The 72,089-nt window shown below is 34.5% G+C and overlaps 4 protein-coding genes across 4 annotated transcripts in view; 2 read left to right on the forward strand and 2 right to left on the reverse strand.

Annotated features, from left to right (window-relative positions):
- The first annotated feature begins 4,121 nt into the window (after window positions 1-4,121).
- On the forward strand, window positions 4,122-18,120 carry LOC117314536 (forkhead box protein L2-like). The gene is made up of 2 exons (XM_033868602.1): window positions 4,122-5,395; window positions 17,020-18,120. The coding sequence occupies exons 1-2, from the start codon at window positions 4,293-4,295 to the stop codon at window positions 17,021-17,023; spliced, it is 1,107 nt and encodes a 368-aa protein (XP_033724493.1). The 5' UTR covers window positions 4,122-4,292; the 3' UTR covers window positions 17,024-18,120.
- A 1,184-nt stretch (window positions 18,121-19,304) lies between these two features.
- Window positions 19,305-22,578, reverse strand: LOC117344439 (mas-related G-protein coupled receptor member X2-like). The gene is made up of 2 exons (XM_033907165.1): window positions 19,733-22,578; window positions 19,305-19,673 (listed from the first exon to the last, which is right to left on the reverse strand). Exon 1 carries the CDS (start codon window positions 20,796-20,798, stop codon window positions 19,740-19,742), a length of 1,059 nt encoding a protein of 352 aa, XP_033763056.1. The 5' UTR covers window positions 20,799-22,578; the 3' UTR covers window positions 19,305-19,673; window positions 19,733-19,739.
- A 37,698-nt stretch (window positions 22,579-60,276) lies between these two features.
- Window positions 60,277-62,979, reverse strand: LOC117344722 (proline-rich receptor-like protein kinase PERK12). Its single transcript, XM_033907552.1, has 2 exons — window positions 62,931-62,979; window positions 60,277-60,749 (listed from the first exon to the last, which is right to left on the reverse strand). Exons 1-2 carry the CDS (start codon window positions 62,977-62,979, stop codon window positions 60,277-60,279), a joined length of 522 nt encoding a protein of 173 aa, XP_033763443.1.
- Window positions 62,980-70,173: 7,194 nt separating this feature from the next.
- Window positions 70,174-72,089, forward strand: part of LOC117344723 — a 6,234-nt gene continuing 4,318 nt past the window's right edge. The window contains exon 1 of the mRNA XM_033907553.1: window positions 70,174-70,328. Coding sequence (XP_033763444.1) covers window positions 70,299-70,328 — 30 coding nt within the window. The 5' untranslated portion in view covers window positions 70,174-70,298. The remainder of the gene's footprint in view (window positions 70,329-72,089) is intronic.

Genomic DNA, 72,089 nt, shown 5'->3' on the forward strand with positions numbered 1-72,089 from the left:
GATAGAGGTCAAATCAAGACTCATCACACAGGGTCCTGGAGCACATAATAAATGATCAATATTACTATTTTACATCACAAAACCTAGATTGACATCTCTACTATAAATCCACATTAAATTCATCAACAAAAATCAAGTTCAAAGAGGCATTTGATTTGTTTTCCTGAAATACATACATTTTTGAGGGGACTTCATTCGTGGGGCCTGAACCCGGAAGTACTTAATTGTGGTCTCAGTCCAGATAACAGCAATTTTTAAAAAGGGAGATAAATGCGAACAAGGGAACAGACCGGTTAGTTTGACATCAATTGTATGTAAAATACTAGAAACATTGCTAAGAGGTCACATCACAGAATATATGAAACAAAACGCGTTCTTTTCAAATAAGCAATACGGATTTATGGCTGGAAGGTCCACGTCATTACAATTTCTGAAAGTTTTAGATGAATGGACTGAACAATTAGATAACAGACATTCAATCGATTGTGTATATATGGATTTCTAGAAGGCGTTCGATACTGTTCCGCACAAAAGACTTTTAAGTAAAATGTCATCTTATGGAATCAGTGAAACATTTATCAAATGGACCGCCAGCTTCATCGTCAACAGGAAACAGAGAGTTACTTTTAAAAGGGCAAGCATTCCAACTGGAGCGATGTATACTCCGGAGTTCCCTAGGGATCGGTACTCGGGCCAACACTGTTTGTCATCTACATAAATGATCTACCAGATACTATTCAGTGATGATCAGATGTCTATCTCTTCGCGGACGACACCAAGTTATTCAGATACATACAGGGAAATGCTGATGTAAGTAAAATTCAGGATGACCTGGATCACCTGTCAGGTTGGAGTGATAAATGGTCGCTTCAATTTCACCCCCAAAAATGCAAATCGATGCGCATACGCAGGCATAAGGATGAACGAAAATATTATCTAAAAGATGACGAAGTACAGGAAGTGGACAAGGAAAAGGATTTGGGAGTAATTATAGATCAATCTCTATCTTTCGATGAACATATAAGTACCCAAGTTAAGAAAGCAAATTCTATGTTTGGATTAATAAGACGGTCTTTTAATTTCTTAAATGAATCCAACTTCCCTCCATCTCGAATACGGAAATGCTGTATGGCACCCATGTAAAGTTAAGCATGGCTGGAGCTGTACAACGTAGGGCAACCAATCAGTTACCTGGATTTAGGGACATGTCCTATTCCGATAGACTGAAAAGGCTCCAATTACCTACACTCGCTTTCAGACGGATGAGGGGCGATATGATAAAAGTCTACAAATTAACTAGCAATATCAGCGATATCAAAGCTGCGGAGATTCTCAAGCTCTGTAGCGACGAGGTTCAAAAGACACGGAACAAGAGGACATGATAAAAAGTTATATCCGCAGCATTCTCGGCTAGATATAAGGAAACACTTTTTTGGTCTGCGTATTGTTAGAATATGGAACAATCTCCCAGAACATGTTGTCCTAGCATCAACAGTAAATTCTTTCAAAAACAGACTAGATAATCATTGGGAAAAGCAGGAACTTTTATATAAACTATAAGTGTGAAATTATATAGGAATTGTAACTGTTGTCATAATTTATTGATTTATTTTTACTGTAATAATCACATTTCGGAGTCCGGTATAGAGGATCAAAAGGTCCTGCACTGGTAATAAGATTTATCTAATGTTATCTTTATCTTATCTTATGAATTGCATATTGTATATTGTATTTCTGTTGTAACTGATTTAAATGGAGTATAGATATCGTATTTCTGTTGTCACTGATTTGAATAGAGTATAAATATTGTATTTCTGTTGTCACTGATTTGAATAGAGTATAAAATTAATTAGTAAAATATGGCGAAGTTAGATAGCACACATGTGTGGCTAAATAAAATACAGTATACATGTTTATGAAGGATATTTAATATCTTATTTTTGTTATACACTAATTATAGTAATATTTTGGCTATGAATAAAACACGGTAAACATTGGTTTTTACCCCACGTGATTTTGTCGATTTATTTTAAGTTGAGATATTAATACAAATGAAATACAAGGTTATCTTAGTTTTGATGCTTCCAGAATACTTTCGCCCGAAAATGAATGTTCTGAATGAAAAAAAGATGTGTATTAGTCGAAGAATACACTATACGTCATATGGGATAAACTATTCCAAATGTGGTTACCCCTTCTAAAACTGTTTTTTATTACATTTTTACCAGTGAAATATCAAAAATTATTCATTCTATAAAAGTGATATTTTTCACATCATATTTTTCACTAGTGAAAAGTATCACTTTTGCTGATTTGACCAATCAAATAAATGATTAGAAAATACCAAAATAATTGACCAATCAGAAAGCCCGACATATATGTCAGCACCTGGACAGGGGGAACTACTTTTTTTAGGGAACTGTAGGTCTAGTTAGCATACGGGGTAGGTTTTTCGTTGATAAAAAATGTAATAAACAGAATATCTAACAGTGTCTTCAGTAATACCAAATATATTTCACTCGTGAGGCTAATATTTTGATATTTTTCACTCGTGCTGCGAACTCGTGAAAAATATCAAATTATTAGCCCCACTCGTGAAATATATTTGGTATTACTGAAGACACTGTTAGATAACCACTATTTATTGCACAGGTTTTTTCTTCATATAGTACAGCGAATATGTAGTTTATATTACAGTTCAAATAATATTCAGAATACTTAACTATTGTGACGATTTTTAAAGTACAGCTATACATGTATAGTTAAGAATATAGTACACATTGTATTTAGAATACTTAACTATTGTACAGTTTTTTATATAATACATCAATTATATTGCTTATATTATAGTACACATATACTATTCATAATACTTAACTGTTTTACAGTTTTCTTTATAGTAATCAATTATATAGTTTATATTATAGTACACATACTATTTAGAATACTTAAACATTTTACAGTTTTCTTTATAGCAAATCAATTATATAGTTTATATTATAGTATACATACTATTCATAATACATAACTATTGTAGCGGTTTTTTATAGTACAATTATATACTATAGTTTATATTATACATGTACATAGCACAAATCACATTTTGAATACAAAACTATTTTACAGGTTTTTTTTTATATATTACATCAATTATATAGTTTATATCATATTACTATTTCTATTTTACAGGTTATTTATATAGTATATAAATCATATAGTTTATATCAATTATATAGTTTATATAATAGTACACATACTATTTAGACTGCTTAACTATTGTACAGTGATTAGCTAGGTATGATGACATGTTATTAACACTCATAGTGTAATTACTTAGTTAACGGTAACTAACTAAGGTAATTAACCTATTCATATATCATTATATCGTAATTGATGTTATCTAAATACAGTAATTAATGATTTTATAAACAATATTACAAATATTTATAGTTGATAAGATATTTACAAGAGACGTAATGATTTATGCTTTAATCAACAGAATAAAAACGCAATATTTTCATTTCATCTTAATCATTCCACTGATATTTATATTGTATTTTAATCAGTGGCAATAATTATACGGTATATATACTCTATCTGAAAAGATGACAACACATATGCAGGTTTTATGAAATGACAATATATACACTTTACTATGTTTTTAGTAAAAGCATGTATACTATATATGTTCCTTTTAATTGGCCGTTGAGATTTGTGGTCAGAGTTCTGAAAAGGAGCTCCATCTTACATATGTTCTCTGTTTTGAAAACTTACGTCCACTACGATAAAGTAAGAAAAGCGACATCATCGTTAGTGTAATGTGCTTATAGTTACTGACTAGCAGTAATGCATGTCTACATAAACAGTAGGATTTGTTTCCGTTGCTCTGCTCTGCAGGAGGAGGCCAAGACCTCAAGGGACCCTCATTGGCCGGCCGAAAATGTCAGCTCGTGACGGCCGACATCTGATGCCGCGAACATCATATGGGATGTACATTTCTGTCGTATTAAGTGGAAATTGACAGGCTAGTACCCCCTACACTCATCACGTGACCGTTGAGGTGGAGTAAGCGGTATATATACAAACATTATGATTAGTTTTCAATAACTTGTTAGTGTTGATGCAGTTGACGGCGGATGCCGGTCTATTGGAGTACAAACTGTTTTATTTGTTTTTGTCGAAAGTTATTTATTTGTCTATCCAATAACAATAAGTGTTTAGGTATATCGGTTACCAGAGTCGATAGCATTTTTGAATATCAAGCCACACTTCCTTAGAAGCCTGCTACGGTAATGGCATTGTCATTTTACGACTCCAAGATGGAAGAAAATGCGGATTTCATGGACATTAAGTTTCGATTGTTCCGTGGAGGGAAAAGGCCGGAGGGGTTTAGTGATAATATCGACAATTCAAGTGAAACTCAAAAAACTTGGAAACAACATGTTGGAAGTGGTTTGTCATCGTCGCACTACAAGTATTCCTCTAAAGTATCATACGGAGTGGCAGCTCGGCTCCAGGGAAATCAACAGTGCGAGGACAAACCCTCTGAGGCAGAAGACCTAAAACCAGTTAAGACCGACACTAAAATTAAAGAAGAAACACCGATTATGACCATTCCTAGAGATTCCAAATGCCGGAAGTTCGAGGAGGATAGTAATAAGTATTCCGATCCGGACCAAAAGCCGCCATTTTCTTACGTTGCCTTGATTGCCATGGCAATCAAAGAGTCAGGTGACAAGCGTCTGACACTGAGCGGAATTTACCAGTATATCATTAGTAAGTTTCCTTACTATGAACGGAATAAGAAAGGATGGCAAAACAGTATAAGACATAACCTTAGCCTTAATGAGTGTTTTGTCAAAGTTCCGAGAGAAGGCGGTGGAGAGCGAAAGGGTAACTTTTGGACTTTGGACCCAGCTTTCAACGATATGTTCGAAAAGGGAAATTATCGGCGACGTCGAAGGATGCGGCGGCCCTATAGAGCCGCCATATCGCTCCCTAAACCCCTTTTTGCCGATAACCACTGTGGGCCGTATAACCAGTTTGCTCAGCTGACAAAACCCTATTTCTCTCCACCTCCATACTCTCAGTACTCGCAATACTCACCTTGGGCCCTTACCCACAATGCCTCAGCACATCAGGGTATGGGAATGTCCCAGATCAGTAACTTTAACTCGTGTACGCAGGCGCGGGTACCCCCTCCTGGCTCGACCCTCAGTTCCTGTGGGTACAACCCCCTACCCTCGGGCGTACAGCTGTCTCCCAGTGCGGGCACCACCTACTCACAACTTAACGACTACAACTCCGTGAGTCCCTCGGGACCCTTTCCATTCAGCCCCTATCGACAGCAGGGAGAATCCATCAATGCAGTGCATTATACTTACTGGGGAGAAAGGTAAGATTATAAAATTATAATAGTAATAAAAAGTCCCTACTCATAATATTTGTTCTAAAAAACGCTTGAAATCCTGGCGTAATTGAGTTTAATGTTTATGGCAGTACAATTATCAGATCATATACAGTACCGATGCACGTTTATCACACCGGTATTTAATTATATATTGTTAGCTACAATGACGACGGAAGACTTGGGATAATTGACTTTCTTTCAGGATAAATTCGTAAACGAACTGAGAGCATGGTAATACTGACAGACAGAATCATATATTATGTGGGCTGGGAAAGCAATTCAGCTTTCAATTTTCATTTTTTTTTTTTTTTGTGAAATTATACTGTAATTATTCTGCAATAATCATTATGTATCCGTAGCAAATATTACGCATATTTCCTTTGAATAAATCTTCAGTTCCCTATCGTTAACAGTCCTCAACTGACGTAAAAACTATTATTATTTGTCAATTAGAGTTGTCAATATTTTTATTAAACCCATGAGATCTATAGGATCCCACAAGGCTCTTGCCTGCTTTAATTGATAAAGCTATATGTATAATGAAAAAACACACAAAACAAAACAGAAATGAAAGTCTTTACGTGGAATATTACGCGAGAAATGAGTCTTTTAGGTGTGTTGAAAAATGGAAGCTAATCATCATCGGTATAATACTATTGAATCGGCGAAAAAGAATTAATATTTCTTTAATAACGATTATGAGAGTGAAAACAAAACAATGTAAGGTAATTCAATTCGTTTATTCAACTTGATACCCTTTTCCATATAAGCTGGATATATATTTTTCCAATTAATATCGCGGACCCTATAACTGAATTTTGGAGCTTCAGTTGTGAAAAAAGACATCTGAAAGAAATCAACATATAAAAATAAAATGTGAACGTTTGTCTAAAAACGTAAATTCTACTGTTATCTGGTTAGTCTCGTGTACTACTCATGTTGGCGATAATTTATTATAAGCTTGGTTTGTCGCAGATATTTAATTTAAAGATATTTTTTTTCATTTAATGCGTAAGTTATACTATAAAAGTATAAAATCTAACTCAATCTCGCTAGATTTTTAGACAATCCGGATAGATTGTTTGCTAGATGCAATAATTTACAGCAGAATTTATATTCCCTCTATATATGCTATTTAACTTGTAAATATCTTCTGTCATTTATGATCTTGGTGAAACTTATACGAACTATCGATATAAATCCTTGATCATGAGCTTTCCATAACTTGCTTACAAAAAAAGTGTCGGATTTACAACTTCTCCGGAAATAAAAAGGTTCACAATACGATATCAACATGAAAAAAAACGTGTTTTAATATTCTTCGTTATCTAAATCGTTTATGCGACGAAACATGGAACACTTTGACAGCTGTGTTTAAAACATAAAACAACATAAACCTGTATAATAACACTCTCTTATAATGAACGACAATTCCCCATGAATGAGAAACAGTAGCTAAACTTTCATCAAAATACTATGAATAATGGTTAATCTTGGTACCAGATAATGTCCTAAACACCATTCCCTGCGTGGTTTCAATATATTCAATATATGTTCACTTGCATTTTATTTCTAAAAGATGTTTAAATATACATTTGTATAAGATTTTAGATATACATATGTACAGAGAAGAAACTTATTTCAGTCTAACGGAAGCTCTCCTAGACATAGCCCATTTGACAGAAAGTACATTTGTACTTACATGATGTGAAGGATATCGTTTTTATCTGAAAAAGTGAGAGAAATGACTAAGGAATCGATGAGAAAATATGTATCAACTAGCAAAATAACATCTAAACTTGATTCAGATAAAATAAAAATATCAGAAATCTTTCGAAATGCAATAAAAAAAAAAGCTGACTTTTATGTCTATTGAATTTATGTTTTGTGTCATCCGCCGAATACATTTTATCAACGGAGACAAACATTTGCAACTCTTTTGTATATTTTCTATGTTATTTTTGTCTTCATTTTGAATCTTCGCTGTAAATAACTTTTTCGAAAACCTCATGTTTAAGCCCATTCTAAAGTTAAAATCTGTAATCTTAAAATTCTTACGACTACCCTCCTCCTCCATCATGATGTTGCTTCATCTTTAAGCGATTAAACCCGTGAAAATAAACATTAAGAAGGCAGGTAAATGCAGCTGGTGTTTGTTAATTAATTAGTTAATTAGTAATTAGTTGTTAATACATTTAATGCAATTGATGAACTTTTTAAAGTTACCTTATCAGAACTATTCAGGGATTTTCATATTGCACAATGTGTTTAAATAAAAAGGGTAAAACATGGAATTTTTCAATGATTTGTATGTATATCTGATAAAAATTCAACTCAAAATGTAGAAACGGAAAATCATTATAATTTGTCGTATTAAATGTACCAAAATTTTACATACTTTTCGCTATTACAATCTATCAAACTCTCTCTTTTTTGTGTATGTTAGTGCGGTATGCCATAATTTGGCAAAAATGGAAGAATGGAAGATAATTGTTTTCTTTGTTTCCATACTTTAAAATTTTGAATTAAATACGCAGTGCAAAAATATGAAAATCCCTGACTAATTCTGATTAGGTTGTCATACAGTAGGACGCTAAGTCTGTCCCCTGTGAGTAGGGCTAAGGAAACCTGCCGGATAGCAGGCGATAGCTACTCGTGAGTAGTTACATAATAGTTGAGTGAACTTGTTTAAAAATGTTTATAATTGTTTTCTTATCTATTTAACAGATCTAAGATAATATGAATCGTACCATGTGGACAATTAAGAATACAAATAAACTTTTAATCAAATGTTCTATATGATACAAAATTTGTCTTGTTGGAATAATAAAAGGAAATATAAATATGTGTATAACCTCTGTATTAAACTCAGCTTTCTAAAATTTAGCTATTTGCCATAAACATATTTATCGATGATAAACTCATTCAGGAATTTATAATATTACATTGATTCATAGACCGGGTTAGGATAAAGCTCTAAGGAGTCATTTAATCCCACAAAACCATGAAGTGCTAGCGCTTCAATAAATCCGTTGTTTATATTTATGTATTCAATTGTTCAAAGATACTAACACCCATTTCTATTAACTGCAAGCTAGAGCTAAAATTGCAAACGCCAGGACCAAGAAATATTACAGTTCAACATTGGGATCTGCTCCTAATACCTCGTGTCTCTGATGACAGACGATGCTCTACCCCTGGTGAAAGATAAACCGTCACACGTGTAAATTCGTAACTTCTCTGCTTGTTGTTGATTCCATTCAATCTACACAATTATACAATTTTTCGCCATTTTAAAGTCCAACACAGCGGCACATTTTGCGGTTCACTGACAATGTAAATTACGAGCTGCGAAAACTTGCGGAACGACTTTTACAGATTTTCAAATGCCTCGCTTCTCTCTTCAGAAGAGAAATGAGCTATTGCGTTCCCGATCGTGAGTACGCTGTCATCCATTCACTCGTGCACCATATACATAGATATATGGCCGTGTTTGTAATTAAATCAAGTAACATCCCAATCGTTATATAGAATTGTAATTAATAGTTTTGTGTAATAGACACAAATGTAAAAAGTACAGTACATTGTATATCAATATATGTATTAAGTAACAGATAGATGCCGAATGATAACTTCACCCTGCATTAAAACAAATATGTTTTGTCCTTCGAGATATTTTACGTGATATTAAGGTAAAGAATTACGAAGCGAAGAAGAAATTTATTTTAACATATTTACTGCCTTTTTGTAAAAAGGAAATTAACCAGAGGTGATAAAACGTATTACAAGCCCTTTCCCTACAATATAACATTTGTATATACAGTTGTATATAAAAAAAGACCTTCATATTCGCAATCTCACATTCTCATACAACCACACTTCAAATCTGAGAGAGAGAGTGTGTGGTAAGAATCATTAGAATGTAGAATCTGCTTAAACAAATGTTAATATGCAAAAACAAATTTGCACTTACAGCATTATATAAACAATGATACATTATGATGATTACACGATAATTTTGAAAGAACAAAGAATACGCTTAAACTTTGACCGATAACCATAATAATTTAGGTGGTAAGCAAACCTCGTGGACTAGGAATCCACAAGTTGATTTAAATCGCTATTTCAAATAGCAACCTTTGAGAAAATCATAATATCGTAAGATACGAATGGCTTGCATCATCTATTATAATGTTATTTTAATGGATGGCATGACAGGCAACGTGAATTACACCTTTAGATATGGATAACGTCATAGACATGATTTATGTAAAATAATAAACTTCACCATACACAACTGACGACACCATATCATGGTTATATGTTTTTTTTGTTATCATATCTCTACATGGGCTGTAAGAAGCGAAATGGTAACTTATTTACATTGCTAAATCTAGGATGAAAATGTGTAGAGAAACAACAGATTAAGGTAAATATCAAGTTACTTAACACCCTTAAATATTCCATAAATTGTAATCTTACGGCACTTCGACGTCAAGTATTATGTCATTTCACAGAGGGCTATAAATAATCTTAATCTGATATATTAACACCTTAGTCGAAAACTACTAATAAATTAATCTACATTTTAAAAAGTCAAGCTCATCGCGTATTTAATTTTCTGGTGAACGGACAAATAAAACGTATACAATAAAAATCTATCTTATCATCATAACACATTTCGTTTGATGCTTTAAGAATATACATATAGTACATATCCGGTAGAAATTGTCTTTATCATATTCCGAATAGAAAAAATAATTTTAAAATGGGTGGGGGATTTAGAATGCTTCAAGAATATACTAATAGTATATATCGGACAGAAATTGTCCTTATCGTATTCCGAATACAAAACGTAGAAAAGACCATTTTGTGACCCATCTCAGTTTCAGAATATTTTGTCGTAGCTCTTCCGACGCATAACCGTACCATATTATGAATATTATTTAGATAGTGTTATTTTCGACAGCAATTCAAACATCTTAACAACATTTCTTAAATTGCATTTATAACATCGCTCTATGTTATATACAAAAATATATTGTATAACCTGTTTAAAAAGTGGGGTTTATGAATTTCAGTCAAAGGGTATTTTATACAATCACATTGTATATAAAATCCCATTCTCGTAAACATTTTTCTTTACGACAATATCATTTTAATCAAAAATATAAGTACACTATTCATTTTATAATTTTAAACGTCATTATTCTAAACATTATAAGTTTTATCATTTGAAAGAGTGTAAAGTTTTTCAATACTATCTAAATAGTAAATTGAAGAATAGTAATACAGTTACATTAAGATTATACTATTTCAAACAGTATTCTTAAAGGAGTATTATTTTAAGGAAACATAGTGCAGACCTACTGCATTTTACGACATAAAACCAAAGCACTAACATTATAACGTATTTGAACATGATAGTCTTAAAAGATGATCAGCTGTCCGAAGGATTAGGTGTAAGATGGAATTTGTCGTTAGTATAAACCTATCGCATGTGTACAGCCTGGCCGATGTAGAGATAGAGGACGCCTGTAGTGCTCTTTATGTAAGTTTACATATTAGTCCCTGATTAGCGGTTGATTAGCAGTATATTTTGACTTTCGAACAAGGATCTTTTCCCACCTGGGAATACACGGTGTCCCGCATCCCATTGCTCTCGTGTAATGCACGCGCATTTTCCTTATCTAATTGTTTATTTTCTGTATGTTTAGGACTACGCTCCCTTGAGAGAACATGGATGTTTAAAGTCTATGTAAATATTTGCTGTTATCTTGGTAAATATTATTTCGAGTATAGTAACGGTACAAAAGAAATACTGACTCCCATGGGAACAGAAAGTGGGTGCTATGCCGTGAGGTATTCGTTACAGCCCTACCATGTAGTCGGCACCACTAACTAGGACGAACAAACAAATACCGGGGGACTTTTCAATAGCTAATTATTTCCAAGTGGGAAATAGTATACGTAAGCCTGATGTAGTATACCTACTCAGTGCTTAGCAGGACTCATTATATAGTGTATTTTGCCAAGCTAAATAAAATAATCTCAGTGATATATTGTCTTCATAACAGTCATCTTCGGCGGTAACAGGCTGATACATTATCGTCGGTAGGATATTCTTGGGTAAGGGGTTCTTTAAAAGACGCACTACACATTCATGATAGTAAGTTATGCAATGTTATCAGTCACATGTAGGATCCGCGAACAGTGACTATTATCCGCATTAAAGCTGTTCGACCACAGTGATATATCTAAATGAGACCCGCTATTGTTGGTTTATTTAATAATATCACGTTACTCATCAACAATTTCTAAGAATATCGGTTTAACATAAACAACGATCTATTTAATTACGTCAATATCAATCACTGTTAAAACCTATCAAATAAATTTTGTTATGGGCACACTTACATTAAAACCTATTGGAGCTGTTTACAGTTGTATGTTCATATTGATTCTTTTCTCCCGTCATAACCTCTTGGCGGAAAATGCATTATGACATCTCCAAATGCATTAAGACGTCTCTAAATGCATTATGACGTCTCCAAATGCATTGTGACGTCTCCAAATGCATCGTGACGTCTCCACGTGCATTATGACGTCTCCAAATGCATTGTGACATCTCCAAATCCATTAGACGTCTCTAAATGCAGAAAGCAAATCAAATTAAAGTTACAGGATCCACGACATTCATGTGAAAAATATATTCAGTTTTTGTCTCAGTCTCAGTGTGAATAAATGAATTTTGAAAATGCCTTACATTATTTTGTTTTAATCGTAATTAAAAAGAAATTGACGATTGTGTTCCACAAACTCATTATTTTTGTACTGATATTAATTTGCTATCGATTCTTATCATTTTCCTACGAAACAGTCTAGGTAAAAGAAACTTTCATACGTATTTTATTACATATTTGATAGTTATATGGAATAAATTTAAAGTTGTTTTTAAGTTAACATATGTCGCAGATCTTATGCCTTTAATGCCATTTTGATGAAATAATGCTTTCATGAATATTTACAAAACATATGGTAATATGTGATAAACGAGATATTACATTATTAGTAAGTTAATATGAAAGTTACAAAACCCGTCACAAATATACTTAATATATTTTAGCTATGAAAAGGAAGCTTTCCCAATATCTCCTATGCGTAGAGGAACACGTAATATCATATAGACGTCCTTAGAGCCACTGGCAAACATGTCATTCACATGATTCTTAATCAGTCCCTTAAACACAGTGTAATAATATAGATAGTTCTCTATCATTGCATACTAGAACTTGTTAACCCTATGAGTAATGTAACACCAATCGCTTACCTCGATATTTACTTACAAAGTCAGCAAGGACAATGTACAACTAAGCCATATGATAAGCGTGATGGGTACTTGTTGATATGCCTAGGGGTTCCCTTGTCATCTTACTACTTTACCTCTCAAGAAAGTAAGTTAACCCGTATTTGACCTAGATTCGAAGGCGGTGTAGTCGCTTACCCTCAAGGCTATCTGGTTTTATCCTCCCTTTAAGAGAAAAGGCATTTTAGGGGAACATAGCGAGATTAACGATTTTGAATGATAGTTATGGTTTTATTATTATGTCAGTATTTGCTCGCCTCTTCAATGACTGATATGGCAATTCCAACTGATGTACTAAAATTATGTTTCTGAAAATGTTTCACAGTAAGTATATCATTAATTATTGACAGTTAACAATATAATACTGGACCGTGTCCTGTAATTAAATATGATGTAGAAGTGTTTTATATTATGGACTCTACACGTAAATATGTGGCACACCACTTTCCCAATATAATACTGGACCATATGTTGTACATGTAATTCAATATAATGTGAAGTATTTTTTTATAATATGGACTTTGCACACCTTTTTCGCTTCGTCAGTTTTGTAGGTTTTCGGAGATTAAAAATCTATAAAATTTGATAAAAATATAAAACTTCCATATAATTAAACAGTAGCAAGCGATCAGGTATTTTTTATATCATGATAAACTATTGATATACATAGTGCAAAATAAATTGAATATCGCCAAAACACTTATAATCCAAATCTACCCAGATATGACCTTTTTACACTCATCCCAAGATGCGAGAAGAAATATGACTGTTTTATTATAATGTAAAACAATGTTTGAAGATTTACATCATCTATATATGGAGATGTCCATTGTGTAAATGCAATTTTCCAGTATTGGTTGTAATAACGCTGGTATGTGAGGTGAAACAGATATAAACAAAAAAGTCCAGTTTCCCATCATCCGTGAAATACCTGGACGATTTTGAAATGATTGTGGTATTTGGAATTGGGGATACGATGACAACTAAGCGATCTATGTTTATGTCAAGTTTAGTCGAATTTGGACTTTAACGTTTTTAAACAACGGATATTAATGCAAATTTTGATGTTAAATGTCACCACCGCTGGAAAAGTAGTATCATTAGCCTCAGTTTTTTTTACCTTCGTCACAGGCGAAAAACAATATCAGTATTTGAAATGAATATAAAATAAAAAATACTTTAGTATTGTATATTTTTTATTTGTGTACTTTCTATAAATAAATTACATTTGTCATCACCGGTTCCTGTTTATATAGCATATATAATATATTATATATTGCTGACCTAGTGCGTGGTTTATCCTCACATAGAATGTCGTGACACTGTGGCGTTTATACTCTGCTTCGCTTACGTCAATTAACAACCTTTGGCCTCTAAGAATAAGCTGAAACCCAATATTTTTACAGTAATACTTTACCGTTTTGTACTGCCGACACAGACGATGTTAGTATTCTGTGTTCTGCTTATAACAGATAATTCATTATGTAACATTTTATTTTATGTACATCTGAAATTTGACAGGTAATTCCTTTAGTGAACATCTGACAACAGACACTTCAGTTTGGTTTTGTGAACATCTGACAACAGACACCTAACTGTGTTTTTGTGAACAACTGATATTAGACACTTCTGTATGCTATATGTACAGCTGACAACACAGGACAAACCGAGAACAAAGAATATATGGAGTAATATTCACCTCTCTTTATAGCTAACCTTAAAAAATTATAGCTTAACCGCGATATCAAAAGCTAACCCTCAATAGTTATAGCTAAACCACGATAGTTAGAGCTAAACCACGATAGTTATAACTAAACTGCGATAGTTATAGCTAATCATCGATAGTTATAGCTAAACCGCGATATATATTGATAAACCTCGATAGTTATAGCTACTTAGTAAACCGCGATATCTTTAGCTAAACTGCGATATTTGTATCTAAATCTCGATATGTATAGCGAATCTTACGTCTGGCTCCATCAAGTATTAAACCATATTTGATGTATAGTTAAAAATACTGGAATGTTTATTTAATATTTTAATAACAATAAACATAACAGCGAGCAAGTATCACGCAACTGAAATACGAGGTTTGATTAATATGTTGTGAGCCTCGTATTGAAGGAGGTACTCAATGATGTTCTTTTTAAGTCCTACTATTCTCTGACGTCCTATTATTCTCTGACTATATAGGGCCATGTACCCAATAACTGATCTCATTTGGTAAGTTTATATCGACGAGGTAGCACTCAAGTAAACAAGACAAGCGGCTTTTGCAAAATGGACAAAACTGGTTAGGGTTAGAAAGAGTCTGTCATTGCCATGGCTGTCATTCCTAATTGTGGCTTTAAACTGATTGAACATCCGCCTTATTAACCTGATCTCGCTCCATGATACTTTATTTCCAAAACTGAAAACCGCTATTTCAGGCCCCCGAACCCTAGCCCTAACTCTAACATGCAGTAGATGACTATCTGAACAACAAAGAAAAGGAGTTATGTCAAAGTGGCATTGAGGCCCTTAAAAACCACTGGCAAAAGTGTATAGATACTGAAGGGTATTGTGTTGAAAATAATACAACATGTCCGGCAAAATTCAAATCCTTCAATACGAGGCTCAGAACTTATCAATCAGCCCTCGTAATTTTAACCTCATTTGCCTTATTTAGTAATCCTTATATTTTCATTTGTATGGCCGTTTATTGGTTAAATCGTAATGATAAATATTCAGATTTCTAATAGGGAAATATTCTAAGCAATAATTGATTCTGTCGAAAACGATTATAAAACACAATTTGGTTTGTTTAATTATCCAACGGACAAATACAGTAAATATTGTATACAATTTTATAGTATCATTGAGCAATAACCTATATATTGAATATTATGAGAAGGTTTTCTAAAGATGCTGAAAGTGCTACATTAATCAGTGCATAAAATAATAATAATGACATAATTCGTGTTCTTATTGCTTTCATAAAACCAGAAAAGTTCGGTGCTTCAGAATCAAACTCCTCGTCATGTTAACGAAAGCGATTAAGAGTTATAATTGTTTTTGGTATAATTAAATTTGTTTTAATCAACTTAAATGTCGAGGGTTGTACATTAACTGTCTGTGTATTGTGTGAAGAGTTTTAGAAGTGATGGCTTAAGTGAATGATTATGACTTGATTTCATCATTGCATTGATATAAAATGTATGTTTATGTAATGAAAAAAAGTGTTTAGAACACTCGTGATTGTTAGTTGAAATTGAAAACAAAATCAAATTATAGGTGAACTTGATGCGCCCACACTACGTAGATGACACATAGAACTCGTGCCGTAAAACAATATTTTCTAGGTTTAAAAGTGCTTACGTATCAATATAGTGTTTTGAATTGTTTTAGATATTTTTCAGCACGTGTGGTCTGTAATCATCTGATTGTAACAACATCACGAGTTAATATTTAGCTAAATCACATGATAAACACAAAGAACCTGTGTCAGATAGATAAAAATGACGTGTATATTCTGATACCAGCATTCCGATAAATAATAATCAACAGGGTCTGTCGTGAAATGATTATCTTGATTAAATTGCTTTTTTCAAAACAACCTGAAACTTTCAATGAAATTTATGTTTTCAGACAAAATGGCGGAATCAAGACATTGTAAATTGTAAATTAGTTCAGATAAGTTGAAAGAAAACCAGCTTACATATGTTCAGATTGGTACAAACATAATATACAATATATAGATTATTTTTTGAGAGTTTATATCCAAAACTGTTCTGGACTTGTGTTTTAGATTTCTGTTCAATAAAAAGTAACATTACCAAGTGGTTTTATAACAATTTGCTTCATCTCCGACACACAATAATCATGATCGATTGAAAACAATTTTAGGCTCTTGTAATAAAATATTTTTCTAAATGCATATTTTATGCTATTACCATCCTGTAAAAGTTTGGATTTTTTATCTATAAAATTTAAAGTGAATGAATAATTCAAATAATTCATTGCATTCGAAGACAATTTAAACCCTCATCCTCATTACCCGGTACGTAATATTCGGTCGATCTTTTTTTTTTTTTTTTTTTCTTATATATTTTTATTATTTTACTTATTTAGTATTTTCATTATTTTATGCCATCGATGTAAATGTGTGCATTTTTTGTTGGTTGTATAGCATCTTTAATTTTCAATTGATTTAACGAATTGGTGATGCCTAGCTTTAAAAAAAATCTTATTGTATGGTTTCCAGATGATCTCAGCGAAAGACACATGGAACAGGAACTTAAATTCTGGAATCAGTGAGCACGTGATGTATAAACAGGGAATAAGTGTTCAGGATTTGCCAGGAAAAACAAGACGTAATGCCTTAAAAATGATGAAGACTCCTTGAATATGCTGCGTGTTCATGGAAAAGTAATATTTTACGCCTAAAGAAGAATGCTGAAGATTCCAGGAAAAGTTCCAGCTGATGCCTAAAGAATGCTGAAGATGCCAGGAAAAGTAATACTTCAAGCATAGGAAATGCTTAAGATTTCTGGGGAAAAATAAATATACTTAATGCATAAAGAATGCTCATGGAAAATACACATGTAATACCTTATGCCATGAGTATGCAGAAAGTTCCAGAAAAGTAATACATTGTGGCTTGATGTGATGAAGGTTCCTGGGAAATTAATATGCAACGAATCTATGTAAAGAAAACTTATTCCTACTCTAACTGGTTTACCCAGGAACGTAGAAAACTTTGACCAGATAATTGACACCAAAATTATATCTGAATCGAATTATGATAATTTTTTCTACATAATTGTTTACATTTGTTTACATTGTTTGTTTTTGATGATACCCTCTCTTTGTTGTGCTATCCTTTAACTGTGCTACTTAATATTCTTCATATAAATATTAAACAAACCTTGTTTTTGCATCAGACGTTTCCTTGTGATACACGAGTAACACAATATTTTTAGGAAGACTGCAAGTTTATATAATTATGCTAGGGAAAATATCATATAAGCAGCGCAAATGCAGGTGTGTGACGTCACTGCCGATACTATGATATGTTAGGCCACTATAGGAAAATAACATAGTAATATATACAGATCATTGTTATAGTTGATAGCATGTGACATCACTGTAAAGAATAGAACGCTGTTGAAAAGAACAGGAAATATATTAGATCTATTATTTTGTCATTAAATTAATTGATTATATTTCAACATAAGATGTTTTCAGATGAAATACATGAGAAAGGACTTACAGTTTTTCTACATTTTATTTGTTGTGTCAGTTGATACATCTTTTTATTTCTATTGTTCAACATATTGAATAAAATGAGATTTTAGTAAGACAACCAAGGAAAGTTTATTTTATTTTAATAGAGTAATGTGAAACTGAAGACGTAATTATTTGTGTATTTTAAAATGCCACCGACCATGTATACACTGCTTTTTACAACAATGGATGAATAGATAACAATGTCATAGGGCTATACCTTATAAACAACAACAAATGATAAATAGTATCGTCCTAAAACTGATCGCGTATAAAACTAAAAGTAACTCATCAAAAATGCATAAGAAGTGTGATCGTTTGTTCACCTTGAGATTTACATAATCATGTGGAACATTTGGAACATTTAAATCCAAAACGTTTTTGATATGCTCCTGACCAAAACGGTCGTGGTGATTTTATGTCATGCAATTCCTTACAAAGTCGTACATACAAACCGATGTAACAACTCTCTTGTTCACCAATGCCGTTTAGAACAATGTTTCATCATTGGACCAGTCACTCAAGACTGAAGACCATCCTTTAGAAATGCCCGACACATATTCCAATTGTACACTTACAATTACTAGCAAACAACAACAACAACAAAAACAAACTAAACACTTACGTAACATCAGAGGAAAAAACACTCATTTTTTTAAATCCGGCGTTTTATTTAAGCAAATTTTGTTTGCAAACTTCTGTAAGAATCCGCTACTACGCGGATTCTTACAGAAGTTTGCAAAGAAAATTTGTTTCATACCCCGATGAAACTAAAAAAAAATGACATCAACGCTTATAATTAATTTTTGAAAATGATTTTTTAATTTAAAACATGTTTTATGTACAATTTTACTGGTTTTAAATGGGATTCTTTTTTTCAAATCAATACGCAACGTCAATTGCCGTATTGTGACGTCACGTTTTTCGCGCCATTATTTATTTTTCTTTCATAGAATGAAAAGAATTTTTCGACCAATCACATTTGAGTATTTACCATGAAAACAAAGAAAAATTAATTATAGACTGTTTGACTAAACATACAAACTATTGTATTGAACTGTATAACAACTGTACTGCTACTCACCTGAAGCTTTCGCACTAACGAATGTTTATCATAAACACAACTTAAAGTCTGTAACGTAATAATATGTTTTTGATAATTATTTAACACAACTGCTTCGTACAGAAATGAGTAGAATAAGAACAATAAAACCGATGCTGTCACCATATAATTAACAGAACGAAAGTGTTTTAAAAACAAAATTAATTTCAATAAAACTTTCTTCACAAAATATCACAATAAATATATCTTTTAAATCACATTTATTAGATAAGTTTGAATATAGAAATAAACCACATATATCACACCGGATATTAGATACTATTATACCTGATGTTTATAACAGTGCCTGTGACGAGCCGAAACGTATCACGTGGCCGGAACTGAAAAATATTATATTCCCCAGAACCGCGTTAGCCAGGAAATAAAACATATCTCCCTGGAGCGCGTGCCCCCCATGACGACCCTCTCTCTGGATCTCGAAAGAGTTGTCGTTCTTGACAGTTTCGTCTTGTAAAAAATGGTCCCATGGTTGTCTACCCTCAGCAGTATGACTACTTCAGGTAGACACCCTTCCAAGAGGGCAATAAATGTATATTGTTACTAGCACTTTGGAAACTCAAGGAAAAGCTTTCTTTTTATATTGACAGGCGTGTATTCATAAAGTCGTATGGTGGAATTCCGTTAGTGTTAAGATATGCAGGGGTTGACAGGGATATTGTAGATATCTGGGGTTTAGGGGCAGAATCGGCTTTTGTTAAATCGTCCGAAATTTTGTCTGGTTTTATACTCTTGCGTAAGGGGAGTGGGATACCTGCATATTCAAGACGAAGGGTGGTTTCCATCCGTTCAGCATCCTTCATATGAACACACAAAAGTTTCCTGACTTGAAATCGGCTTTCACGAAATCTACTGATATAGAAAATTGGATTTATCGAAATAATTGCAACCGAAAAGAAGGCACATACCATGTATACATGGTAAATATCTTTATTGTTTCTTTCATGCCAAAGTGCTACGCTTGCAGCACAAGAAGTTATACTGGCAAGGTAGAGAGCAAAGGTAACGCCACAGATCAGAAATGACATTCGGAACGAATTGTAGAGACTAAAGGAGGTGAGGTTTGTGGCTGACATATAACGATCTGATTGGTAGAAAATAACCGCATACGAGACAGTGGTCACTACCATTGATGAAGCGAAAAGGACGATCATGGAGTGTATTCCGAAATGATTCATGTGCAGGTAAGTACTGCAGGCGCCATTGTCCTCTGTAACGTCCTTACTAAACGACAATCCAAAAATTACGTATAGAGCTAGTGTCAAGGCTAGGCACATTATTAAGATCGATCGTTTCGTAACTTTTCTTTGGTACCAAAATGGCCAGACGACTGATATTGATCGATCCACCGCAAAGACAGTTGTCATAACAACAGGGACTATACGATATCCTGCCCATAAGACACACTTCAAAGCACATAATAAGTCATGACTCTGATCATATTCTAAATGTATGATAACTGTGAAAATACAGCTTATCAAAAAAGAATGGCTTGTTATGAAAAGTAGAAGCAGCCTAATTTGGAAAACAAGAAGCCGACATCTAAAGAACACAACGATAGCTATTCCATTACATAGAATACTCAAGAATATCGCAACGGCCGAAGGTAATATCACAATCATCTCGGCATTACCCATAATTCATCAGATTTCAATTGCCTTATAAAATACCTGTACTCCGATCGAAAATGACGTCCGTAAGTTTTGTTCTCATAAAACAATAGACATTTAAATATCAAACGATTACACTAAAATGAATACGAAAAAAATTAGCATAACAATCATGATGATACATTATGTAAAACGACAGCTAATGATTTTCGAGATACTAAACGCCAAAAATTAACATTGATAAACGCTTGCCAGAAACGAAGATATCGATGATACACGTTAAAGGGCACCAATCGAATATTAAAGACAATTTGCAAAACAAATGTCGATATGCGAGGCACAACGACGCCGACTGAATATCAAAGACGCTTAATGAAGAAAATTGTCGATGAGAGCCGCTTTACGGCACCTACTGAGTAATAGCGACACTTTACAAAACAAATGTCGAAAATAGACGCTAAACGGCCCAAACTGAATATTAGAGACACTTTACAAAACAAATGTCGATGAAAGACGCTTAACGGCACCTACTTAATATTAGAGATACTTAACAGCTCGAGTCAGGACACACGAAGATTACCCCGATAAAATACAATGGTCACTCAAAAGATATGGCTGAATATTTCGTCCAATCAAAAAGGTATACGTATGAATATCATTAGTGTATCAGAAGGATTTGAACTCGCATGTAGATATATCTGAGTATCATTATCAACAAACACTTAAACGTTGTTCATTTAACAGCCTTCAAATCAACCCTTATAAAATTGTCTTTTGGTTTTTGTCTCAGGAATGTCAATCTGTCCTCTATAGTGGTCATTTAGTTATGACTCCTGCCCTGAGCATTTGTCATATCACTTTTGTCACTAATCCTGGGCACTTTTCAGTTACTGAAATTTACATTGACATACACGACGCCAACTCAAGCTGAAAACTTATCCTCTTCTGACGTTTGTTATCAGCATACAACACACCTACTCGAGTTGAAAACTATTACACTTCTGAGGTTTATAATCAACATATGACACACCAACTCAAGTCCGAACCTGTTACTCTTCTGAAGTTTGTTATCGGCATACGAAACACCAACTTGAGTCCGAAACTGTTGCTTTTCTGAAGTTTGTTTTTACCAGACGACACACCAACTTGAGTCCGAAACTGTTGCTTTTCTGAAGTTTGTTTTTAGCATACACCACACCAACTCGAGTCCTAAATTGTTACTCTTCTGAAGTTTGTTATCGGCATACGAAACACCAACTTGAGTCCGAAACTGTTGCTTTTCTGAAGTTTGTTTTTAGCATACACCACACCAACTCGAGTCCTAAATTGTTACTCTTCTGAAGTTTGTTATCGGCATACGAAACACCAACTTGAGTCCGAAACTGTTGCTTTTCTGAAGTTTGTTTTTAGCATACGCCACACCAACTCGAGTCCTAAATTGTTACTCTTCTGAAGTTTGTTATCGGCATACGAAACACCAACTTGAGTCCGAAACTGTTGCTTTTCTGAAGTTTGTTTTTAGCATACGACACACCAACTCGAGTCCTAAATTGTTACTCTTCTGAAGTTTGTTATCAGCATGCAAACCACCAACTCGAGCAAGAAACTATTCGCCCACTGAGGTTTGTTACATAGATGTGTTAGCAAGTACATATGACCTTAACTTGAAATGAGTTTTTCACGCAGTTGGTATCATCCAATGAGAGGTTCTGTTTGCCTGATACCTGGTCATTCTTCACAATGCTTAAGATAGAAATTGATGTTACGACCTTCTATTGCATCAATATATCTAGTCTGTTGTTCACGATTGGAGTCACCAATTCAGTCCATTCTATATAAATGCTCGACAGCCAATATATAAATACTAGTCATTAGTGGTTTTTATGCTAATCACCTGCAGCAATTCAGATATACGCAAATGGTGTCTGTGGTTGCCATGGCAAACTGGAAATAAGTGCTGATGTTTTGATTTAAACATAAAGTGAGAATTGATACTTCATTAAATCGCAGTTTTTCGAGTCCCGAATTCGATAAACATATAAAAAGAACTGCAATATAAAAGCAGACAATAATTGTTCAGCGGACAAAGTCTTTTCTGTACATCAAAACTATGCTAGGTTGTGATGTGCTTTGCTTTGTTATGCTATGCTATGCTATGCTATGCTATGCTATGCCAGTATGGTGTTGTGTAGTGTGCTGTGGTATGGCATAGTATGAAATGATAAAACAAACACTGTTCCATTAATAAACATATACTGGTTTTCCGTAGTCTATTCAGACCTACCCCGCGGCTAAAATTGTAACATGAAAAAATAAAAATAAAAACAATTCGGTTAAACTATTCAGGAATGTCTTTTAAGATGTTTATTGTCTGACATAGCCTAGGTTGCTTTAGTGTCAAGAGGACGCAAGTAGCAGGGGGGGAAGCAGAAGGAGATAATACACAGAAAACAAAGGAAAAGACAGTGCAGAAAGAATAGGAAGAAGATTCGAAATGATTGGCATGTGGTTAGCAAAACAATTTTTGTTTCGACGATGACACCTTAGTGGATCTGCGGACGACCCATTCTTACTCGCCTTTCTGTGATCAACATGCGGTACGATACAGCAGGCAACCCTTTCTCTCACTCCTCTCGGTTTATGACTCTATGGCAACATGACACTTATCACTATTTTTAAGGTTGAAAATAAACCTTGATCTCATGAAATTCCTCTGACTCAGATCTTTTGATATTGATTGAGAACAATAGCGTAACTATGACGCCGTTTTCACGCTATGTTGATCGTGGTCACGGCAAGGCTTTGTTCTGTGCGTGAGAGTACCTGCGAATCAATCACAGAAAAGAATTTGATTTAAAGGTTTTATTCTTTGAAATGAACATACAGGGAAATTGTGAAAATAAAGGACATATTTATTAAAGAAAGGCATAGTTTAGTATATGTTAAGTGTATATAACAATAAAGCGCTTGTTAGATTGCAATATTGTCAACGGAAATACAATTTTGGTGACTGATAAATAGAATAGTGCCCGTTGTTATAAAATATTGATATCAGCAAACAGAGAATGCCACCACATGATACAAATAATCTGACTCAAGGAATCGAGGAAATAGGGGGAAACATCTGAACAAAATACAAATCAAGACTATTACCACCATCCATAAGTTTGAGTTTCTCATTTTCATCTTTTAAACACAAAGTGAATTAATAATTAATCACATCCGAATTTAATCGTGCATCTGTCTCTATATCGTTTCTGACTATTTTAAAGCATAATCATCTTTCGTACGCTAGTATCGTTTTATTTTACAATTTTGTACGCTGTTATTGTTTTATTTATTTTTTGTACTCCAGCTCTGTTTTATTTTACATTTTCTCACCCTGGTATTATTTTAAATTTCAATTTTTTTTGTACGCTGATATTGTTTTATTTTATATTTTTGTACTCCAGCATTGTTTTATTTTACATTTTCCCACCCTGGTATTATTTTACTTTACATTTTTTTGTACGCTGGTATTGTTTTATTTTACATTTGTTAGTGTCAAGTAAACCCTTAAATGGTCTATGGTTGTACTCTAGCTACGGCATCTAATAACCTGATCATCGTCTGTAAATAAACGTACATTCCCTGCTTACATACAGATGTGGGCTTTCGTGACAATCAGGATAAATCTACCTCCATATTAACCGAGTGTTCTAAGGATGAAATATTGTCCAATCATTCTACAGGATTCCCTTGGTAGTGTAATGTATAGACTCTTCGTCGCTTATAGTGGATTCATAAACTTTGTTGTATTGCTTGCTCAAGTAGTTGTTCAACTAAACATATATCTAAATCTCTTACTACCATTCTTAGATTAATTAAGTCGGAGATGCAGACACTGTTTGTTCTAGAAATAAAAGTAAGGAGATTTGATTTCGGAAAACTCAAAAAATAAATAAATAAATAAATAAGTAAATGATTTGTTCATGAATTTTGGACATCCGCTTCTAAAGAACATTCCATTTCCACTCTTTTTGCTACCGTAACCCATTCCGAATTTAGGAACGTCTTTGTAATATTGTAATGAGAGATTTCTTTTACAAAAAAAACGAACGGCATTATAAGAACATAGTTTTGAACTACATGATTATGTGTCATAGAAAATACATCAATTGACAAATCGTGAGAATTATTGAATTACTGACTGACAACATCTTTATGGGGTTAAATTATATTCAAACATACCATGTATACCCTAGTGAATATCCTGCACTCCCATGATGACTGGCGTGTTCTTGTTTTCATGCGAAGCCGATTACATTTTGCATATCACAGAGCTTATCAGGGCATTAGAATTGTACCTGCTGCCCCCATTGCATGATCGTAAAAGGCGACAAAATTTGAGATCTTATTTTTTCTATTCTTTCTGAACAACTTTCTTCTTCCTAATGTCTCCCTTGACAATGCCTCACTTTTGACCCTGAGTTGAGCGCTCGCCCCTGTGGGGAAGGCTTTGGGTTCTGTTCCCTGGCCGAGACATACCAGAGTCTTTAAAAATGGTAGTTGATATCCTGCTAAGCGCTCAGCATACAAGGAGTGGGACGACTGGTTCGCCCGTTGTTAATATATTGTGACCGGGTGGAGTGTGCTGCTGGGTGTTTTCGGCAGTATGCCTCAGTGAGGTAGCACTATAAATCGGCAAAAGTTCCGGCCTATCACAAGGAGACTTCACACAAACATACCGCAGTCTCCCAAAATACACATACGCACTCACCACACGCATGCATATTTCACGCACGGGAGGCCGTCCTTGAATGACCTTAGCTGTTGAATGGACGTAACGTAACCAACAGGGACAGCTTACAACTTAACAGTAAGTTAATTTTCCATTTCTAGATAGCATCATCCCGGTATACCCTACCTACAGTCAAGGGATTGTTCCCATTATCACGATTCCGAGACAGCTATCGACTACTGCTGATGAATTCGGGTTGATAAAGATCACGGGAAAGTTCTTTAGACGATAACATGATTTTATATGGAAATATTATATTTATGCGACCTGAATTCAAATGTATTTGATGCTTGTTGACAGGCCATGTGGTTCCGTTGTCATCAGCCTAGCCCTCATTTAAGATTGTGACTAAACCAAGATTTGACCTAGATTTACATGTCGGATGACGCCACTGAAGCAGAAGACGCTTTCTCTACCGGAATACCTGGTCTTGTTCTCGTTGTATATTTTCATGAGTCTCAACAAAATGTTTTTGTTTATCTTTTGCCCTTGTTTTATCTGTTTTGAGTATGAATTATGGTCTGGTTATTATGTCAGTATTCTATTGTTTTAAATCAAATATTTATTGTTTACATATATTGCTATCTAAACCGTATGTGGCCTTTTAGTTATGTTTATAAGAAACAGTATATTCGCTGTTAGGAGTGCAGCATCTTTAAAAAAAATCCTTAACATATCTGTTTTCATTGAAAAAACATTATTAGAAAAAAAATTACTTCAATTGAATATTGAAAAAATGTTCTACGGGGAAAAAAATGAGAAAAAGAATTTTCGTAATTTATGATTTATTGATGAATTTGGAGTTATTTATAATCAATATATTTAAATATTAGAAGTAGCTGGAATGAGTTTCCAACGGAATATTTACAAATAATTTTGTTTATTCATAAAGGGCCATAAATAATGTAATTTATGACCCCGACTTCTGTTAATCTTCAACCATAACTTCAATGACAGTGTTCATGTGTACAGTGTGCGTCTCCTGTTTTGACAGTATATGGGGTATAGTCCCCGCGGCTTGCCGTAACCTATGTGCCACGAGTTGTCTAGTTTGGCCCTCAGCATCACTGATAAGTCCTAAAAGGAAAGAACAGCTGTATGATACAGTTAAATTCGTTTTGACTTTACTGTATTGAACTTGTTATTAGGGGCTAATACCATGTCCGTCTTGTGTACAATCCTCTGGTTGATTAATTAGTATAATATTTAAACATTTCATCATATGTTTGGCATGAATAGTAAAACAAAAATTTATCATTTCAATTTGTACCACTTGTATATATGTACATCATGTATCTAAGGATATTAAATCATTAAGATTTTGAAAATTATATACAACGGAAACGCGGATAAGAATTAGTCCCCAAAACTTCAGTGAGTATTTCAAAAAGTGTCAGTAAAAATATTTATTCATCTACCAGCTTAAAGGTGGATAATAGATTACCTCTTACATAGTTACAACATAACTACAAATAAGTCCTGTAATACCAGCTTCTTTTTCAGCGTGTCAGAATCTGAAGCTGAAACGTCCGGTTTTTTAATGGGAGCTAATTCAACACAGTAGCGTTTGGGTTTCATTTGCATTCCATTTATCAGATACAAATTTGAAATAAACCTTAGTGATGAGCGTCAACATTCCATGGAACGTAGAATATGATTCCCATAGAAAATATACAATCCTATAGGGGGAACCTGCTCACGGAACGTTTTGACATGGCTTCCCGTAGAAAGTAATAATATTTTGACACGTCTGTGAATGAAACATACATGCATACATTTTAGGGCTGTCTATGTCAAAATGCCAAACGAATTGGGAAATAGAAATATTTACTAAATACATCAACAATTTCGGGAAACATCAAATTGAGGCTGTAAGCGTAAATGTATTGAACCATTGTACTATGAACTCTATTAACAACGGCGAAAACAATGGGGGAAACAATTGGGGGAAACAATAATGGGTAAGACTTGAAACAAATACGCTTATTTATATATTATATTCCAAGTTCTCCCTTTTTTCTTGTCGATTCTGTTTACTGATTCAGAAACCCTTAACGTCGCAGACAACCTCTCAGCGCATGGAATTGGATTTCTTCGATGAACAGAATACGTTTACCTAGCTTAAACATTTGGTCCTATTTATAATTGTAAGGTTTATGATATATCCATGTAAATTTATAAATTCTCGCACTTTATTCTCGTTTTGTTGATTCGTTTTAATTTTGATATTCCTGTTGTTTTAGTATCGACTTTGTATATATCGTGATAAGGAAAGACAGTAACACCATCGATTATTTACATATTAACGGTTAAACAGACGATGAATGTTTTTTGGATACGGTATTCATTTCACTCCAGTCACATATAGTTGTTTGTTTTTTTGTTGTTTTTTTTAATAACAACATACACATGCTGACATTTTTTAGTCTAAACTATGTTTTATTTGTCAATTTTCAGTTAACAATATATATACATCATATCAATTATACAAAAAGGAATCAGAAACAAGTGTCAAGACTCTTATATAAATCTGACACCTATATATATATAGATTGACGTCACATAACAACATAGACATGATAAAACACAACATCGTATCATAATGACAATAGAGTCTAATGTGAAAACATCAGTTGAATTTGATCAAATAATTAAATGTATTGTAGTTAAAAAAGGGAGAAATATATGATTTTTTTATTCCACATATATATTCATATGTTATATTTTATTATCATATAGATTTATAACCCTTGCATAATGCTACACACTCCTACATATATACACAAATATTGGTATTGCGTTGGCTGTATACCAGCCCACGCATCCTATGCATAATCATATTAATGAACTGATAATTATGGAGCTAAAGTAGAGGACTAATTGATTCCGTATACATTTGATATTTTGTCCGACAATGAGCATATTTACTACCTCCTCAGCAAATTATCACTTCATATCAATATTCAAGAATACACAATGACCGATATATTACTCAACAAGGTTCATAAACATGTCATCTCACTCGATTTATCTAAGATACGAGATCATCATGTCCTACCCTAATAATACAACATTGATGCACATTTTCCCTTGTTTTATCATTTATTTAGGCACATGCTTTTCTTGACTTCAAGGATGTCCACCTGCATTAGCTGACGAGTCCTTAATGGACGAAACAGCTGTATGGTGTCGTTAGCATCACTGACGAGTCCTAGAAGGATGAAACAGCTGTATGATGTCCCTAACATCACTGACGAGTCCTGCAAGGACAAAACAGCTGTACAAACAGCTGTATGATGTCCCTAACATCACAGAAAAGCCCGACAAGGACAGAACAGATATATATGGATATCCCCAGCATTGCTAACAAGTCCTAGAAGAACCGAACATCTGTATGTGATGTCCGTAGCATCACTGAAAAGTCCTAGAAGGACCGAATCATAAAATTAACTGAAATCCTAAATCAAACAAAGTTCACTGAATCTTGTAAACTTGATATTCCTAGTGGTTCTGATTTTACTATCCTAGTCCCTTATCTTACCACCTCTGTATTACCATCTTGAACTATTGAGAGGTATTTTGGTTTAAAAAAATGTATACTTTATTCAAATTACAACAATTACGAAACAAGTTATGACAACTTATTTAAATCACGCTAGTTGCGTGCGAGGAGTCTTACTGTTGGGGGAAACCTGTACATATTTTTTTTTTTTTTTTTGTATTTATTTTATTTTTCAAGTTTTTTTTCAGCATAGTAAAATACAAAAATATAGCACATACACTTACACTCTCACATAAGATCATAATCACATCACATATATGATATAATCATTATCATCGATATCCTCATCATAATTCATTATATCATCCTTTTCATGCTACACCTTCAATTCCCTTACACACATTAATTCATAAATATTTAGCATACAGTGTATTGACCACACCTATATCTATATCATCATGATCATCACCATAATCATCAGGATCATGACCATCATCATCATCATCATCATCATCATCCACTCAATATATCACAATCAACAAATATATACTATGCAATAAGTTACATGCAATAATTATCTCACATAGTGATCATCATCATCATCATCATCATCATCATCATCATCACTCGATGTATCCCCATTTTCATTTCATGCTATACAATATTCAGTTACATACACTAACTATCTCAGAAGTAGTGACCAAAAACACTATCATCATCACACATACATCATCATCATCATCATCATCATCGTCGTCATCATCATCATCATCGTCATCATCATGCAACATAATCATATTTGTTATGATATCATCAACATCATCAACATCATCCTCTATCCTTATCATCATTACCCTCATATATATTCATTATGATATCATCATTATATATATATATAATTAGTAAAATAAGAAAATCATCATCATCCACACGTTTACATTATGACAGTATATCATCAACATACACACATTCTCCATACCCTCACACAAATCATCACATCCATTCCACAACAACAACAAAACAACAGAAGACATGAGAGAGAGAGAGAGAGAGAGAGAGAGAGAGAGAGAGAGAGAGAGAGAGAGAGAGAGAGAGAGAGAGAGAGAGAGAGAGAGCAAGCGAGCAAGAGAGAGCGAGCAAGAGAGAGAGAGAGAGGGGGGGGTGGAGATTCGAATGAAGCTAGAGGATAGAGAAAGTAAAAGAGATAGACCGGGCTAGAAATGAGACTTACCAAACAAATATGTCAAATAAAACTGTAAAAAATAATTGTCATAGATATTTATCTTACATAGCTATATCTATTGAATCTAGGGTCTCCAGGGAAAGTAAGTAGAGAAACATAAGAAGAAGAAGAATAGGATAATACACTGGACATCATATATCAATTCAGAAAAAACTGTCCGCCAATTCTAATAATTTTCCCCACTTTCTCCATTCTTTGTCAAAGTTTTGCTGTACCTGGTCACCTTGGCTATTAGCAATATATTTTTGAATGATATAGAAATCTTTAATAGAATTAATCAGAGCATGTGGACTTAATGTTTTATGTAGACACCTTGTCTTGTATATATAAAACTTAATCATAATCAAAATTTCATTATCCAGTCTATTTGTTGTAATATTCCTATTTTTTACAAAAATACCAAAAAGGAAACTTTTTTTTGTTAAATTGGAAAGGAATAAAGAGAGCATCAAGTAGTGTTTCTACACTTTGCAAAAAACTTTTTGTTTCTCGACATTCCCATAAAATATGAATAATTGTTTCTCGTTCTAAATTACATAGAGTACATATTGGACTATTCACCAGGCCTATTTTAAACATGAGAGCATTTGTTGTTAGTATATGTTGAACTATTCTGTATTGAAACCATTGTAGTTTTGTGTTTTTTGTAACCCTAAAAGGAGTTCCATAAATGTCTGACCAATTCAATTCACCATCTTCAAAAACTTCCTCCCATTTTCTCGTACCTCTAGAAATAATACTAATTTTAACCATCAGATTATATAAATCCTTAGTCCCTTTCACACTTTTCAGGAGTAGTAATATATTATTAGGAATGATTGGGTAGACTATTAACTGTTTTTCAAAGTTCATCTTTGCTAAGTATGTTCTGACAGCAGCAATCACACCCTGATATTGGAGAAAGTTAGTGTTTATTTGGTAGATCTCAGTAAATTCTTGGAATGAATAGAAAGTGCTCGTACTGTGATTTTTTACCAGATCATTAACTATTGTTACTCCTCTATTGTACCGAACTTTGTAAAAAATCGTTTTTTTCCCAATAACTAAATTTCTATTATACCATAATGGCATGGTCAGTATGAGGCTTTCCTGTTTTTCCCTTACTGTGTCTGAATTATTGAACCGTATCCATGCTTTAAACACATCCTTCCAAAATTTATTTTTACATTTATTCTGACATTCCTGAATATAACCACTGCCACAATTAGATAGCTTATGTAAGTCTGAGTGTGTCTTAAAAATAGCTTGCCACTTGCATGTTTTCTTATATAACCTCTGTACATATTTATTAGTAGACTGGCCATCAGACCCTAAGTTTTTTGTTTTTTTTTTTGTTTTTTTTTTTATAAGCATTGCCAAGCTAAATTCTAATACTAGATTATTCAAATACTGATGAAAGTAAGGAATTGTGCCAATACTACCAGGAAAGCTTGGGTCGACGAATGGTTTATTTGTGTTGTGTAATAGTAAGTGTAAGATATATCAGATTCTATGTCCCGTACGTTTAAGCCGTCTTCCTTCACCACATCATAATTATATAATGTATATGTGTACAAAGGCAAAATGTCATAATGTCAATTTTAGATCAATAAAATGTATATTCAGGTCAAATTGACCTGAAAAGAGCAGAATAGTTAATTCATGTCAAGAAATTGACCTGAAATGAACCTGAAATCGACTCGATATTGACCTTGAAATTTCTCCATGTGAAATTGACTTGAAAATGTCTTCATGTGAAACTGACCTGAACATTTCTTCATGTGAAAATGACCTCATTTTCAGGTCATTTTCAGGTTTGATTTTAGGTCAATTTCAGTTAAATATTTTTTCAGGTCAAATTTACCCCAAGACATTTTGCCTGTATATATTCCCCATTCTATCCGAAATCCAGTACCTTTTCTTGTTTGTTTGTTTGTTTGTTTGTTGTTCAGTGATTGTAATGTAGCGGGACGTGTAATATGGAGGTAGGTAAATAATGCATTACTAAAATTCAATAATTTTCCCCAAAAACGTTGATTTACTTAATGTTCCATTTCCGGATACTGTCGTTGAGTCTAAAGTTCTGTTTAAAATATTTATATTGAGCACAGTGACCTGTCAAAAATTACCTAACCGTAGTCCATATACCCAAACCTTAATATTATAACACACATCCCTGGTGTTGGGAATTTTTTTCGGGTCCCTGTATGCTTTTGTGTTATTTACTAGCAAGCGAATCTCTATCTGATAAAATAGTATGGCATCGTTTTCTGTTTCCTTGTCGGTACAAGTACGGTTCGTCGGTACCATATAAACATCTTGAGGTAGCCTCAGTATTATACGGTAATACAAATACTTGTCATAACTTGCCCGTACCGTGACGCGGTGTAATAACACACACTAACTAGCTTTTCTTATAATTGAATATACATTATTATTTTCATTAATATATAGATGAAAAGTCAGATAGGAAGGAAATGTTAAGACACAGCTTTTTTTTTTTCTTTAGAATTCATTTATCAGGATCATGGAAACATTTTAAGTATTTATTTCTTTGGCATTTCTTTATTTTCTTTACGCTACGTTGTGTTTTCTGTTTGTACAAAACACATCAACACCCCGTCAACCCCTGGCGAGAGTTAAAACAATCATGGGAGACCAGTTTCGTTCCGTTTGTTTTTAATTTCATGCTAATTTCTAGTCGACACGTCCCACGGCAACGTAAACCTGTATTAATGTATCTTACATGCCTCGTGCCGAGCTCGTGCGTGAGAGGGCCATGCACTTCAATCAATGACTTCTACAGTTAAGTAAAGTACAGTGAGGATGTCTACGGATAGTCGAAACTAGTTACACAGCAGAGGCCTTTGTGAGGCTTGGTAATAGCATTATAATCGGCAGGGCTTTGTAGTATATAAAATCGTATTTCTAAAAGGTATCCGGATTTGTTGTTACGTAATTAGAGTAGAGTTAATGAATGGTAAAGATGTGTCTGATGTTTACATGGTACGGTTATACCAACGCAGGATTTTTAAGTAATGTTGAGAAAAAAAAATTATTTCGGTGATTTTTTGTATCTGATATTTTTTTCCAGATTACTTAAATGAAAAACAACAAAGAACAAACACTTCTCAACCAAAATATTGCTACTTTATATTGTTCAAAGTGGTTTGATAGTGTTGAAGCGTTAACGAAGAATGTTATCGTACCTAATCAAAGCACGCTTTACATACCTTATAAGGTAAATCTTCTTTACTTCTGTTGTATTTTAACTACGAGGGTTGATTGATAAGTTGTGAACCCTGTATTGAAGGAGATACTCAAGGGTCCTACTATGCTCTGACGATATAGGGCCGTGTACCCAAGGACTGGTCTCATTTGGTTAGTTTATAACGACGAGGTAGCACTCTAAAGTAAACAAGACAAGCGGCTTTTGTTTTTAATGGACACTATCGGTTAGGGCAAGGGATTAGGGTGAAAGAGTGTGTCATTGCCACGCCTGCCACTCACGATTGTGGTTTTAAATTGATTGAGCATCCGCCTTATTCACCTGATCTCGCTCCATCCGACTTTCATATATTTTCAAAACAGCTATTTCAGGCACCCTAACATACAGTGGATGACTTTCTGAACAGCCAAGAAAAGGAGTTCTATAAGAGTGGCATTGAGGCCCTTAAACACCGCTGGCAAATGTGTATAGATACTGAAGGGGATTATGTTGAAAAATAATTACAATATGTCCGGACAAATCCAAATCCTTTATTATGAGACGCTCAGTTTTCAGCGAAATCTTTGAATTGACATCTGTCTCTCACCTTAGTTTTCAGCGAAATCAGTAAATCACTTGTTTCCCGAAGTTAAAGTACATGTCAACTCACACTTGCAATGTCTGTATTATTTATTTATCATGCTTAAATAACGCTACAATAATAAAGTTGATTGGGTAATAAGAAAGTAGAGAGGAATTCTCGGAATTTAAAAGATATGCAAGTTTTATAATTATGCGTTTTTGAAGAGGACGACATGTGTTTTATGTACCCGATGAATGATTAAACATGTGCGTCGTTACTAGGTTCATAAAAATCCAATTTCAAACGAAGCAAATGTCAACATTTGTAGAGCTATTTTTTACAGGAGGACTGGCGATTTACGACCCTTTACATAGTCAGATGTATACAATATGTTGCTGGTAGAAGAGTTCCGAATGTCATTGGAAGTAGTCCATACTGCATTGTTGATATGGTCTCAATTCATAACAATGAAAATATGACGTATTGACAACTTTATGTGATTAAAACTTTAAAATATTGATTTGGTAGCAGAAAAATTAAATCTCGAATTATGCATCATAAAATATTTTGTACTTCTAGCTAGGACTCGTCAGTGATATTAGAGACCTGCACGTGGAAATCCAGAATGGAAGACAGGAAAGAAAAAAGGAAAGTGCACCAACCCCATTTTGAAATCAATTTCTTATTTTAAATGTTGGATACTTGATAACTGTTTTAAAAGAATATGTGTGTATCCTCACATAAAAAAATCATAATACATGTAATTTAAAAGTGACACTTAAAATATGAATTTAGTTAAATGCAAAGTAAAGATCGAACTGCATCCAACACTTTTTTTGGCCTTCTCATTAGGGACAAACGTTGTGGAATTTCATAAGGAACAGAAATGTGTTGGGAGCAAATTTGCCCATGCTAATATAATTATATGGGGCCTTTAAGAGGGGTCAATTGAATGCATGTCTACTATGAATTTCATAAGTTTCTCGGTACCGGTAGACAACGACTAAATGATTTTGTCCTGGGGATAAACGTAAGTAATAGAACGGTGGACAATATCGAGAAAGGAGTTGGAGTAAAATTGACGAGAGACAAAGATCAATTATTATCATGTTGTCCATATCGAATTTTGTTTAGTTGTTTTGTTTTGTGTATGTTGTTTTGTTTTGTATTGTTTTTTGTTTTGTTTTTTTTTTGTTTTTTGTTGTTGTTGTTGTTGTTGTTTTGTTTTGTTTCGTCTTGTCTTATTAGTGCAATTAACCTTCTGTCTATTTGTTTTTGAAATCGTTTTGTAAATCATACGTACATGTATTCATCGGTTTCCCCGTCTGAACGTGTTGCTGTTGTACGGGGTAGAAATAAGACATGCCCTAAAACCTAGGAGGTATTTTGACGTTAATACGTGTATTTGGATCAGCAATTGGCCTTAAAAATGCCTGATTTGAGATGCCACTCGGCCCAGCGTTCCGTAAACGCCGGCCACTACCACATTATAGACGTCAGTTTGTTTTACTCTGCCCATTCATCCTACATTTCCGAGCGTATACTGCAGCGAGAAAGTAAAGAAGAAGAAAAAAGTTCTACGGCCTGAAAACAAGATAAAATCTAAACTCAAAGTCGAGACACGGATCTTCTCTTTTAAAGTTTCCATGGGTATATGAACGTATAGATAAAAGTTGTTTTATTTTACAATCATTGTTTATAAGCGGTGAAAGTGATCAGAATATAAATGATAACTATCTATAAACAGTTTATAATGGAATGCAAACCAAAACAGGAAAATGATATTCCACTGACCTCCATTTTAGATTATTTATTATAGTATCCATATAATGTTATGGTCTACCATGCTTACGTGCTCGCCGTGTTTCCAATCGGAATGACCAGCTACATGTTTTTCGTTTAAAATATAGCTCTTAAGAGTTATTGTTTATTGTTTGTACACAAACGAAAATGATATATATCAACAGTGGTAAATAGATAGAAATAGTTTAAACAATGATGTTATACATTTTTACTGTATTTAATAACATGTGGTTATATACATTTATGTACGTATATGGTGTATTTTTAGCAATCTGATAGCCCATTAAAGGCTAACTGGTAAAGGTAAAAAAAAATTAAAAATCATTTAGAATCGATTTGTGTAGTTTCACTAAAAATCTACAATTTTTGTATAGACTTTGACATTAAATATCTTGAACATCTCTTGCAGTTAGTCTCGACTCGGATAAATAAAGCAGTATTTCGGAAGATATTTCTTTAGTTTAAACTGTGTTTTATTTGTCAATTTCCATTTAAAAATATATATACAACATATCAATTATACAAAAAGGAATCAGAAACAAGTGGCAAGACACCTATATAAATCTGACATACTAGTATATATACAGAATGTATATAGGTTGACGTTACATAACAGTATAGACATGATAAAACACAACATCGTATCATAATGACAATAGAGTCTAATGTGAAAACATCAGTTGAATTTGATCAAATAATTAAATAAATTGTAAATTAGAAAAAGGGAGACCACGTGAAAGTGGGATTGTTGCTTCCATTTGGTTGTAGATACATGTATATATTTAATATGGTATTAATATAGACGTACAAAATAGTGTGTTTCCCAAACATATTACAGATTCATGTTCATATTTGAATATGTAATGGAATGCATCACTGATATCCGATTTGGACTTTTACAGGCTTGCCTGTTGTTTTATAACAATAAAATTTGTTAAAATGAAATCCGATTTATACGAATTACCGTAACGTTGAAATTCTCCCCGTGACGAGGCGAGATACCAAGCCATCTTCCTGATTCTATTGGTAGTTTAAAGACATAATCTTTTCAATCTTTTTATTAAGCTTTAACAAATACTTTTCTATCCTATCAATCAGCCCTCGTAGAAAATTGAAAGAGTCGGGCGGTCATACATGTATGTATATGCATCCGTACAATACATGTATATTATGATGTAGGAATGTATTCTGTTATATTTGACATTCTTGTACTTCCTTTGTCTTTCTCTCTCTCTTTTGTTCCTGAGGTCTGTCCATTGTTTGGTTATATAATGTATATCGGCGAATTACTAGTAATTATCGACCGAAGACCATTAACACAAACATAACGATATAGTTCGTTGTTTTTATCTACTTAACTTGTATAACTGTTCCATGTTCTATGTCTAAATGTGATCGATTGTAATTTACTTGTGTCTTGATAATGGGGCAGATTGCCTCGAAAATTTAACAATTTACTTGTCCGTACTGTCGTTATTACAACGTGACCGATGATCTATTTTTAGTAATACGTATCCAACGAACATCTGTTTGTTAGGATCCAGAACCTATATATTGGACCATACCGTCGTTATTACTTACTAGACCCTATATATGTAAAGAGAGATTTATTGATGTCATCACATTTTTATGTGTCTTTCTTGAGAAGAGGGTTTCAATCAGTTGATATAACTTGGTTTAATTTTTGGAAGCTTAATCAAATATATCTAAAACAAAACCTTTGTGTATAAAAATGAACAGAGTAAACCTACATGAAGATTAATTATTTTTTCTAACTCTAAATAAAAAAAAACGACGAGGAAATATAAACTATATTACAGAAACAAGGTACGGGTACAAGGGTAATGAAGGGTTCCGGAAGGGTCAGCGTCTTGTAATATTTGATGTATCGCAGAAGATCTTGTTTTTATTCAATTTTAACATAACTATAATATACCGTGTCTCGTTAGTCAAAATGGCTCGGTGTCAATACATCTTGAAATAATTTGAAATTTGATAACTTTTTGAAATTTGATAACTTTTTGAAATTTGATAACTTTTTGTTTTTGTTTTTGTTAAGCAAGTAACTCCTGTAGCATGATTTGCATAACAGAAGGAAAAAATAAATGTAAACTAAATTGGTATATTCATTATGAAGTAGTACAGTATATACAGGCTTCACATTTGTTAAAAAAAAAATAGATTCGAGATCATACATTTCCGGACTTTCCGAAAGTGTGGCAACACCGGAAATTTAGTTTTGCTTACAGCAAAAAATGGTGTATAGCCGATGAGGTAAGATAGCAGAAAAACTTAATGATGAACATATGTCAAAGCAAGATTAATTTTGTCTTTGGGATAGAGATATTTAATTTCAAATAAGTTTCAGAAGAAGAAAATGTGAAGGGAATTTTGCCTTTTTGGGTCAAATATCATCATATTAAGCATTTTTTAAGTTGATTTAAGTGGTTAACATGTGTATTAATAAGGCTGAAAAACATAGAAAAAATCAGTTTACTTATTCTTCACAGCTGTATCAAAATTACAAATGTTGTATAGATTACAACATATTTATATATCTAAATCATGTGCCTTATTTGTCAGAGCATATTTTTACGCTGCTACTTGAAATATCGACAGGTGACACGTAAATAAAATAGAAATATATTGTATTGTATTGTTCTGTATTGTATTGTATTGTATTGTTCTGTATTGTACTGTACTTATTGTATTGTTCTGTATTGTATTGTATTGAATTGTTCTGTATTGTATTGTATTGTATTGTTCTGTATTGTATTGTATTGTATTGTTCTGTATTGTATTGTATTGTATTGTATTGTATTGTTCTGTATTGTATTGAATTGTTCTGTATTGTATTGTATTGTTCTGTATTGTATTGTATTGTTCTGTATTGTATTGTAGTGTATTGTTCTGTATTGTACTGTATTGTACTGTATTGTATTGTACTGTATTGTATTGTTCTGTATTGTATCGTGTTGTGTCGTGTTGTATTGTATTGTATTGTATTGTATTGTGTCGTGTCGCGTCGCATCGCATCGCATTGTATTGTACTGTATTGTATTGTACTGTATTGTATTGTATTGTATTGTATTAACCCAATGTCAATCGTTATTGTAATGTAGTGTCCGTGACATGCCGTGATGCGCTTTTGATACTGAGGTCAAAAAAACGTTATAAATAAAATTCTTTAAACCCACTTCATCGTATGATTTACAAAACATAATTTAATTCTGACAGTATTGCACCAAGTTGCTACATATCGTTGTATAAACAAATGATTCCAGTAAAATTATATATAATTCTGACAGATTGGATTTCACCCTTTCACAGGCACCTGATTGCCAACTAAATTTGACGTTTGGTTGTTTGTATAGATTATGCAGGCGTCAGCATTCAAAGACGACAATCTGTTAAGCATTGTGAGGAATAGAATAAAATCATTAATTGTAAGAGAGAGAGAGAGAGAGAGAGAGAGAGAGAGAGAGAGAGAGAGAGAGAGAGAGAGAGAGAGAGAGAGAGAGAGAGAGAGAGAGAGAGAGAGAGAGAGAGAGAGAGAGAGAGAGAGAGAGAGAGAGAGAGAGAGAGAGAGAGACAGAGAGACAGAGAGAGAGAGAGAGAGAGAGAGAGAGAGTTCTTAGGAGACGAATAATATAGATTTCAACACCGGACTAAGGGACCACCTAGCCACGCCCATATCTGGAATTGGGCACAAGTTTTTGCAACTTACCAACGCCCTTTCCCAAAACAAATACAAAATTACAATATTTGACAAAATAAAGACATCTTTGTAACATTGTTCTCCGATTTGTCAAAAGGCAGGAAGTACAGAACAAACAAATATCATGCATTTTAAAATCTATTGCTTGTTTTTATAAACTTGTGCACATTTCTGAATATGATTAAATTAGTGTCTACAGGCAGATGAACATTTCCACATAGGAGTAACTGTAAGTTTAATTCATAGCTGCATCGATATCTACATGTACATTTCGAAGACTAAGAAAAAGTAATTGCCTCTGTATATCGTAATTTGGACGCTCAAAGAAAAAATGAAAGGCATTTTAACAGGGGTTACCACAAATACATTCAGCATTTTCTACCATGTTAAAACGAAATAAGTCATATTTGAGAGAACTTTTTTTGATACCTTAACTTAGTATGAATTACAATAATTTTCCTATCACCAAAACCATTATAACTGGGAGTATTTATATCTGGTGTAACAACGTTTTTGAAAATGCACAAGCTAGGAGAAGATCTAATACTATGATCTAATTCGTCCTAACCAGACACTGAGCGTTCTGGTATGTTCCAGGGGCATCCCAAAAGTTTTGATATTTGAACTCAAATTGTGCCATTTAGTTGTCTTTGGGACTATTTTAATGCCTGATGCGATAAAATTATCCGGATAAGTCAATACTTATGCGTACACGTAAAACTTGAGACGTACTGATCAGTAAGTTAAATGACACAAAAGGTTTAAAATATTCAAAACAAATGTCAAATGATAACGTTTCTTGACTTTAATACGTCTGTATAGGAAAATGATGTGCAAGCACGGGCTGATTTGCTAGCATGACAGGTATGCTCATGCCGGCCATCTGTATCTTCTCTGTATTGTCTTCATTTTATTGAGCTTGAGTTAATATTACACAGTCTCAATTTAACGTAAGAATTTCATCGTTCCACAAATGACAGAGGAAGATAATTTGATGACTCTTGCCCTGACCGGGCCTCGAACTCACGATCTACGGCACGTATTACGCTTAGCCAGAAATACCCGGAGCTCCCAAAACAACACACTACAACTGTATACTGTATATATTTTTATAATTATATTATGAAAATGATTAGTTAGACGGATCTTAAAGATAAAGATTTGTATACATTATAAAATATATTTTGCTCCTAACATAATGCAGTTGGTTAGAAAATGTAATCGTAATGCTTCATTTCATTTCTGCTGAATTTATCATCTTAAATACAGTATGTATGTGGTTCATATAATCTTCATCGAATTAACGATGTATTTAGCGTATTCTTTCTGATTCTCTCGGTCATCAGTGTTTATTTTCAATTTTGAGAAATAAAAATAGTGCATCATTAAATTAATCTGATATGTTTGGATATTGGCTAATTTCAAACGAATGTTATGTAAGTTAATATATTCTGAACCCGTGCCATTATACGTAAGAATTATTTTAATATTTCAATGAGTAGTTAGCTTATTTACTTCCGGAGATATTCAGAATTATACAGAAAAATAGCAAATAACGTAACCGGAATGTGTAACACGGTGCCTACAATCCGCGGGACGTAGACTGTGTCGGTTTGTACGAGATGTCAGTCGAGGCTTTGCGGTAACGCAGGCAGGCGTTTCCTGTCGAAGCTTTGGTAGTACGGCTTTGGCCGACAGCAGGACTAATCTAAAAGGCTTTGCCTTGCATGAAGAAATGCAAATATTAGCGAAAACTAAGCACTTGTTTCCCAATCAGCTCGACTGAACAAACAAATACATCAGCTCCAGAGAAATACTACACTGATTAAAGTACGGGATGGAAAGTGGAGGATTTCACAGAGTCTGGTTGGAACACGAGGCTTGATTAGTAATGTTTTCGCCTATCGGTTAGTGTTTCGTTTTCTTGTTTGTAAAACATATGTTGGAGTTTAAAGGTCTGCAAAAACATATGTTTATTCTGCTGCTACTACAATACATCTCTCTCCGCGTGCCGGCTCACATAATTGGCTCTGAAAGATGAGTCCGCCATCTTTGTACGTGGACCCTGAGAAGATGGTAGCGCGGTGTTAGTTTCCCTTGGTTAGGTGGCCAACTCCGGATTTGCTGTTCCTGTTAAAACAACCCTACCCTGATCCCTTTCAGGCCGTCATCACTTTGATCTCCAAGAGTGATTTACAGGGATAAACTCGCATCACAATCGGGGTCAAATGAGTGTATGTCCCCCCTTTTAGTAAAGCAGAACTTAGTGTTATCCTGATAAAATTATTAAAAAGTTCAAAAACTTGTTTAAAAAAATTGAAATACTAAAATTAAAAAATAAATTTCTTTTGGGGATTGTCTTCTCTGACGCAACACAAATTTAAAATATCAGTATTGTTTTAAAGAGTTTTGTTTGGTGAATAGATACAGAATAGAATGTCCACTTGTCCATATGTTCAATTCATTTCTATGTCTAGTTTCTGCCTTTGTACAAATTATTAAGGATTGTAAAAAATATTGTGTTTAAGGGTCTTTGGTTGCCTGGAAACAAAAATAAATAAAAAGTTTACTTAGAAAAACAAATCCATATGTATTGGCAATACAGGGAATGAGGGGTATTATTGCTTAAGATGTTTCATAAAAGAATGCAATAAGGGAAATTGAAAAAAAATGCATACAAATTAATTTGTGGAAGATAATTCGCGGAATTTTATTCCATTTTACATGTTTATTTTATGACGGAATGCTTTTTTTCTGTATGTATAATAACATATCGAATAGTTGAATGATTTTGCCCTGATTCTCACTTTGAGAACATGATATCGTTTTTTATTGACTTAGGTAAACGGATGCTGTTAATGAAGTGAACGGTGCTTATCAATCCGAAACAGTTTTACGTTCAGTATGCTTGTATCGCTGGTCTTCGACTTGTTATTGTTTTTCTTTTGTACAAGTATATATTTTGCTCTCAATATGTATTTCAATCAAAATTTACTATATATAAAAAAGAGATACATTTTTGTACTTTGTTTACACACTGGTCCCTCTGTATTTACTCCCGACATCGGAACATTAACAGTAATCATTCGGTCTAAATAAATAGTGACCTACCTGTTCGAATTATAAGAAATTATGCTTCAGAAAATAAGCGCGAATTCGAACTGACCGAGGTGATATCAGCAGGAATTTCGGTAAGTTTTAACTAAGGTACAAACATATGTCTGGCATATATCCAATATAAGGTCGATACGTAACAACGACTGCCTGGCATAGGACAATGGCAAATTCAAAGTGAAATAATAGTGATTTATTAAATTCAATATTAAGTGATCATAAACATTCATATCGTGATAATTATTATCTGCGAAGCAGAGGCCATTGTTTAGGCTCCAAAACAGCACACTTATATTTGTGATAAAGAGATTAGTCTACCCGAGACTTTGCGTGTTGATATGTTTTACTAGAATCGGAAACTATTTTGTGTGTTATTTCTTAATGAATTGTCCATTTAATAAATTGAAAACAGTCTACATATCCGAAAGTCTGTAATAACGGATACTTAACTCGTTGATTATAATATTACCACTTTACAGTGCCAATATATTATTGACCAAATTCATTCCTGTTTTAGGCGCGTGCTATTTCAAATGAAGAATAGAAAGAGTTCTCTGTTTTCCCTTCCTTTTTTCTGTATGTACATGTATACAATCTATTTTTTCCCCTTTTCGCTATTAAACTTAAATGTTTTTAAACGTTTAACTTAATATTAGATCGAGAAATCATTATGGAGAGAACGTATTATAAAACTGTGTATTTTATCAAATATTTTCTCTGTAAACGCTAATCAGTTTGATAAATGTATAAATCTGTCCTACAAGAGACTGGAATATAATCTTGACAAATTGATCAAAATAACGATATCTCGGTTTGTCGAGTGTTATGTTATGTTAGTATATTATATCAGTGTTATTTGTTTGTTTGGGGTTTTTTTTAGCATCAATGTAGCTTTTCTTCATATTGGTATCATTTGTTATACAAGTAGAAATAAAAACAAATCACGTCCATCAAGTTATTTTTTCAATACTGCACTGTGAAATTAAAGAATGTTTACTCGTCAGCTGTCGGAGCGGTGTGTTCAGAAACAGGTCACAGTTATGACTTGCAAATGTTATACTGTAACATTTGTACATTGTAAGTCATAATTGTGATTCGGAGTCACGTGCACGGTGGGGGTGGGATGTGTGGGTGTGGGCTCGAGTGGGGAGGGTCTCGGGTAAAGAGGGGTTAGCTGTTGGTGTCTTCTTACCATTCTCCCCATGATGGACCCTGGCTGTTTGTGTCTCCTCTACATCCGCCCTCATGTTGGACCCTGGCTGTTGACGTCTCCTTTACAGTCGCCCCCTTAGGACCCTGGTTCTTGGTGTCTCCTCTACAACCGCCCTCATGTTGGACCCTGGCTGTTGGTGTCTCCTCTACAGTCGCCCTCATGTAGGACCCTGGCTGTTGACGTCTCCTTTACAGTCGCCCTCATGTTGGACAATGGCTGTTGGTGTCTCCTTTACAGTCGCCCTCATGTTGGACAATGGCTGTTGGTGTCTCCTTTACAGTCGCCCTCATGTTGGACAATGGCTGTTAGTGTCTCCGTTACAGTCGCCCCCTTAGGACCCTGGTTCTTGGTGTCTCCTCTACAGTCGCCCTCATGTTGGACCCTGGCTGTTGGTGTCTCCTTTACATCCGCCCTCATGTTGGACCCTGACTGTTTTTGTTTAATTTACAGCCGCCCTCATGTTGGACCCTGGCTGTTTTTGTTTAATTTACAGCCGCCCTCATGTTGGACCCTAGCTGTTGGTGTCTCCTCTACAGCCGCCCTCATGTTGGACCCTGGTTGTTGGTGTCTCCTTTACAGCCGTCCTCATGTTGAACCCTGGTTGTTACGAGGACGCTGAATCCCCAACAAATCAATAACTATCATTATATTTTATGTAGGTGGACTACGATATGTGACAAGTAGATAATTGGCGCGTGGTCGGTTTTATTATATTCATTAGCAGTTAATAATATATAAACACATCCTCAAATTAGCACAACGCTGGCAGAAAGGAGAAGGTACATTTGCAACAAGTAAACTCGCTATTTGAATAGAACTGTTGAATTTATCATAGAGCTCCGGCAATGACCACAGTGAAATAAATATCCCCTTACCAATTACACTAGTTAAGGGAATACTTTAAAACGTCTGTCAATTAAAATGTTCTAGGTCTGAACCTTTACACATCGTTGGCATGGTAACACGGGTGGTCTCCTTTCCATTTAGAACATACTCCGCTATCCGGTTTATCATCGACCATGTAATCTTGTTTTAATATGAAACATTAAACAAAACTGATATGTCGCTATCGAGTGTCGATGATGTCGTTAACAGATCTTCACTACTCTACGTTATCTTTGTGGCGTGGGATCTGGCCGAAATCTACACCAACAACGCAGAAGAGCGCTGGCCTACTCTGACAGAAAAGGAGGAGAGAGATAGAATAAAGTGAGATGATCATGGGCACTAGGCCGGTCAACTCTGATACGGAGACGGGAGGGTAGAGAATGGGGAGGTACAATACAGGTGGGGGACACGGTAGCTTGACAACTCTGATACAGAGACGGAAGGGTAGAGAAGGGGGAGGTAATACAGGGAGAGACACGGTAGCTTGACAACTCTGATACAGAGACGGGAGGGTAGAGAAGGGGGAGGTAATACAGGGAGAGACACGGTAGCTTGACAACTCTGATACAGAGACGAGAGGGTAGAGAAGGGGGAGGTAATACAGGTGAGGACACTGTAGCTTGACAACTCTGATACAGTGAAGGGAGGGTAGAAAAGGGGGAGGTACATTTGTAATACAGGGAGAGACAAGTTAGCTTGACAACTCTGATACAGAGACGAGAGGGTAGAGAAGGGAGAGGTAATACAGGTGAGGACACTGTAGCTTGACAACTCTGATACAGTGAAGGGAGGGTAGAGAAGGGGGAGGTAATACAGGGAGAGACAAGTTAGCTTGACAACTCTGATACAGAGACGGGAGGGTAGAGAAGGGGGAGGTAATACAGGGAAACACACGCGTACGGTAACTTGACAACTCTGATACAGAGACGGGAGGGGACAGGGGACAAGGTGGCGGAGTGTGTGTGTGTGTGGGGGGGGGGGGGGGGGGGGGGCAACGTTAAAACTTTAATGTAGAGAAGGGAGAGGAGTGTGCTAAATGGCGAGGAATCACCACGATGTCGTTCTATACCGTACTGAAATAAGTCCAAAATCCTAACTTCGTTACTTTAACTGATTGGAATTGACACGTAACTGAGACGGACAGACCCGCTGTCTCTATTTAGCACTGACACTTCCCCGCGGTCAGTTGGCTAATTTGACCGCCTGCCTCTCGCCCTTCTGTCGACTGATTAGCGTTAACGAAGTTACTTAGCGTGTTATGATAATGAGGGAGATAACATTGTAACCGATACAGCTCGGACACCGGTCAGCATTCCCTGGTGGTCACTACCAGTATTGGTAATGGACCTTTGACCAAAGAGGCTGGGTCCTCCAGTATCTAGGGCTCGAACATGTGTATCATGGTCAAACTTCGTCAGGAAACATGTACTCTACTTATAGTCAGAAAATTTAAAATCACTGAATCAAAGAAAGAAAGAAAGAAAGAAAGAAAGAAAGAAAGAATTTTTGATTTTGAACAAATCGTGATAATTGTCGAGATTTGTAAAAAAAAAAAAACTCGCACACTGATTACTGGTCAGTTACAAACGAGAAGTTCCAGACTAACTTACCGTTTTTTTTTAATTCGTTACGACCCTGATATAACCTTTAGATCGGCATCCTGTTTGGACATAATCAATAGATTTCAGTTGTATCCTCCTAACTACGTCAGCAGAACATCTTCTAACTACGTCAGCAGAACATCTTCGTCTCACAGGTGCGACTTATTTTGCGTTAATTTTGTAGAAAACTGTGAATGTTTTTCATTTTCTATTTTACGTGTTAATGACCGTTACGGCGTTTACTTTTCCATACTCTCGATGATTTAAACAAACGAAAATCTGCCTCATGGACGTAAACATTATGATATTAAAAGTACATGAATATATTTTATTTAAACCAACAGCAGACTTGAACTAATTTTGCCCAAAACAGTAAAAAAAAGTAATAGATTTCTTATCGTATAGTTTTCGAAGAACAATTTTCTATACATACATTGTACATCTATTTGTTAACATTTGATAATGTTGTGACATCTTATGTCGAATCTCATTGTTTTCCTTTGTGATCAATCAAACAATCAATCAATCAATCAATCAATCAATCAATAAAACAGTTAGTCAATAAATTAATTAATAAATAGATAATAATCAATTAATTAATACCTTGGTACATAAATAATTTAATTAGTAACTTTAAGAAAGAAAAAAAGAAAGAAAGCAAGAAAGAAAGAAAGAAAGAAAGAAAGGCCTTTATATAACCTTTTGGTCGGAGTCTTATTTGGACATGATCAATATACATTTTGTATTTGAATTGCATCCTCCTAACTACGTCAGCAAAACAGCTTCGTCTGACAGGTTTGACTTGTTTTGCGTTAACTTTGTAGAAAACCATAAATGTTTTTCATTTTCGTTTTTAATTATTATCATCGTTATGACCATTAAGAGCATTAATTTTTCTCGATTATTTAAGAAAAGGGAAGTCTGGTCAATGGACGCAAACATTATGATTTTAAAACTACATGCATACATCTTTTTTCAAAACATTCCACATACTATAACTGATTTGACCAACTAAAGTAAAAAGAGTAACATATTTCTCATCGTGGTTTTCGGAGAACATCAAGCTATTTTTCTGTAGTAAAGTATCTGTAATTTAAGATTTAAATCCATGTCAGTGAATATCAGATTTATAAAACTCGTCATAATCTTATAAAATGGTTGAGTGATGAGTGGTCGGGTGGTAACACACTTGTCTTTCACCTAGACGGCCGGGGTTCGATTCCCCGATCGGACGTGAAAAGGTATGGGGTCACCTGCCTGACCACGTGGGTTTTCCACGGGTACTCCGGTTTCCTCCCACAGTAAGACCCCTCGCGCGCTTCAATCCGAGCCAACAAGAGTAATTATCATACAATTGTAAGTTGGTTTAACTTTTCCTATTTCGCATTTCTTGTAAAACAAGCAAAGTTTGCATTTTTTAGATCAAATGAATATTCTGATACGAAACATAAACCAATATAAGGTCTTAAACTATAATTATTTAGGATAAAATTCATATATACCTAGACTTAATTCATAACAGGCCTTCCGTCTTATGCAAATATCGAATATTTATATTTTGAATCAGGTTTAGATACCCTATCAAATCGTAGAAATCGAAGAAAACTCCAACTTTTATATAAAATGCAAAATAACTTAACACCAATTTATTTGAATGATCTCCTACCATCTACAGTAGCAGAAAATAACCGATATCCTCTTAGAAATAATAATAATTACAGAGTTCCTCCATTTCGGCTTTCTCTTACAAATAGTTCTTTTATACCATCTACTATTCGTAGTTGGAATTCATTAGATTTATCCGGACGATCATTACCTTCTTTACCTTTATTTGTAAATTCTTTGGCTTTAAACGTGCAACCATCCCCACCTATCTATTTCGGTTTGGGTGAAAGAAAATTCAATATTATGCACACCAGACTAAGACACCAGTGTAGTCCACTTAAGTACGATTTGTATCGTGTAAATCTTGTTGATGATCCAGCTTGCTCATGTGGATATCCATGTGAGAATGCCTTTCACTTTTTATTTGAATGTCGCCTTTATGCTCAGGAAAGACGTATTATGCTACAACATATAAATGCCTTTGGAACAGAACCTAGTTTAAAACTTCTATTGTATGGTAATACTCAATTTTCCGTAGATCTAAATTGTCGTATTTTTAGACTTGTGCATTTATTCATAAAATCCAGCAACAGATTTTAAAATATTTAAAATATTTATAAAGTTCTTGTGAACTATTGTGTTTGTATTAAATTTTCATAGTCATTCAAACTTTATGCCTATTTCTATATGTAATATACATGTGTTTATATGTGTAATGGGAGAAGGCCTTAGTAAGTTGCAATAACTTGTGCCTAATCCCTTTTCCTTAATTGAAATAAAATATGTTTAAAGTAAAGTAAAGTACTTAATTCTCAAAAAACAAAGTGTTATAATTCTTTGACAGTTAGAATTCTATCTCTATCATAAAACATTTTAAATGACAAAATATAAGTAATGCATATGAATTTGATTCTCTCGTTGATGTTTTTTTTTTTTTTTTTTTTTCAAAGTTGTAAACCGCGATTTTGAGCAAATCAGCAAATCAGCAACTTCACAGTTCGTTTTAGTTTGAAATAAAACTTCGCGTTGAAAAAAAAGATCATCAAAATTTAAAAAGAAAATAGAAAGAAAACATTCGTCGATTGTCGGACATTTTCTTTCCTTATACTCAATCTGGTGTCGTCTGCCAGTTGGATGCAGGTCAATGTCGATGGGGTCTTCCCCGAACACCAACTCTGGTTAGGGTGGGGTGTTTACATAGGGGTTAAGGTGTGTTGATAGGGAGTTATAGTCTGTTACTGAAATATTCTCAGTTTTAGAACACAGGTAATCAGAACACAGGTCAATCAGAACACAGGTAAATCAGAACACAGGTCAATCAGAACACAGGTCAATCAGAACACAGGTCAATCCCAAACCAGGTCAATCAGAACACAGGTCAATCAGAACACAGGTAAAGTTAAAAACTTAAAGTTAATCTCAATAAAACAAAAGTGGTTATCTTTGAAAAAAGGAAAATGTAATGCACAAAATATTTGTTTTACTATGTTTGGTGAAGAGCTGGATACACAGGTTAGTTACTCTTTTCTAGGATTGTTTTTCATTGTAACGGCAGCTTCTGTAAAGCAAGAAAACAACTCGTTGAACAGGCTCAAAAAGCAATGTATGTATATGCATTATATAAGAAAATTAGAAATATCCTTTTACCAATTGACCTTCAATTAAAATTGTTTGATGTATTAATATCCCCAATCCTTTTGTACTCCTCTGAAATCTGGGGATTTGAAAATACCAATATGATTGATAAATTACATGTAAAAGTTTGTTAAAAAGTTTTAAACATACGTAGATCTACACCAAATATGATGATTTATGGTGAAACCGGCAGGTATCCTCTAAATATTGAAATTAATCAAGGATGCTAATGTTTTTGTATAGTTTAATGTACAAGCTTATGCTTAATTTACGTGAAAACGATTTTAATGATTTTAAATGGATTTCCTATATCAAGAATCTTCTCAATTGCACGGGAATAAGTTATGTATGGTTACAGCGAAAAACTTGCACTATGAATATAAATTACCTTAAAGTAAATTATAAAACTATTTTGCATGACTAATTTATACAACAATGGTATACCGACATTGGAAATTCCTCTAAGGGGCAAACATATATTATATTTAAAAATCAATTTCAGTTTGAAAAATACTTGATTAGGCTCAAACCAAAAGATAGAGTAACTATATGTAAACTAAGAACCAGTAATACGTCTCTGTCCATAGAGACTGGCCGATGGACTAGAACACCACGTGAAGACAGAATCTGTCCGCTATGTTTAAATGGAAGCGAATATCATTATCTGTTTAAATGCTTATGCAGTGGCGTAGGAAGTCGTCAAAAAGTGGGGGGGCAAAATTTTTTTTAACCTTAAATTTTACACACTAAACAAATCGTATGCCATCTCCGCAAAATTAGCCAATAATTATCATTTCAACATCCCATGATAGTTTTGATAATTTATGTAGTACAAAATAAGTTATTTACGCAAATCAGAATATATATATGAAATATAGCAAAACATGAATCACCAGGCCCGCCCAGGGCGGGGTTGGGTCCAGTAATTGAGTAATAATGCGAGCGCCGTAGGCGCGAGCCGATTTTTTTTTTTGCGGGGTCCGAGGGGCCGCCCAGCGGGTCCAGGGCAGCGCCCTGATATGGGGTCAAGGGGGTCTAAGCCCTCCGCGGAAAATGAATATAGTACATTTCCAATAATTCGGGATCAGGCGCGGATCCAGAAGTTTTCGAAAGGGGGGGTCCAGTAATTAAGTGATCATTTTTTTTTTTTCCTTTTTGCGAGAGGTCTGGGGGCCGCCCAGCGGGTCCCAGGGTGGCGAAGCCCCCCTGTAGATCTGCAATCGAAAGGGGGGCCAGTAATTTAGTGATAAAGCTCGCGCCGTAGGCGCGAGCCGATTTTTTTTTTTGTATTTCCTCGTACCTGTCGGTAATAAGTATCACTCTATTCACGTTAAAACCGCGCATTCTTCTTCATGTTGTGTTTCTGTCTTTTTTCTCATTATGAACTCAATTAACTTCACAAATTATCATCAACTTATTGAATCTATGTGATGAAGTTGAGCAAAATTTCTTATAAAGATATAAATATTGACTTACCAGGCTGTTGCACAGGTCTGAGGTTGATATACTAGTATAAAAGTCGGAATGTTCCGGATGTACAAGATAAAGTTTTTATCGTTGCCTTCAAGAAAACATTATCGGTTCGGAAATATACAGATATTTATCGAAATGAATATATAAATTCGCGTTTTATCCCCTTTTTTTAGATTTTGGATGTCAAAAAGTGGGGGGGCAAAAAGATATGTTTGCCCCCCCACTGAAAAAAGTGGGGGGGCAAGTGCCCCCCCTGCCCCCCCGCTTCCTACGCCACTGTTATGTAAGTCAAATCCGTAGAAAATATATACCTATTTATTAGACCTCCAACCCATCTGTTCACAAAATTAAAGGATTGATATCAGTATGCAATATCAAAATATTATCAAATCTGTCCCTGTTCATACAACTACTAGAAAGACATTTAAAAAATAATATGTGAATTTACCCATCAAATTGTAAACTTTTTTTATGCATATATTACTGATTTTTTTTTGTTAAATATAACATTATTGTAGTGTATATCATGGTTTGATTGTTATATCCTGATTGAATACATTGCATAGTGTGGTATACTAGACTACATTGTATAGTTTGGTATACTAGACTACATTGTATAGTGTGGTATACTAAACGTGGTATAGTGTGGTATACTAGACTACATTGTATAGTGTGGTATACTAGACTACATTGTATAGTGTGGTATACTAGACTACATTGTATAGTGTGGTATACTAGACTACATTGTATAGTGTGGTATACTAGACTACATTGTATAGTGTGGTATGCTAGACTACATTGTAAAGTGTGGTATACTAGACTACATTGTAAAGTGTGGTATACTAGACTACATTGTGTAGTGTGGTATACTAGACTACATTGTATAGTGTGGTATACTAGACTACATTGTAAAGTGTGGTATACTAGACTACATTGTGTAGTGTGGTATACTAGACTACGTTGTATAGTGTGGTATACTAGACTACATTGTATAGTGTGGTATACTAGACTACATTGTATAGTGTGGTATACTAGACTACATTGTATAGAGTGGTATACTAGACTACATTGTATAGTGTGGTATACTAGACTACGTTGTATAGTGTGGTATGCTAGACTACATTGTATAGTGTGGTATACTAGACTACACTGCATAGTGTGGTATACTAGACTACATTGTATAGTGTGGTATACTAGACTACGTTGTATAGTGTGGTATATCAGACTACATTGTATAGTGTTGTATACTAGACTACGTTGTATAGTGTGGTATGCTAGACTACATTGTATAGTGTGGTATACTAGACTACACTGTATAGTGTGGTATACTAGACTACATTGTATAGTGTGGTATACTAGACTACACTGTATAGTGTGGTATACTAGACTACACTGTATAGTGTGGTATACTAGACTACGTTGTATAGTGTGGTATACTAGACTACATTGTATAGTGTGGTATACTAGACTACATTGTATAGTGTGGTATACTAGACTACATTGTATAGAGTGGTATACTAGACTACATTGTATAGTGTGGTATACTAGACTACGTTGTATAGTGTGGTATGCTAGACTACATTGTATAGTGTGGTATACTAGACTACACTGCATAGTGTGGTATACTAGACTACATTGTATAGTGTGGTATACTAGACTACGTTGTATAGTGTGGTATATCAGACTACATTGTATAGTGTTGTATACTAGACTACGTTGTATAGTGTGGTATGCTAGACTACATTGTATAGTGTGGTATACTAGACTACACTGTATAGTGTGGTATACTAGACTACATTGTATAGTGTGGTATACTAGACTACATTGTATAGTGTGGTATACTAGACTACACTGTATAGTGTGGTATACTAGACTACATTGTATAGTGTGGTATACTAGACTACATTGTATATTGTGGTATACTAGACTACATTGTATAGTGTGGTATACTATACTACATTGTATAGTGTGGTATACTAGACTACATTGTATAGTGTGATATACTAGACTACATTGTATAGTGTGGTATACTAGACTACATTGTATAGTGTGGTATACTAGACTACATTGTGTAGTGTGGTATACTAGACTACATTGTACAGTGTATTATACTAGACTACATTGTACAGTGTGGTATACTAGACTACATTGTATAGTGTGGTATACTAGACTACATTGTACAGTGTGGTATACTAGACTACATTGTATAGTGTGGTATACTAGACTACATTGTATAGTGTGGTATACTAAACGTGGTATAGTGTGGTATACTAGACTACATTGTATAGAGTGGTATACTAGACTACATTGTATAGTGTGGTATACTAGACTACATTGTATAGTGTGGTATACTAGACTACGTTGTATAGTGTGGTATACTAGACTACGTTGTATAGTGTGGTATACCAGACTACGTTGTATAGTGTTGTATACTAGACTACGTTGTATAGTGTGGTATGCTAGACTACATTGTAAAGTGTGGTATACTAGACTACACTGTATAGTGTGGTATACTAGACTACATTGTATAGTGTGGTATACTAGACTACATTGTATAGTGTGGTATACTAGACTACATTGTATAGTGTGGTATACTAGACTACATTGTATAGTGTGGTATACTAAACGTGGTATAGTGTGGTATACTAGACTACATTGTATAGAGTGGTATACTAGACTACATTGTATATTGTGGTATACTAGACTACATTGTATAGTGTGGTATACTAGACTACATTGTATAGTGTGGTATACTAGACTACATTGTACAGTGTGGTATACTAGACTACATTGTATAGTGTGGTATACTAGACTACGTTGTATAGTGTGGTATACCAGACTACATTGTATAGTGTTGTATACTAGACTACATTGTATAGTGTGGTATGCTAGACTACACTGTATAGTGTGGTATGCTAGACTACATTGTATAGTGTGGTATTACATTGTATAGTGTGGTATACTAGACTACATTGTATAGTGTGGTATACTAGACTACATTGTGTAGTGTGGTATACTGGACTACATTGTATAGTGTGGTATACTAGACTACATTGTAAAGTGTGGTATACTAGACTACATTGTGTAGTGTGGTATACTAGACTACGTTGTATAGTGTGGTATACTAGACTACATTGTATAGTGTGGTATACTAGACTACATTGTATAGTGTGGTATACTAGACTACATTGTATAGAGTGGTATACTAGACTACATTGTATAGTGTGGTATACTAGACTACGTTGTATAGTGTGGTATGCTAGACTACATTGTATAGTGTGGTATACTAGACTACACTGCATAGTGTGGTATACTAGACTACATTGTATAGTGTGGTATACTAGACTACGTTGTATAGTGTGGTATATCAGACTACATTGTATAGTGTTGTATACTAGACTACGTTGTATAGTGTGGTATGCTAGACTACATTGTATAGTGTGGTATACTAGACTACACTGTATAGTGTGGTATACTAGACTACATTGTATAGTGTGGTATACTAGACTACATTGTATAGTGTGGTATACTAGACTACACTGTATAGTGTGGTATACTAGACTACGTTGTATAGTGTGGTATACTAGACTACATTGTATAGTGTGGTATACTAGACTACATTGTATAGTGTGGTATACTAGACTACATTGTATAGAGTGGTATACTAGACTACATTGTATAGTGTGGTATACTAGACTACGTTGTATAGTGTGGTATGCTAGACTACATTGTATAGTGTGGTATACTAGACTACACTGCATAGTGTGGTATACTAGACTACATTGTATAGTGTGGTATACTAGACTACGTTGTATAGTGTGGTATATCAGACTACATTGTATAGTGTTGTATACTAGACTACGTTGTATAGTGTGGTATGCTAGACTACATTGTATAGTGTGGTATACTAGACTACATTGTGTAGTGTGGTATACTAGACTACATTGTATAGTGTGGTATATGACTACATTGTATAGTGTGGTATACTAGACTACATTGTATAGTGTGGTATACTAGACTACACTGTATAGTGTGGTATACTAGACTACATTGTGTAGTGTGGTATACTAGACTACATTGTATAGTGTGGCATACTAGACTACATTGTGTAGTGTGGTATACTAGACTACATTGTATAGTGTGGTATACTAGACTACATTGTATAGTGTGGTATACTAGACTACACTGTATAGTGTGGTATACTAGACTACATTGTGTAGTGTGGTATACTAGACTACATTGTATAGTGTAGTATACTAGACTACATTGTATAGTGTGGTATTACATTGCATAGTGTGGTATACTAGACTTCATTGTATAGTGTGGTATTACATTGTATAGTGTGGTATACTAGACTTCATTGTATAGTGTGGTATTACATTGTATAGTGTGGTATACTAGACTACATTGTGTAGTGTGGTATACTAGACTACATTGTACAGTGTGGTATACTAGACTACATTGTATAGTGTGGTATACTAGACTACATTGTATAGTGTGGTATACTAGACTACATTGTACAGTGTGGTATACTAGACTACATTGTATAGTGTGGTATATTAGACTACATTGTATAGTGTGGTATACTAGACTACATTGTATAGTGTGGTATATTAGACTACATTGTAGTGTGGTATACTAGACTACATTGTATAGTGTGGTATACTAGACTACATTGTATAGTGTGGTATATTAGACTACATTGTATAGTGTGGTATACTAGACTACATTGTATAGTGTGGTATACTAGACTACATTGTATAGTGTGGTATACTAGACTACATTGTATAGTGTGGTATACTAGACTACATTGTATAGTGTGGTATACTAGACTACATTGTATAGTGTGGTATACTAGACTACATTGTATAGTGTGGTATACTAGACTACATTGTATAGTGTGATATACTAGACTACATTGTATAGTGTGGTATACTAGACTACATTGTATAGTGTGGTATACTAGACTACATTGTATAGTGTGGTATACTAGACTACATTGTATAGTGTGGTATACTAGACTACATTGTATAGTGTGGTATACTAGACTACATTGTATAGTGTGGTATACTAGACTACATTGTATAGTGTGGTATACTAGACTACATTGTATAGTGTGGTATACTATCTATAATACATACATCATATAGCACGAGTGATATACTGTGTAATACTGTAATAATATCACTTTAGGATTGTACTGTAAGACGGGTACACACGTGCCGGTTGAGTGAATGTATTGTTGTGTATCATACCAACGTAATAGCATTGTTAAATGTAAACAGTAACTATCACTTTAGGATGATTGTTTTAATTTAAACAGTGTGTGGATATTGGCTATGAATAGTGAAATGTCGCGTCTATCGCTGTATGAGGAGTGTAAAGATGAAGATGTGTGCTTTACTGTCAGTCATATCATTGTATTATTGTACTTCATATTGACCTCTTGTCAGGTAAATCAGGACACATGTAAATCAGGACACATGTAAATCAGGACACATGTAAATCAGAACACAGGTAAATCAGAACACAGGTAAATTAGGACACAGGTAAATCATGATACAGGTAAATCAGAGCACAGGTAAATCAGCAAAATCAGAACACAGGTAAATCAGGACACAGGTAAATCAGGACACAGGTAAATCAGGACACATGTAAATCAGGACACATGTAAATCAGAACACAGGTAAATCAGAAAACAGGTAAATCAGAACACAGGTAAATCAGAAAACAGGTAAATTAGGACACAGGTAAATCAGAGCACAGTTAAATCAGGACACATGTAAATCAGAGCACAGTTAAATCAGAACACAAGGTAAATCAGAACACAGGTAAATTAGGACACAGGTAAATCATGATACAGGTAAATCAGAGCACAGGTAAATCAGCAAAATCAGAACACAGGTAAATCAGGACACAGGTAAATCAGGACACAGGTAAATCAGAACACATGTAAATCAGAACACAGGATAATTAGGACACAGGTAAATCAGGACACAGGTAAATCAGGACACAGGTAAATCAGGTCACAGGTAAATCAGAACACATGTAAATCAGGACACAGGTAAATCAGAACACAGGTAAATCAGGACACAGGTAAATCAGAACACAGGTTAATCAACTCACCTGTCAGGTGATCAGATACTCATTAGCTGTTAATGATTGCCAAACTGTCTCAGAAAAAAAGTGTGTAAAACGGAATCATCGTCATACTCTGCTTTGATATTTGAATTATCAACATCTTGGCATACATCTGTACTTATTGAATCTGGAATTGTGAGAAAAAAGTTGCATCGTTGAATGTTTTGAATCATTTTTTCTGTAAAAAGATTTATCAAACTTTAACATTTTGGTAAATTTTATGTTATATTGATTTAAATTGTGCTTGTTTTCAGATTTAGTGTAAATACTTAAGAAATACTTCATAAGATTGTTCAATTTTCATTCTTTTATTTATTTCAGCTTCATTTATGGTGTAACTATATATCTGATAATCAACATTTAAATTGGCATAATTACTGAATCTTAAATTCATACTTATTCACTGTAAAGCAATTGTATATTAGTAAGACTTTGATTTTTTTTCATATTGATTAACTTTGTACGTTTTTCAGATTTGTATAGATAATTAAGTTATTGTAGAATTCTTGTAATATTCTTTAAAAGTTGTATTTGCTCCAGGTTTAATTATTAATAAAAATTTGTTATCACATAATACTACGGGTATATAGATCAGTATTTGTAGAATTATTGTAATATTCTTGTAAATCTATTTCAGGTTTGCATGATAGCATTGTGGGATGATAAAAGTGATCTAATTAAAGTATACGTTTGTAATCAGTATTAGAATTTATCTAGTTAGCTAAATTTTGTATGAATATGATAAAACATTGTTCCAAAGATAGAAAACATCATTCGATCAATATTATCGATCTAACGGATCAAAATGGATCACTTCTCCAAACCGGGTTTTGGTTTGGTTTGTTTTATTTAACATCCCATTACATACATGTGTATACACAATGTAACTAACAGCCAGTGTCACTTAAGGACATGTCAGGCTTTGGAGGTGGAGGAAAGCCGGAATTCCCGGAGAAAACAAGCGCCTACGGTCAGTACCTGTCAACTGTCCCATGTGGGTTTCGAACTCGCGACCCAGAGGTGGAGGGCTAGTGATAAAGAGTCGGGACATCTTAACCACTCGGCCATCGCGGCCCCCAAAACCGACAATCTAAACCGGCCAAGTATCCATGTACCGTGCATGATAGGTTTAAGGAATTTCCATTGTATAAAATTCTCTTTAACTCGTTGTCAATAATTCTATGATTCTAACAGTTGCATAAAAAGAACAATTTAAGTGCTAATGCTTAAAATAAAGATGTAAGAAGATGGACATTTAAGGCAATAAAATATGAAAAAGATAATAATGTAATTTGATTGAATTAGACTTTATATTGGCACATTATTAGTCAAATCTGAAATTAAACTCGATGATAACGTTACTAATGCTGTGTCTATCGATTTAAATCCAGCGATATACACGTATACAACAATAAATATACCTTGAAAATAACCATTGTTAATTTCTAGTCAATGAAGAAATCATACAGTTGGTTCCATGGTAACATGGGAAAGTGTGGAAAGGAATTATTAAGGGCGACAATCAACAAGTTTTGTAAATGTTTAAATAAATTTACAGCAAACTGTTAAGTCTATACAAGTTAGGTTCTCAATGACGTTAATGCCTAAAAAAAACAGATAAACAGGTGAGTTCAGTCACCTTTTAAGACTACCTGATTATTTTACGATAGTTCGAAGACAAACCAACATGTGCTAACAGATATGTCAGAATGTGAAACCTCCTGGACGGTTATCCAGAATTTCCTTTCTTTCTTTTTCTTCTGGGCTGCGTGGGGCTGGGGTATTAGTGTATAAAGGCCGGAAGAAGGATAAATGTTCTTATTTTGCTTCTTGTTATAAAATGAACATTTCCGAAAACTCTTGAAAAAAAAAAGTATCGATGGAGTCACTAATGACAGCGGACGAAATACAGTAAAAAAATATAGATGGCCATGACAGAACCGCTTCATGGGTAAAGGGAAGTAACTCTCTCTAAACTATCCCTATCGCAGCAGATCTCTACATAGCTTTGTGGTAAATTGTGATACTTTCTTTTTTATGTCGGTAAACTATATGCATGTTTTCTTGTTTATTTGTATTTGTAACTATGTTATTAAGTTGTTTGATTAATAAAAAGATTAAAAAAAAGCAGAAGTTTCTGAAGGCGGAGGCCCTGTTTCTATGTATAACTGTACGTATTATATACATTTTGTAATACATGCAGGTTTTATACATTGTACATGTGGAGCTGTTGATGTAACGATGAAATCTGTATTATGGTAATTAAAAAGTGGCGTGTTCTACAAAGGTTATTTTGTCCCTCGGTCAAGCGACTGTCTCTCGATTTCAAGGCATTCCCCAACAAGGAAACTTTAATCAGCCTATCTAAATCAATTATGATGAGCTGTCTCTCAACTTAGGAAGTAATTCATATAGGCAAGAAATATCTTTAAAAGAGGTAAACGGCATAGTTTCAATGCTGGTGGTTATAATGTAAAACTGCTGGTGAAATAAATCAACGAACTGATGCGTTTCAGCACGGATAACAAAATGATATAAGTGTTTGAATAATTTTTGGTGATAATAAGACTTCAATCAGGAATATAATTTTATTAATGTGTCATTTGAAAAAGATACATCCACTTATTCAGCTTGTTTTCAATCTTAACTTTGTTTCGTTTTAACTGCATTTCTGCATTTTGCATCTACCACTACATTGACCATCACATACTTCATCTTGACCAGTAACGCCACCTGTCGCGTTATATCCGGAGCCAAAAGAATATTATACATTGTACGGCTATTTTACAGTTGCTTAACTGTACAGGTGTATTCCTCCAGCAATTTAAAATAAAAGTCCCAAAGCATCTATCAATGTAGCAAAACACAAGACAATTATATTTCAAGTATATTCCCTTTTTTTGGACCTGCTTTTCATTTCTGATAATAGCAATCAACACTTACTTTCAATTAATATTCAAAGCAAATTCAAAATTCAATTGAAATGTAATCAATTTAATTAACAAATTTTGTTTATTCATTAGGCCCCGCTCTCTGTCTGAGGGTTGAGGATAGGGTTAGGCTTGGTTGGGTTGAGAGTTGGGTTGAGAGTTGGGTTGAGGCTTAGGATTGAGGGTTGATTTGGGTTGAATAGTTTTGGGGTGATGGTTGGGTTTGGTTGCGTTGGAGCCTGAGGGTTGGGTTGAATTTGAGTGCTCGGGTGGGATGGCGTTAGAATTGGGGATTTGGTTTGGGCTGAGGGTTGTGATAGTTGGTTTAGGTCGGGTGGAATTGAGAATTGAGGGTCGAGGGCTGGGTTTGGTTGGCTTTGGTTGGGTTGGGGCTGATGGTTTTGTTGAGTTTTGTTGGGTTGGGGAGAAGGGTTGAGGCTGAGGGCTGGTTTGGTTTGGGTCGAGGGTTGAGGGTTTTGTTGAGTTTTGTTGGGTTTGGGAGAAGGGTTGAGGTTGAGGGTTGGTTTGGATTGAGGGTTGATTTGGGTTGGGTTAGTTGTACCTAAGAATGTTGGGACAGACAATACTCAGTACACATCGCCCAACTATGCTGCAGACCGAATTCCTCTGTTGGACCACGTCCCTCCGGTTTCTGGAGAGTCACATCCCTTCTTCATACAACATTGAGTTTCCAGATTCTTCAGACTGAGTTCTTTATGACTCTGTGCTAATTAGCTCATTAGCTCTGTGGATTCATATACAGAACTAGATTATATTCCACAAATTCATATATGCAGGTTTTGCTATGAAACGGCAAATACACAAAATCTAATGAAGAATGCATTTATATATACGTTATATCATAATAACATGTATTGTTAATTACATGATGAAAAATATGTGGACAGACAAACTATTTCATCGAGATAATAATTCTAACCATTTCTGGTTTGAAAGCGTTATATTTACCCCGCAAACTTGTTAATTCATTGGAGGTATTTGTAGAGTCATTCCACTAATTTGTACACACTTAGACTTGTAACATGATACTTTTTCAAGAATGTATTCTTTTTGAAAACCAAGAACACATTAATACAGAGTGGCCCATTATAAACACTGTGTATAAGTATATAAATGTGACATTGGATTGTGTAAGAACTCCTGCGAGAGGAAAAATAATCAAATACTTACAAAAAAAAGATTCGATACAAACATTAAATATATCCGAAAGTATTAAAAAGAGGCTGAACTCGTCTTCAATATTATTCAGGTCACATAAGTGACAAATTCTTTGGTGTCGCTTAATGTTGAATACGAACATTATACTTGTAATTGAGAGTAAACAAACCGTACCCATTTATCAGACTTCGTGAAAAGCTGTGTCGACTTTTCGTTACATCTCATATTTCTCACTCCTTAAAATTCCTTCCGTCCTTCCTTCATCCGATGACGCGTTGTTTAACAAGTTCTAACGGAACAGCAATGACAATTTTCACCGTGAAAATGAAGGCTCACTGGTGCAACTTCAGTATGGCCAGGCCACGTGACCTTATCCAAATACTTAAGGGGCCTCCATTAGCGATACAAGGCAATACGTGTTCGCTAAAAGTCAGGCCGAGTGTGTCTCAACAGGGTGAAAATTAGTCTCAAAAGCTACGATCTTCGTTTTAAAAGCATGGATTGCTTGATGTCAATTTCGGTATTAGATTAACTAAACGAACATTCCAACATTCCTTGTATTCGATGATTTAGGACTGTTAAAAGTGAACAATATTATGATTAATAGTATGAAATTACCTCCATCATTCTTTTAATACACAGTTTTAAAATCGACAAAATCAAATTAAGGTTAACACTACACTGTGAGCGGGAGGTCGAAACGTGTGCACTTCTCGGGACAGGTGTCGTGATAAATGTTATATAACCTATACTAAATAGAATATCAGAACCACTCAGTGTCGCCCCGACCTAACCTACTACAACACAGCTGTAAATGGGATGTGGACGTAGGTTTTACAGCATTCGGAGACAAACGTTCTCGGCAGCTGCACTGGAGTTACCTGGAACCGTCGCTCCTATTTTGCGACATAATCAACTATCCGACCGGATGGCAGAATTCCGATATAACTTCCGAACGGCAGACTTGACAAAATACGGACGTCACTTCTACAGGTGAGCATATGTTATCAGGTCAAACGTTAGACAATTTCGAGGTCTTGTCCCGCACAAAAAAAAAACCGCATCGAATAACGGGAATATTTGTGACTTTTATTGTCTTGTCATTTCAGTTATCTCCCCTGAATGGGGTACAGGCTGATAACGGGCTCCTTTACTCTGGCCCAGATTATTACACCTTGTGGCAGTTTAAACATTGAAATATTGTTCTTAATTGCGGTCAGAAAGTCTATTAGAATCAGTATATAGACGACCTATAATACCCGGATGTGTTTTATACTACGCTATCATGTTTGGATTTGATTGGTCCCTAAAGTCATATCTAGATTTCGCTCTAAAACCAGATCAGCGCCATCCGAATGCTGTTATTTCGTAATAAACATTTAAATAATGTAAATGTGTTATATGTTACGATTACGACAAAATCAATGAGCTTCAGTCCGCTATACTGGGGGTACTGTGATTAACGTGTAGTTTAGCTTTTAGCAATTCAGCTTAATTCTCCGGTATTACCAATTTATAGCAATTACTTTGTGTTATCGAAAAATTCATAGTTTCAATCCTGTACCTGCAGCGTTGATCTGTATTCGGACGGCGGTACAACTCGTGTTAGGCATGTTACTGTCGTAAATGTCCAATTATTTAGGCTTTATTTATTAAGTTATATTGATATACATGTACATTTGTATATCGATCACGCTTGGTGGCCCGGATAACAGAGCACGAGGCGTCTCACTGTGGGAGAAACCGGAGTACCCCGGGGGAGATCCACGTGGTCAGGTTGGTGACCCTTTGATACCTTTTCACGCCCGATCGGGGAATCGAACCCCGGCGTTAAAACTGTGTCACCCAACCACATCAAGGTTTATTGGTATAATATATTTTATATACACTTCGTTTGGACATATTTCAGTGGGAGAGGAGAAATTTCATTAATTTTTCCGAGTCTCTGTTTCTCTAGTTCATGTTTAAGTTTCGACCTGATTCTGGTCTTCTCGTAGGTGAATAACAGTTTCCCCTATAGTTACGATACACCCATCCCTGTAAACAATACCATGTGAATATGTAAACAAATACAAACTGATATTTTATTAATACGAGAAAGTAGACAATGCCGAAAGCCTATATCTGATGGTGAATCACCGGCTACAGTGACTGATTGTTATGTGTCTAACATAGAGTATCAATGCCTCGGAGATACAATTAGCAGTATGTGATGTTCTGTAACATATTTACATATAATCCCGTATCCAAACATTTCAAATTGCATTAGGTTTTCATTACGTAATTTTCCAATCGTATTTCCGGCACGTTGAATTCCAGTTTTTTTTCTTCATTTATTATATATCTTTCTAATATCCAATCTTTCAATAAACATTTGCATTTCATTATTTCTGTATCGAAATTGATCGGGTCGTTCCTAGATATGGTAACTTGTTCGGGTCATTCCGGAATATGAGGAATTGTTCGGGTCATTCCGGAATATGGGAAATTGTTCGGGTCATTCCGTAACGTGGGAAATTGTTCGGGTAATTCCGTAACATTTTCCATTAATTATAGACCAATTATATAGTGACATCCTATTCAAACTATCATAAGTGGTATCGTTACAGAAAAAAAATGAAATACGTTGTGGTTCCGCAGAAATAACAGATTAATTTCATTCTAGCAGCTAATATTTTGTTATCATATTGCATTACATTTTATGAAATGGTGCGGTCATTGTCAGGGAGGCGTGCTGAAATTCATGATTTATAAGTTTTATTTTATTTATTTACTTTTATTCAACATTCCATTCACCTGAACGTTAATAATGCGATAAATCAGTTTTGATGACGTCATAATTGAAAATTAATCATTGAGCTGTTTGCTGTGATGTAAATCGTCATTATAAATGAAAGAACTTTGCGCCCCGACACAATTTTGTACTAAATTCGCCTCCAAATCAGTATCACTCAAAACCACTATAGACGACATGGGAAAGCATTTCAATACAACTCAATTAAGTTCTTTACTTCCGAAATGAGATATTGATGACAAACCATAGATGACTTTATGGCAGGTACAAAATAGATGTCATTTATAGTTCTTTAAAACTGACCGCTTTTTAACATTTTAAAATGGGTCTGCAAATTTTGTCCATATAGGGGAGACAACTGCGATGCGTCCAAATTCAAATTGTTTACAAGCAATGCATTTCTTATTTATCATAATTATAAACGGATCTTTAACAAAATAATAACGATATTCTTCAGACTTTTTACGCGTCTTAATTTATATTTCATAATGTAAAACTTATAACATCTTTGTACTTATGTATATTATAAATTGTGTATCTAATATACACATTACACATAAAACCTGTCTTTGAAATGATAAAGTTATAGAGATATCTTATGTAATCTATACAATACCTATATATCTACGTGGCTCCGTGAATGAATGTTGAATCAAATACACCATATTCTAAAAGCCCAGTCTTTCAACAGAGACAGCGTCACCTCCATTAATTCGTGTTAATAGTACTAGTTTGACAAATAGTTTTAACCCCTGACACGAAACATACAAGATAAACACCTTTCTCGGGGTTTTAATTAAGTCATTATGATATATTTATCGGTGGCTTTCAGCCTGTGTGATTCTGGCCAAACGACAAACAGAACATGACTGCCAAACAATTTAAAGTTCGTCCGTATTGTATATCCGTATTGTATATCCGGATTGTGATAACGTTGTCAGTCTCTATAGATTTTAAATATTTACGGTTGGTTAACGGTCCTCGCTGTATACCGGACTTATTACCCCACGTTCATCACAACAATGACTCAGTCGCCCTAACAGACATTTTATAGATTTTAAACTGGGAATTTTATCATATATTACTTAATTTCACCAATTTTTTATCCGATTTTACCCAATTTTTTTTCTCTCCGTTTTTAAGAACGTTTTATCCAATTTTATACGAGTTCATTATGTCTTAATTGATTTCTATATCACTACCATAATCTGTCGTCAAAACATACCTATATATATAACAGGTGTTACGGTAGACAATAATATATATCATAATACAATATTTTATTTGAGTGTTATGCTCAGCCATATTTGACTTTAATTATGAGACACTAAAATTCATAACTGTCAAAAAAAACCTATTCAAACAGAGAAAAATTAAGATTTAGATAATCATTTTGTTATTTATAAAATAAATATCACATATTTCTCATTTTAATTTACCCGATGATCGCTTCATTGTAAATTGATAGATCTTATATGAAACGTATAAGAGTATCCATCTTATTTAACAATGGGGTTTTAATCTTATGACGTCACATTAATTGCAGCGTCACAACATTCACAAAGAAATGCATTTTTAGTTAGCCTTTAAGACTGTCTATTTCTATAGTTTCACCAACTATAGTACTAATCTGACATGTATTACTGCATGGTGACGTCATAACAATCTTATGACGCATATGCAGAACTCATAACATTGTTGTATGCTTAAAACAAATGACGTCACAAGCGTGTCTCGGTAGGGAAAAGCAGAACGTCAAAATTCGCCTGTTACATACTTATGAAGGGTGTAAATTTGTGAGTACAGACTTATTTTCTCGTGAAAGATTAGAATTGTGTGATAAATCTGTCCATTTAACATATATCTAATACATCTACCTCGTTAAAGTTTTAAACACGCCACCGTTATCGTAAATCCTGTAACTAAGTTATTGAACTCTTTATCAATTCCAAATTGTATAAACACCCTTATAAAATCCTGTAAGATATTTACATATTCACTTTAATAGATGTCCAAATTATTGTGAGCATTAATAGAACGACCTGTCTATATTCAATCTGTATATGGAACTATATTAAATATACACTGTGCATTGTAAAAATACGACCGATTCGGATTTTTACCCCTGCCTATAGCCTCCTTATGCCTCACAATTATCTTCCTTTCAATATGAACAACGCATCAACACGTTATTTATGCCGGCCTGCCATGAATAAATTTTCACTATAAAAAGAATCTTTTGAACTGAATATGACTATACAATTTTTTCTTTCAGTTCATTTCCACGTATTTGCTCAAGCCGACACTTTGCTGACTCGCTATAGATAAAATATTAGATCTACGCACAACACAATATGTCTGTTTATCATCATACATATTTAATAGAAATTTTAAAATGTCTCGTATCAGTGAAAGTCTGTCGGCCTCCCGGACCGAGTTACGGTTATAACTTTGTTTAATCTGAAGACACAGTGACGGAACTTCCCATACAAGTACCGCATGCCTTTATAAACATTCTTATATCCTTCGATTTTTAACGTTTAACAGTGAGCGCCATCATCAATATTGTTAAAACGTCTGTAAATAGATCTGTAAGCGGAAACGTTGAACAATAAATGCTACTTTTCATAAATCTGAGATCAAGCATGCTACTTTTCATAAATCTGAGATCAAAGCATTCAAGCCATCAACATGTCTTCGACAAAACGTTCAACGTTAACGTCAGGGTATTGTGTGTGGGAAACGTTGAAATGCGTACGTTACTGCAAATAATTCTGTGTGGGAAACTTTGAATACTGAACGTTATTACCAGCCGTCGGTGAGGGGAAATGTTTAAAAACGAACGTTACTGTCAGGAAGTTAACGGAAGGATAAATATGAACGTTTCTATTAATAGATCTATGAGGGGAAACGATGAAAAGTGAACGTTACTCTCAGTAGATCTATGAGGGGAAACGATGAAAATTGAACGTTACTCTCGGAAGGTCTATGAGGGAAACGATGAAAATTGAACGTTACACTCGGAAGGAAGGTCTATGAGGGAAACGATGAAAATTGAACGTTACTCTCGGTAGATCTATGAGGGAAACGATGAAAAGTGAACGTTACTTTCGGTAGATTTATAAGGGAAATGGTGAAAAATTGAACGTTAAGCTCAGGAGATCTACGAGGGCGAACGATGAAAAGTGAACGCTACTCTTGGTAAATCTATGAGGGGAAACGATGAAAATTGAACGTTACTCTCGGTAGATTTATGAGGGAAACGATGAAAATTGAACGTTACTCTCGGAAGGTCTATGAGGGAAACGATGAAAATTGAACGTTACTCTCGGAAGGTCTATGAGGGAAACGATGAAAATTGAACGTTACTCTCGGAAGGTCTATGAGGGAAACGATGAAAAGTGAACGTTACTCTTACGATAGACAGTGAATAATGTCCTTAATTGTCCTTAATAGACTGTTGAGTGTCGGACGTGTTACTTCACATGCTGACATCATTTTAATATCGGCCCCATCCTGCGACTTCAGAACAGCCACGAATTGTATATTATAATATAATGAGGACTGCTATTTATAAATCATTACAGTCCACTGAATGCATACAGAACTGATGGTAATAAATTCTCGACGCGGAAAGTAATTTCATTTTTGGAATATTTAGAATGTAATTTGTACATTGACGCGTAATTCACCGTTAAGTAAAATTAATTAAGTCAGTTATTTTGCTCTACTTAAAGAGATAAACACTATCACTTCAATTGACTCTTACTCGTGTCACGTGATCGCGACAAGATGAAATAGTAATCGATAAATAAACACCGCCATATCAGCCTTCGTGGTGACATTCTTGTCCTCCAGTTTAATTGTTCATTTTGTTCGCCCTAGAGTTTTTGATAAAAATATCGCGTGATATTGATTTACAGGAATAATCGATACAGGTAATGATCAATTCGGGCATTTCCGGCATTTCCGGAAAAAATATCCTGCTTGCCGGAAACACCCGAAATCTTATTGCATTGCTAATACCGAAAGTACAAAATGTAAGATAAAAGAAAAAAGAAAACGCCTAAAACCGGAAGTGTGTATTATATGCACATGCAACACACCCAAACTCTGACTTCCGTGCCAACTTGTCAACATTATAATGGTGTTATTGAACATCTCTACATTGATGAGGCAAACGAGATGATGAATAAAATACCGTCATATTGGAATTCATGCCCAAAACGGCAGATTCTTGAAAATTTATGAAATAAAACTATGACAGGCGTATAACTGTGACAGACCGGGGTTTGTTTACTTGTTCTGTCTGTCATGATGTAAATTATTGCGGATCTATTGTTAATAAAACATTTCTACTTAACGGGACACTTTATTACGACAATACTGCATTTCTAGGTTAATTTCACGTACAGTAAGAGAGACTTGAGGGTCGACAAATCACCTGAAAGTGTAACAAAGTTCGTTCTCAGTGAAACAGGGACAAGAAAACTGGAGATAATGACATGTCCGAGTCTCGTTTACAGACGGAATCAGTTTAAATTGTGACTGACAGCCATACAATCGACATCATTGAATTACATTAATTTAAACAACATTGAAGTCTGTCACTTGTTTGTTTTCATTCCGGTAGTATAATGTCCATGTAGAGGAAACTAATTCATTTCAAATTGCACAAATATTTACTTGGTGTGTACTGACATCGATTGCGGGTCGCACATGCGCATAGCTGTCAGATTCGGAACATCTTTAAAAGGAGAGTCATTAATCGGCCATGGTCTTCCGAATGTGGACCACTTTTGTTGTCCGTCATCTCGACATATCTTGTTCATCTAATTTGATTGATAAAAGTCCTTTCAGATGTCATCGTATCAATTATAGCGCATAAGTATTGTAATATGGATATCTTGTCCAGTGTGATCTTTCGGACCGCTTTCCGTGGTATAGGTTACACAGCAAAGTACATATTGTAAGTCAGTGGACGGATTTATAACACATGCCAAACAACGTCAATACGATTCTCTTGACATTAAATTTAAATGTCAACTGATGAACGCAAACATTACCGATATTTGATATGATTTCATAATGTAAAAATCGATAAAATTAATTATCATCTAGTTTTCTCAAATCGGCCGATTGTATAATGTATGATTTCAAATGAATTCGTCTAATCTGTATTCAGTTTACTTGTTTAACAAACCTAATGGAATTGTAATCGACTCAGAGCTGTGCGGTACTCCGGGGAATAGTGTTGATGTTACAACGGCCACGTGTGAAACGTACCCATAATCTGTTCTTTTATACCGTCGTACAGGCCCAGAAATACATGAAAGGATCGAAAAAGAAAAAAAAATGTACATAACTCTATTCATGATACAGGTAAACGTACTGTATGAACAGCTTAAACGATATAAATTTTACTCTAAAACTCATTAATATTACAAAGCACCTGCTGTGTATTAGCTGTCAGGTCATCGTGACGTCAGTAAGTATGACGTCATATGTCGCACGTTCGAAACACAGGAACGAGGCGCGTTCGAACTAATGCGTGGAACCTGGTCAAGTTGACGAGGCGTCGAGTTGAACGCTGTGATTGTGAAATGAACAGCTATCGAGGATATATTTCGGCGTGTTCGTATAGACAGCATTCTCATACAGATGGCAAGAATATAAAGGGGAATTATCTATAAATTGAGTGACGCCTCGATAAGGCGATTTCAATCTGAATACTGACTACCTGAACATGCGATTTATGATCTTATAACTGCAATTATTAGCATGACAAGGGCAGCGATCTCATAATGGCTTGTTGATATTTACAGTGTATATTAACGCTGTTGTTACTGGTGAGAGTGAAAGTTTTACTTCTCCCTCATTAAAGGGACTATCTCGCCAATATAGGTTTACCTGTACATACAGGTACGCTATCTTACCTATATTTTACCTGTGGTGATGATTATCTGAAGTTGTGTGTCATCTTTTTAGCGGTGTAGACGCCTTCTCAGTGATTGGGAAAATGTATGGAACATTCTTATATGTGATAGTCACGTCATTCTTAGCCGTCTGGGAGATCAGAAGGGTTACATAGGATACTTTAAAGTGATGATTCTGTGTAGGGAGACTTAATAATCAACCATGGCCGACTACGAACGGATACCCGGATTTGTAAGTATTTAAATGTAATACAAGGTTTTTTTATAATGAAAAAAAAGAAAAGAAATAATATTATTTGTATAATTTTATGATTATTCTAAAAATCATTGCATTAGATTAGTTTTTTTGTTTTGTTTTTTTAGTTTTTTTTTTACGGGATAGCTTACAATTCGGACATATATGTATGTTGTATTTGATTTGATACACATGTAACAATTGGTGAAAAATATATGTATCTTTGACAGGAATAGATATCACATCTAACTTAACATCTTCATTCAAATTATCCCGACCTGGAATGAAAATTTTGCCTGAATCAACATCCTACATTTTGTAACATGAGATTCAAAATTGGTACCTTAACTTAATACAAAGATGTTTATCTGTAAAATAATTATTCTACATATTTTATAATGTGGATTTCGGGGATCTGGTCCCGCTCTCGATCCTCCTATAGGGGTGATAGGGGATACCAGAAACCGATAATTCCAAGATCGGCAAATCTGTAACGACCAATTTACTGTTGTTCAGTTCATTATATTATCATCTAACCCTGTATCGAATTCGGAAAGAGTTTGAACGCGCTACATACTACAAAATAATGATAAATGTCTGTTATAATGTCTGAAAATATGTCGTTTTAAAATTTATAGAGAATTCCAGCGATAGAAAATATTCTAATGATTTTCGAAAATAGTCAACGTTTGTATTTCGGACCGTGGGTTCTTGTGACATCCCACAAAGAAGACAGCACGAGAACTTCACACAAATTCGCAACCATACGGCACATGTATATAATAAAGCTACCTTTCTAGTATTATCAAATCAAAGTTGATCACTACAGAATAAAAATATAGGCGGCTATACCGCTCATCAAAGTTAGTTTTATCAACATAATGTTTATAATTCGCTTAATGAAATACATTATAAATGTATGTCCGTTGTGGGAATATCGTACAATCGGCGTTATATCAGCTAAATATAGTTTTATCATGTATTGTCGATAATAATGGTTTTTGTGTGGTGGCTGTCAATGAAAAGGTATTGACGAAAAAGTAATACACCGATCTGAGTCACTTGAGAGATTTATTGAAAGCCACTCACTGGGTTATTAAACCGGACTGTCAAGCGTCATAATGACAAATACAACAATAGACCATGATATGAATACTTATATTAATTTAACATTTATTGAAATAACAATGTTTATCCTGTTTTTTAAATGTATTTATGTATACATGCATATTATATACGATACTACCTCGGAGGATATCAAATTATTTATCCTAGGTATCGTTTACGGGTATGACTTACGTTGATAATTTTGACGAGCGAAATTAAGGATTAAGTTGAATACATATATATATTTATCTTTTGGAAATATAACACACACAAAAGCGGAATGTATTCTAAATAAACTGTGAACGTAAAGTGGTTTATGATGAGAGTACACATCGGCTTTTCTTAGAAATTATTCCGCCGCTGTATTAGCCAATCACAAACGACGTTACAAACAGCGACGTCATTTTTCACGCTATGGGCTGATAACATACATTTCTAGGCCAATGTTACAAGTGACATTAAATTGTCATAATGTAAATAACCTTATTTTATTAAAGATAATCAATAGAATGTGTAAATACCGGAATGTTTGGAATTTCTACATCTGTAGTGTTAACAAATAATCCCATACATACATTTCAGACTAACGGAGATCTATGTATCTCCCATTAGAATATTTATGAATAATATATGAAATGTGAATTGCATTTA

This window comes from Pecten maximus, chromosome 16, assembly GCF_902652985.1.
Source record: "Pecten maximus chromosome 16, xPecMax1.1, whole genome shotgun sequence".
Classification (NCBI taxonomy): Eukaryota; Metazoa; Mollusca; class Bivalvia; order Pectinida; family Pectinidae; genus Pecten; species Pecten maximus.

Excerpts from the sequence above, each read along its gene's own strand:
- LOC117344439 (XM_033907165.1), bottom strand. The coding sequence starts at position 20,798 with ATGGGTAATGCCGAGATGATTGTGATATTACCTTCGGCCGTTGCGATA.
- LOC117344722 (XM_033907552.1), bottom strand. The coding sequence starts at position 62,979 with ATGCCTAACACGAGTTGTACCGCCGTCCGAATACAGATCAACGCTGCA. Across the intron at positions 60,750-62,930 it reads AATACAGATCAACGCTGCAG|GTACAACTAACCCAACCCAA; the intron begins GTACAGGATTGA and ends CAACATTCTTAG.
- LOC117314536 (XM_033868602.1), top strand. The coding sequence starts at position 4,293 with ATGGCATTGTCATTTTACGACTCCAAGATGGAAGAAAATGCGGATTTC.